Raw genomic sequence first — 71,124 nt, forward strand, 5'->3', positions numbered from 1 at the left:
CATGGCCTTCTTAAATTGGGGGCCCAGAACTGGACACAGCACTTGAGGTGTGGCCTCACCAGTGCCGAGTGCAGGGGAAGAATCCCTGCCCTGCTCCTGCTGGCCACACTATTCCTGATCCAGGCCAGGAGCCATTGGCCTTCTTGCCCACCTGGCTCAGCAGGTCCCCAGCTGCTTCCTTCTGGATTACAGGGGGGCTGTTCTGCTTCCTGTGTCCATCCACCAGCTCAGGAGAACACTTGTCCTGAGGGCAACCTGTCCTAATGTTGAAAACTGGGGCAAAGAAGGTGTTAAGCAGCTCAGCTTTTCCTTATACTTAGTTACTCTACTCATTACTGCATCCAATAAAGAGTAGATGTTCTACTTCTCCATCCTTTTGCTATTCGCTTATTTTTAAATACATTTTTTATTATTTTTTCTCAGAAATGGCCAAGTTAAGATCTAATTGACCTTTCACCACTCTACTTTTTCTTCTGCATGACCTAACAACATCCCTAAACACTTCCTGAGATGCCTGATCTTCTGGCCAATGGTGATGCACCCTCTTTTTTCCCGAGTTCCCACAAAAAGCTCCATGCCCAACCAGGACAATAATTTTCCTCTCTGGTTCAACTTGGGCACAGAGGGACAGGCTGCTCCTTCCCCCTTAAGATTCCTTTCTTGAGATATATCCATCCTTCCTGAACACCTTTGTTTTTAAGTGTGTTTCCCTTAAAAAATCAGTACCTGATTCTGTACTCTCTAAATCTGCATCCTGAATCCAAGGTCTGCCCTGTGTAATTCCAGTGATGTTTTCTTGCTGTCCCTCCTTCTATCACAGAATATCGGAAACTTGATTATTTCATGGCCACTGTGCCCAAGGCAGCCTCCAACCACCACATCTCACACCAGCCCTTCTCTTTTCGTCAACAGCAGCAGAAAGAGCTTTCCTTGGGAATGGGAGTGATACCAAAAATTTGGCAAAATAATAAAACTCCATAACGCCAATGTAGCATTAAGGAGCAGCATTCTTTATTTGGCTGGATGCACAGGGCGGGATAGCTCCTCCCAAAGTCATGCATGCTGAGTACAGGAAAGTCTCTGTTTATATTCTGTATTTTGCATACATATTCATTGATTGTCCTGGACTAAACACACATATGATAATCATTTCCCCAAAGTCATTAGCATATTTCCCTCCCCTTTACCCATGCAACCTCCTGTCCTGGGGGTCTCTCTGGTGGTCCCTGGTGCTCCTGGACCCCAATGTTCCAGTGGGCCTGGCTGAGCTGGCAGGACACTGAGGCTGGTGAATTTCAGTTCCCTTCTCACACAATGGGCATTGTGTGGTTTCCATAGGCCTGACGTTTTGGAGAACCAGCATTGTGTGTGCTCACCTGGTGTAGACAATTTATCATCTGGTAATATGAGGTCACAGAGTGGGCTATGACATCACAGAGTGAGTTATGTGATGTCACTGAGCAAATACAGCATCATATACTGTCTCTGTGACATCACAGAGCCAGCTGTGACATCACAGGGCAGAGTTCAGACATCACAGAGCAGACTATGACATCAGAGAGTTGGCTGTGACATTAGAGAAAGGGCTATGACATCACTAAAGGCTTTGTGACATCACTTGTTGTCATTGGGGTTACAACCAATGCCAATAAAGGCTCCAAGCATCAGCCCTTTATTGTTCTTCAGTACAACCTTTTTTATATCCTTCATCTTACACACATTGCACCTGTGTGCCCTCTGTACCCTTTTGTGGCTTGTCAATACACCTCAGCACTCCATGTCTCATTACTTTTAATACTGTTCACCTGTCCTGCACAGTTGTAGCTCCTTAGGAATGAGGCTTAGCCATAGCCCCACTCCCAATTATCAAAAACGGTGTACCCACAGTTCCCCCTTTTTTTTTTCTTTTAAATAAATGCCATGTCTACCATACCTCTACAGGGCCCTTGCAGAAGAAATAGCAAACATGGTACAAGTATCCCTTGTGTAGATTTGTTGTGGTTTGACCAGAAATGGGACATCTGGGATATGTTGTTTTTGCTGTGGTCACCAATGGGTGTTTGGATTTTAAGATGAGCATCTGGTTTGACCAGTGGGGCATTGGATCCGCCTCTTGAGACTACAAACCCAAGGAGTTAAAAGCAGGGCTCTTTTCCTTCAGAGCTCTCTTTGGATTTCCAGCAGGAAGGAGTTGGGTCTCTCCCCCGGCCCAGTTGCTGGCTGGGCTGGGGGAGGGGAAAGCCACGTGGCCCATTTACGGTAGGCCCGGATTCGGTGGAAGGGTGGAGGGGCACCGAGCAACCTGTTTACCCCCCCCCCCCCCCCTTTTGGAGACGGAGAGAGAATGCAGCCTGTGCTTGAACTGTTACCTTGAAACTTGATATCATGTGCCGGCAGCACGACTGGGAGGAGAAAGGGGGGGCAGCGAGCAGCCCAGCCGCTTGGGAGAGCTTTTAACCCTTGTGGATAATGAGAACTTCACAGAACATTACCTTTCCTAGGAAAGGGATAAGAGTGAAGGATGAAGGAAGAAACAGGCCAGTAAGGGGGTCTGGCAAAGAGAAAGAGAGATGTTGAAGGAATGGAGGAAGATGGAGTGGCAACTTTGCTGGACTCTTTTGTTGTATATCCATCGACTGTTTCCTGGTGATACAGAGGCTGCATTGCAGGGGGAAGCAGGGGCTCGGAGCCAAGAGAGTTCGGTGTTGAGACCCCTTGGCCCCAGGGGGTATAGAAGAAATGGGGGGGACAAAGGTCCCAGAGATGAGATTTTGCTCTGCTTGGAACGAGACGAGGCATCCTTAGAAAGGTCCACCCTGAAAGCAGGCCTCTGCCTCATCCCATGCCTGGTGGTGAGAGCACCTTGGCATGGAAAGGAGATGTCACAAGATAGCAGTACTCCAGGCGGTGCTAATTGTGGCAAGAAGTCCGTGGCACAAGGAAGGACTCCGTCTGCTCTTCATGAGCTGAAGATTTGATTTTCTAAAGGGTGGTGCCAGACCGAGTGTGGATAATTTTGGGAAATGTAAATGTACTGCGGATCTAGTAGGAGGAGGAGGGGGAAGTGTTTCTGTGTAGTTTTCATTTTCCTTGTGGTTTTTTTTTCTCTTTTCCTTTGTAGTTTAGTTTTTGTAGTTTAGTTAATAAAGTTTTTTTTCCTTTTTCCTTAAGCAGGAGCCTGCTTTGCTTATTTCCGGGTACCACCTCACAGCAGATGCTAGGGAGAGGGAATTTTCATGGGGGGGGGCACTGGCATTGTGCCAGTGTCAAACCATAACAAGTGGTTTGTTTTTCTTAAGTAAGAAGTTGTTTGTTTTGCTTTTTTTTCTTTTGTGTATTTTGTTTGCTGTTAATGAGAAGGTTTTTTCCCTGAAGAAGAAGACGCTGCTGTAGAGAAAGCTTTTAGCTAAACCCAGAAAGTTTAGGAGGAAATCAAATAGTAAAAGTTAATGCAGTATTATCTTTCTTTTATTACTATGCTATTAAGAAGTCCTTTCCAGGTAGTACTGAAGCAACGATCAAAATCACGGAAAGAGAGTGAATTCATGCCAGCAGAATCAAAGGACTTGTGAAGAAACATGAAAAATGGACTATCACATTTAAACTGGGTGATACCAAACTGACTTTCCAATGGGGACTGAGTGGTAATAGTTTGAGAAAACCCAAATGATCCAAGAAATGTACAAAGAATAACACTGAATTTAGAAATAAGATAACGCTTATATCACTGGTTTTGAGCACTGCCTGAATAAAACATCTCCTTAGGGGAGGAATACTTCAGATAGAAAGATCAAGAATGTTTTTGTATTCTGACCTTAGCCTGAGAATTGTACAGGGGAGAAGGGGAATTACCATTTCCATTAGTAAACTTTATTTGATTCATTCCAATACTAGACATGCTAGCTGGGTTATAAGTAAATGCTTATATTGTGATAGTAATTAGTATTGTAGTTCACAAAATTTATGCTCTTATTGCAAAATGTGTTAAAGCAATAACTTTGTTTTGTGGATGGGAATTATTAGTGCCTGTTGAATGAGAGATACCTGAGGAACAGGAAGCGACCACAGTTAAAGGGCATCAAAAACAATTTGCCTAGAAATTAGTTAAGAGAAAGTAACAAGAAAATAGAGGGCAAGACCAAATTGGCCTCTGTATTTCGGCACTGAGAAGATCAAATACACCTGCTGTGGGTTGCAGCCTCACAGGCATGGGAGGTGGGAGTATAAGCCATACTGGCCCTCTGTTATTCCTGTTTCTGGCACTCATTTGTTGTCTTTTCCCTTTCGGGATACCAGCAGGATTGTGTCACAAATGCTACAGAAAGCATCACATAGAAAGAAACCGAAGTTCCTCCTTTATTACACACACCTATGTCAACACCAACTGTTATAACCCATCCAAATTAGGAACCTGTAAGCAAAACAGAGTAAATTATTGGATTACAAGAAATTTAAGAAAAAGTGGTAATAGATTTGGAATTGAATGTCCAAAAGGAGAGAGATGGATTTGTTTTAAATTTAATCTTGAAGATACGGTTCAAGATTTGGTAAAAAAACAAATAATAAAGGAAAAGGTAAAACCAGCACAGCAATCTAACTCTGTATTGACTCCAAATTATCTGTTGAATTGTATTACAAGACTCCAAGCAGTTACAGAAATGGTAGCAAATAAGGCTGCCCAAGCATTAGAGCTAATATTAAGCCATATAAGCCAAACAAAAACTGCAGAGTATCAAAATAGGTTGGCTTTGGACTATTTATTGGCCAAAGAAGGGGGTGTTTGTGGAAAGTTCAATATATCAGATTGTTGAAAATTGATGACCACAGAAAAGTCATTCTAGCAAAGGCAAAAGAAATCAAAGAAGAAAAATTTATATGCATATAATAACCCAGGTACCAACCCAAAAATTAGAAAACAATGTTAAATCTAGCTGGTGAGGTAATGTATTAGAAGAAATTAAGATCTTTCATTTTGTGTTACAAATGTTTTTGTATTTCTTCCTTGTGTAATCCCCTGTTTTATTTTGCCAGCATAGGCCAGAAGATACAAATAGATAAGAAATATTGCTCAAGCCAACTGATTTACAAAGAATAAGAGTGGGAGTTGTGAAAAATGCATGTATTTTATGATTGGCTTTTTGCAAATATTAAAATGAATGTTATATGTGTTGTGTTAGAAAGCAATGCTGAATTAATTTTCTTAAGTACTGCGTTAAATATAGTTTTATATTATAAAAATTGTTAAAATAGAAACTATGCTATGTAAGATGCTTTGTTTAAAAGAAAGGACTTGCAGTGAGATAGCAGCTCCAGGACACCTAGATCTTTCAGAGAAAAAGAATTTATTGCTCTCTTATCAGAAGAAATGAACTTCTTTCCGCCTCGAAGGCGCTGTTAGGATTGAAGGAAGAAGCTGACACTGACCAGACAGAATCCTGTGTCTGAATGGAATTTATGCATCATGTATGAGGTGTATGAATATGCAACGGGCTATTGTTTTTAAGGGTTAATCCTTTGTTAACGGGTGTCCTTTTTTGGGCTTGTCCTGCCCAGAAAAAGGTACCTGGATGTCCATAACTCTTTGCTTTCATTATCTCATATTGTCCTAATTCAATTTGTCCAAATTGTTATTACTCTAATTGTGTCACTATTCTTTTTAACCATTTTATTACCATTAAACTTTAAAAAATTTTAAAATCAAGTGATTGGCGTTTTTCACACATGGGCACAACCAGCTACTGCTGAGGCAACCCCAGCTCCCACTGAAGGCTTCCCACCCAAACTGCTGCCTTCAGCTCTGACACACCATCCAGGAATCCAAGAGCAAAGCTGAAATCTGATTAGAGAATCTTGCAAAATCACATCCCAGAACATTTTGTTATAAAATCACAAATGTTGACAGAAGCTGAGAAAGCCAACAACATTAGAAAACAAGCTTCCAACACTGGAACTAGAAGAGCTCAGGCAATGCATTTGATTGGAATGAGCCCTCTCTTTCTGACATGTGAGCAATGCCATGGAATTTCCCAAACCAGGGAAATGGGGAGCCCGGGAAGCAGCAGCTTCACACACAGCAATGACACAGAACAGGGCAGGGCAAGAGGCTGACAGAATTATAACTTCTACTTGCAATGAAGAACTTTTGTTTTGAGTCCTACTATAGCCACTATTTATAGAGTCAAAAATACTAAAAAATATTATTAGTAATAAAAATAATATCTTAATGTTAATAGCAATAATAGTCACAATAGCAATAAGAAGAATTAATAATGGTAATAAAAACCCTGCCATGCTATACTTGGTTCGCATGGCCAGGTTTTGGTAAGGGGAGCTCTAGGAGCGCCTTCTGTGAGAGGCTGCTGGAAGCAGCTGCTCCTCTGTGTCCCACAGAGTCAATTCCAACCAGCTCGAGGATGGAGCAGCCGCTGGCCAAGGCTGGGCCAGTTGGAAATGGTGGTGACACCTTTGGGGTGAGAGATTTCAGGAAATGGGTGATGGTGTAGGTATGAGTGTGAGCAGGGAAGAGCAGGGTGAGAACACTGAGAGGAACAACTCTGCACAGCCCAGGGCAGGATGGGCAGCAGGAGGGGCAGGAGCTGCTCCAGGGGCTGGAGCTGATTGCCCTGAGATTCCCTGGGCAGCCCCTGGGGAGGCAGCTGGGCCCCTGCAGCCCATGGAGGGCCCGGAGAGCAGAGATGCACCTGCAGCACCTGGAGGAGCCCATGCTGGAGCAGGGGGGGCCTGAGCAGAGGCTGGGAGCCCATGAGAAACCTGTGCTGGAGCAAGGACCAGGCAGGGGCCTGCAAACCCATGGAGAGAGGAGCCCACGCTGGAGCAGGGTCCTTCCATGTGAGCCCATGGGAAAGTGAGCCACGCTGCAGCAGTTTGTGAAGAGCTGAGATGTCCCTGAGATGAGCTCAGGGAGAAGTTAATGGAGAAGTGTCTCCAGCAGGGACCCCATGGTGCAGCAGGGGAACGACTCCTCTCCTTGAGCAGCAGGAGAAACAACAGGAATGAACTGAGCAGAACCCCCATGCCTGTCTGCCTGCACCCACTGGGGGAGGAGGCAGAGCTGGGAAGAAGGGAGGGATGGGCAGAAGGTGTTTGTGAAGCTTTATTTTACTTCTCACTATCCTGCTCTGATTGATAGCAATAAATTCAACTAATGTCTCTAATTTTGAACTAGTTTGCCCATGATGGCATTTGCTGGGTGATCTGTCCCAGTCCTTAACTCAATCCATGAAGACTTCATTCTATTTTCTCTCTCCTCTCCATCTCTGGAGGGGAGTGAGAGAGCAGCTTTGGTGGGTGCCTGACATCCATCTCTCCTCCTTGTGGTGTCACAGGCCCATGAGTGTCCCAAGTGTGGGAAGAGCTTCTGCCAGAGCTCAGCCTTGACCCAACACCAATGGAGGCACCACTAAGGGCAGCCCTGTGAGTGCCCTGAGTGCGGGAAGAGCTCCATGCACTGCTCCAGCTCCATCCCCCATGGGACAGTCCACGCTGGATGATCCCCAGTGACCCGAGGTGGGCAGAGCCCCGGTGATCCTTGGTGCTGGTGATCCATTTTGGGAAAACATCTGCCTGGGGGGCTCCAATTCTTCCTGGCTCCCTGTACCCTTGATTGTCTTTTAATTTCTCTTTGGCCTTTCAAAAAGCCCAAAAACTGGGTAAAAATAAAGATGTTGAACTAAGGCAAGGATGGGGACATGGGGGAATCTTGCAGGGGATGTGGGGGATGCTGGGTTTGAGGGAGCTGAGGATTCCTGGGAGGGACTTGAGGGTTGCTCAGGTCTTTGGGCACCCCAGGCCGAGCAGCTCCAGCTGCACTGGGAGACCCCGGTGGAGGTTCTGGGGCAGCTGATCAAGGAGCCCCTGGCCCAGGACTGTCCCCATGTCCCCCCATCTCAGTTCCCGGTGTCCCCTGTGCAGGATCCCTCTCTCCCTGTTTTCACCCCCCTCTCGCCCACCAGTTCCCATGTCACCCTGCTCTGGGACACGTTATGCTCCCATCCCAGTGTGAATTCCACTCCTGGTCTCAATTCCTGTTTCTGTCCCACATTGCCTGTCCTGTTCTTAATGCTGGTCCCAATGCTCCTCTGAGATTTCCATTCCTGTATTCCCTGTCCCGTTCCCATATTCCCATTCCTGGTCCCATTCCAGGTCCCTCTCCCATATTCCTGGTCCTACTCCTGCTCCCTGTCCCCATTCATGTCCTTGTCCCCAGTCCCGTATTTCCTGTCCCTGTATCCATTCCCGATCTCAGTATTGGTCCCAGTCCCGTACTCCCGGTCCCATTCCCGAAGGCCGCCTCTCCCATGTGGCCCTGAGGGCTGCACAGCTCGGGCTGGCTGTGCCACACGAACCGTTCAGCCCTGCTGCTGTCCTTGGCCAGCTGCAGAGAGCACAAGGCTTTGGGCATTTCTCAGAGGCCCCCAGCTGGCCGGAGCAGCCCCTCCTGCCAGCAGCCGCTGTGCCTCAGAGCCCTCCCTCATGCTGGGGTCATGCAGGGGCCATGGGCCTGGAGGAGGCTCCTGTTGTTGAGACAGGAGCCCCTGTCTCTGTGTGTGATGTTCCAGCTCCTGAACAGCCTGGAGACTCTTGGAAAGTCCCCATGGAACCCCTCTGAGGGCCTGTGACAAATCTGATCCTTAGCAGGCAACCATCACCAGGACCAAGTCTCTATGGTCAGTTTCTATGGCAACATCACCAGGCCCTGTTGCTATGCTCAGTCCCTCGGCAGCTCCGTGGAGACCCCATGCCAGGGGTAGTTGCCATGGAAACCAGCTCAGGCCTGAAGCCAGAGCCGGTTGCCATGGCAACCATTGGCAGCCCCATCCCCAGGCTCATGGGATCCCAGAACCACAGAATTGGCTGAGCTGGGAGGGACCCATCAGGATCCTCCAGTCCAACTGCTGGCCCTGCACAGGACACCCCAACAATGCCAGCCTGGGCCTGGCAGCGCTGTCCAAACACTGCTGGAGCTCAGAGAGCCCTGGAGCTGGGACCCTTCCCTGGGGAGCCTGGGCAGGGCCCCAGCAGCCTCTGGGCAAAAACCTTTTTCTGACATCCAACCGGAGCCTGCCCCGACTCAGCTGCAGCCGTTCCCTCCACTGCTGTTCCTGGGCACCAGAGGGAAGAGGTTCCCACAGCCCCAGCCAGGGACCCGCTCCCAAGGCTGTTGCCATGGCCACCAGGGCTGGGACCAGTGGGATGTTCAGTTTCCATGGGCCGGGGTTCAGGGATGGGATTCCTCAATTTCCTGCTCCCAATAATACTGTGCTGCCCTCACTGCCCTCCCGCCTCCCATGGAAAGCACAAAAGGCAAAGATCCTGGGCTGGGATAAGCACAATTTATTGGGAACACCAACGAGATAAGGAACAAACGGAACAGAAACAATGTTGATAACAGAAGGGATAAATAAAACTGTTCACAGGGAAAACTATAACACAACTGACTGGATCTGCCTGGCTACGTATTTCCTCTTTCCTGGAAAGGACACCCTTCTCCTCAGGGAGAGAGAGAGAGCCCCTTTCCTGCCCCTGGCAATGTTCTGGCGCACGAGTGAATGTAATGACAGGGCCATGGCCAGACTCTCATGTTCGTCAATCCCACGTCTTGTCACTGGGAGGGGCAGGACAAGGGACAGGTGTCTTCCCAGCATGGATAACAGGGAAAATGGATCCCCAGGGCTCTTCCCAATATGGGTCTTCCAATGGGGGATAAAGCTGGAACTGGGCATGAAGCCCTTCTGCAGTGAGGGCAGTTGCAGGGCTTCCCTTACTGGTGCTTCCGTTGGTGTGCGGTCAAGTCAGAGCTCTGGGTGAAGCTCTTCCCACACTGGGAACACTGAAACGGCCTCTCCCCAGTGTGGATGTGCCAGTGCCTGATGAGGGTGAAGTTGTGCTTGAAGCCCTTTCCACAGTCAGGACAGCGGAATGTGCCTCTCGCCAGTGTGAATCCGCTCATGCAGGAGGAAATTTGAGCTGGTCTGAAACCTCTTCCCACACAGGGGACACTCGTAGGGCCTCTCCCCAGTGTGGATGCGCTTGTGCCTGATGAGGAGGGAGTTGCGCTTGAAGCCCTTCCCATACTCAAGGCAGCGGAAGGGCCTCTCCTGTGTGTGAATAGGATGGGGCCTGAGGAGATTGGAGCTGATGTGAAACCTCTTCTGGCACTCGGGACGCTCGTAGGGCCTCTCCCCAGTGTGGATGCGTTGGTGGGTCACAAGGGTGGAGCTGCAGCTGAAGCCCTTCCCACATTCCCCACACTCATAGGCCCATTCTCCCGTGTGGATCATCTGGTGGCTGATCCAGGTGCTGCTCTGCCTGAAGCTCTTCCCACACTCCAAGCACTTGTAGCACTTCTCCCCATCATTAAGCTGCTCATGGACCACCAGCTCTGAGCTCTGGCTGAAGCTCTGTCCACCTTCCTGGCTCAGGGAGGGTCTTTCCTCCTCAGAGCATCCTGGGCTGGGTTTGCAGCCCCTCCTCCTGTGGGATCTCTGGGGATTTTCCTCCCCGTTGGATTCCTGTGCCCTGGAGTCACTCATAACGGCCTTTTCCGTGAGGTTCTGCTGTGGGGATTTATCCTCTCTGGTCCAAATCCTCAGCTTCTTGTCTGGGGAAGGAAGGATAAGGAGAGGATAGGATTTGCCTCCATGCCAGAGAGAAGAAGAAGGAGATCCCCGCAGTGCATCCCCAGAAGGACGGTATTGGCAGCAGGGCTGTCCTGCAGCTGAGGGCCATGCTGGGCTGGGCGATGGAGCAGGAGAGAGGGGGAAAGGAGCACTGACTTCCTCCTCACCATCCTGGGTGTCCAGGGGATCCTTCCTGTTCTCACAGCCTCCTTACCCATCTGGCAAAAGTTTGGGGATGGAAAATCCTGCTTTGGGAGAATACCAAGGGATGAGCGCATTGAGTTTTTTACTGGTTTGAAGGCAAACCTGGGGGAGGGTCTAAGCCAGAATTGCAATTCAAAACCAAAATTTAGATCAAGGCAATGGTACAGAAACACTGCCTTAAACTGACAGAGTCAGGATATAACCTGACACCCTGTCGGTCAGGGTGGTGGCTGCAGTCCCAATAAATGGTGACTGCAATCCTGTTGGAGTGATGAATGTGATTCTGTCAAAACAGTGATCCTGCAGAAGGTTCTGGTCTTCCTCTGAAGGTACAGTAGTGGTTATGGGGCTCTTGTCCTCTGGGAATCCAGTAGGCAAGGTAAGCTGCTCCTGCTGTTGAAATCCTCAGCTTATATCCAGGTGGGAATGCTTGATTTCTCCCCCAGGGCAGAGCATCCCACAATGGGATGATGGAATTTTATCAGTCCTGCAGTGACACTCAATGGCCCATTCACAGAAGATATCTCCCCTGGAGGGCGTTATCAGGGGTGAGTAATGGAAGAGATAAAGAACACTGTCCCACCTGTTTATAGCAGCTGATGAAGTTGGGGATTGAAAACCTGCATTTGGTTACATCTTGCATGGCAACCTGACACAGTGGGGTAATCCCTGCTCAGGGGGTGAACACCACCCCCCTTACCCAAACTGGCTCAGCTGTAAAACCCCCACCTTGGGAAGGCCACACACACAGAGGAGGCAATATCACACTTGCCTGCTCCAGGGGAGGTCTCTGTCCCTTGTCACTCCCTTGCTCTCTCATCTTTTCTCTTTCTTTCCATCTCTCTACCTCACATTTACTGTTCAATCAAATCCATTTTGGATTTGCTCTTGTTAGCACCTTAATTGGGGCAGATGCATCTCTCTAACAATTTTCTTCACAATATTGCCATATTATTTTGGCACAGTGAGTTTAGGCACTGTTCTCTGACCCCAAGTGCCTTTGACAACAGCATGGTTCCCTCCACTGAGGAGGTTGTTGTTCTTTCTGGAAGAACTCTTGCAAACTTGGACACAGTCCCTCCTTCCTTCTGGGGAGCTTATGGAGCTTATAAAAGCTTTATTTCTTTATGGGAGAAATGATGAGAAAAATGGCTTTTATGGGTGGCCAGTGCAAAGAAAATAATTTGCTGTCTTTCCTTATAAAGTTGTTAAAATCACTGGAGGAAACGGAGCAAATGTTACCAGTGAGACTGACAAGGTTCATTCACCCCATGGTGAGGAACACAAGGCGGCTAAAAGTCCCACAAGAAGCCCAGCTGAAGTAGCTAAATTTCTGAATAAGTCCTGAATTCCCAGGCTTGGGGGCTTTACCAAATGTGACAATCATTTTTCTCCGTGTCTTTGTGACAGCATTACAGAGCTTTCCCTTCCTTTTCATAATCTGTATTGGGCCAAATTTCCACTTTCCTTTTATATGGAACCTGCCAGCAGCTGAGCTGGAGCTGTGCAGGAAGCAATGAATATTGGAATTGCCACATCACTGCTTGGATTGTCAGTTTATTCATGTTTGGGATTTGTTTGCGCTTTCATCACAAGTTACTTGTGGGAAGAGGATATATTCATCAAAGTGATTTATGCAGAGTCAAATTTGATTTCTGCCAAGTTTATTTTGTCCAGTGCCCAGAGGATGCTCAAGGGGTCTCTGTGCCTCTTGTCCTGGGGGATGCTTGGGAGGGGTTTGGGGGTGTTTTTCCTGTCCCTGTCACCCCAGGGCATTCCCCAGGGGGTTTTTCCCTGTCCCTGTCACCCCAGGCCATTCCCCAGGGGGTCTCCATCATTTTCACCCAGGGAATGCTTGGGGGTTCTCCCTCCCTCTCACCCCTCTGCCAGGGGGTGCTCGGGGCAGTCTCTGTCTCTCTCAGCCCAGGGGATGCTCGGGGGTCTCTGTCCCCTCACCCTGGGGGATGCTCGGGGGGTCTCCATCCTTCTGGCCTCAGGCAATGCCTGTGCAGGGCTGGGGACCAGGGGCTCTGTGTCCCTCTCACCGCTGAGAGTTCTCGGGGCTGGGGGGGCTCTCCAACCTTCTCACACCTGGGGAGGCCGGGGGGTCTCTGTCCCTCTCAGCCCTGCTGTGACCCCACCCAAAAGTCATTGGGGTCAGAGGGACAGAGACACCCCCAAACCCCCAGAAGGGCTGAACCTGGGATTTGGTTTGGGGCTGAGGATGTAGGAAGGGGCTGGAATTGGGGCTGGGATTGGAGTTGGGGCTGAGATTTAGATTAGCGCTGGGATTGGGGTTAAACTAGACATGGGATTAGCTTTAGGGCTGGGGTTGGGATTGGGTCTAGGGCTAGACAAGTCTGGCACTGGGATGTGATTAAATACAGAACTGTGAGTGTGTCTAAACATGGAGTGAGAATGAGACCAGGATCAGGGTCAGGTTTGGGACTAAACTCACCCAGAGCGGGACAGAGGGGATGTCACTGCAGGATGTCCCTGCCATCATCCCAGCCCTCCTCAGGCACCTCCAAACATGGGGGTCAGCTGGGTGCCCCAAGATCCAGGTGCTCCCATGCTGCCCCTCAATACCAGGTAAGCATTCCCTGAGGGCAGCCCTGACTGTGACCACTGGGGCTCTGGGATCAGCCCTCACATCCCTGTGGAGCAGCAGCAGACAGGATGAGAGATTCCCCCGCCCAGTTTTTCCTGTGGAAGGGTGAAGTCCAGCTGCCCTTTTCTTCTGCTGCCTCCTCCTCTCCTCAGCTGAGGATGTCAAACTCCCCAGGAGCAGGAAAATCCCCATTCCCTCTTTCCTTGTGGCTGCAGCCTGGAACATCCACCCAGAATGAAGGACTTTCTGACAGCCCTGCTGAATGACACTGGCAAGAGGTTTGTGAGAAGGGGAAGAAATTGTATTTTGATAGTAAAAAAAAAGGTGCAAAATTATGCCTTTCTGTTATATTCCTTTTCAGTCAGTTCTGGTCTGTTTGCAGAGTGCCACCTTCTCAGCTGACTGTGTTTGTGCCCTCTTTTCTCTCCTGCCTCTCTTTCCCTGCTCTGATTCTCTCTCAGTGTCTCCCTTGACCCAGGGCAGCTCACACCAAAGACCGTGCCCGGATTGAATTCCCAATTCAGGAGCTACAACAACCATGGGGGAAGTTATGAAGGCTCGCAGTGAAATGCCACTGTAAGATCTTGTTCCACTTGGCTTTTGGCTCCTTCTTGACAGCTTTGCCCTCAAGGGCAGGAACATCTTTTCATAGCTGAGAACTGGAATTCCAGACCCTGGCAGTGTGTGCCGTGGATCCCAGAGGGGCATTCCCGAGGCTCCCAGGGTGCTGCTCCTGCCGTGCCTCCCAAGGGGAGAAGATCCAGCAGCTCTGTGGGCCCCCAGACCACACAGCAAAGGTGGCATTGATGGACATTTTCCAGGGACTGGGGTGGGAAAGGACCCTGTCCATGGATTACGACCCCGCGAGGGAGAGACGCCTCTGCCGCACTGAAGGAGCGAATGAGAGCGTGGGACAGCAACCGACGATTATTGAGCGTGGACTGAACGGAACAAGAAATAGGGAGGAGAAAGGGAGATAGAAATCGGGAAGAGGTCTCAAAGAGAGAAAGAAAAAGGAAAGAGGTCTCAGACAACAGAAGGAAATGGGAAAAGGCTCCCGCCCGGACTCCGCAGCTCCCAGGACCACCCGCAGGGCATAGCGCCTTTTACAATTCCAGCCAATCAGAGGACGCGGTAAACAATTTCCAGCCAACCAGAGCTTTTCTCTCCGATGACTCACCGGTTGCCAGGCGGCCCCGCAGAGCCCGGCGGCCCCGGAGCGGAATTTGGGGCTCGGGCCGGGGGACGGATCCGCCCCGGGGGGGTCCCCGAGCCCCCTGCCCAGCCCTGGGGCCGATCGGGGGCTCCCCCACCCAGCAGCCGGTGCTGCGGGGCCGCGGGGCTCTGCGGGCCCGCCTGGCAACCGGTGAGTCATCGGAGAGAAAAGCTCTGGTTGGCTGGAAATTGTTTACCGCGGGAGGAGGAGCGGGAGCGGAAGAATCGCGGCGCTCGCAGCGCCCGCACGCCGAGCCGGCAGCACCCCCTGCCCCGGGAGCAGCGCCCCCAGCCCCGAGCCGCAGGTGAGGGCGGAGGCCGATCTCGCCCCGGCTCCAGCCAGGGGTCTCCGAGAGGGTTTTTTTGGAGAGGGTTCGGAGCCGGCAGATCCCGGACTCGAGCCCCGGGTCTCCCTAAGAGGAGCTTTTTCGGGGGGAGAGCAGCCGCGATCGCCCCTCGGGAGGGTCCCTGGGGTCCACGTGGGGATGGCCCGGTACCGACGGGGCGGGACATTGGTTTTGGGGATCCCCGTGAGAGCCGGGGCTGTGGAACGGGGGACCCCCGGGGCGGGGAGAGGGGAAGGGGCGATACCGGAGCTGGGGGAGCCCCGGCAGCCCGGAGATGAGGCGGGGACGGGACCCCCTGACCCTGACTGGGGCGTGTCCTGGGGTGACTTCATGATGCTCGTACCCCCAATGGTCTGTTTAGCCCAGAAATGAGTTCTGCACCTTGAAGGCTGGTTCTGAGAGTGAAGGGGAGGAGGGAGAAGCAGCAGTTTGTTTTCAGAAACTGCACTCACTCCTCCACATTCCAGCTCCTGGACTGTTGTGGTGCCTTAAGGAGCTGGAACAGAGACCAGATGGAGCTAAGAGGAATAAAGTTGATTTTTATTGAAATGCCTTCAAAGGCCACTCCCTGGCAGCACAGGAGCCACAACTGTGGCTCTGCCTGGATGGCTCCAAGATGGGAGCAAAAGAGGGCTTGGTCATGAGATCTCACATTTTTATAAGTTAGTCCATTTGTATATAGAAGTTAACTGCTCAATTAATAGTTTCAAATTATGAAGTTACATCTTCCTTGCTTGCTTGCCTGCTATCTTCTTTCCATGTTGTTTATGCTTTGGGCCTGAAGTTTGATGAGATTGTCCTTGAGTCTCCAGGATTGTTTTGTCTTCACCACCCTGAGAAAAGATCCCAGTAACACTTAATATAAAGCTAAAAGCTGCACATCAAAACAGAACAGAAAAACTTAAAACCTAAGGTATCAGTTGTCTGTGGATGGACAGACAGCAGGACAGAGCTCTCCTTTACTTTTAGTTCGTTTTTAGCTCTCTGAGGCAGAGAAGTTCCCTGGAGTGTGGTTTTTCTTTTTCTTTGGAGCTGTTTAAACCCGCTCTGGACTGAACACCCAGAACACCACCGGCAGCTTCCACTGTGGCCCACCTGGCTGGGCCTGGGCCGCGGCATTTCCAGTGCTGGAGGGGCTGATAACAGACTGATAAGAGACTGATAACAGACTGAGGGAGCCGAGCTACAGCCCACAGAGGGACTTTTTGAGTTTGTCATCTATTTTGGAGCGGCAAGAGGTTTTTTTTTTTAATATTGTTATTTTTTTTGTGCTGGTGAATACTTTGCCTGTTAAATAAACAGGTTTTTTCTCCTTTTCTCTGAGAAAATATTTTCTTAATCTGGTTGGGAGAGGGGCCACTTGAATTTGCTTTCTAGAGGAAAATCTTTTGGAGATTTTCTCCCAAATTTGCCCTAAACCAGGAGAGAGTGGTGGGAAGAGAGGGGAGCCCCAAGTAGCTGGACCAGAGGGAGGCTGGAGAGGGGAACCCCAAAACCCCCCAGCATCCCTAAGCAGGACCCTGGAGAGTGGGGATCCTCAGCAGCCCTGAGACAGGGGACCACCAGAACTCCAGAGGGATAAGACTGGAAATGGGACACTCCTGATGGCTTTTTTTTATTCACTCTTGATTTTTGGAGGTTTTTATGGACACCAGATGACTTCTAGAGATAGACTTGGGCGGGAGGAATCCCCAACCCAAGGCATTCACACCTTGTTTTTCCCAATGCCAGGATTTCCCATTCCCAAACCTTGGCTGGATGGAAGAGGAGAAGGCTTGGAGGAAGAGGAAGATGCCCCAGGACAGCCAGGCAGGTGAGGAGGAAGTCAGTGCCCCTTTCCCCCTCTCTCCTGCTCCATCTCCCAGCCCAGCACAGCCCCTGGCTGCAGGACAGCCCTGCTGCCAACACCGTCCAGCTGGGGATGCACTGGGGGGATCTCCTTCCCCTTCCCTCTGGCACGGAGGCAAATCCCATCCTCTCCTTGTCCTTCCTACCCCAGGGAAGGAGCTCAGGATGGAGACCAGGGAGGAAAAATCCCCACAGCAGAACCTCGTGGAAGAGGCCATTTTGCGTGGCTTCACAGTGCAGGAATCCAACAGGGAGGAAAATCCCCAGAGATTCCACAGGAAGAGGGGCTGCAAACCCAGCCCAGGGTGCTCTGAGGAGGAAAGACCCACCCTGAGCCAGGAAGGTGGACAGAGCTTCAGCCAGAACTCAGAGCTGGTGGCTCATGAGCAGCTTTATGACAGCAAGAGGTCCTATGAGTGCTTGGAGTGTGGGAAGAGCTTCAGGAAGAGATTCAACCTGATCTGCCACCAGAGGATCCACACGGGGGAACGGCCCTACGAGTGCTCGGAATGTGGGATGAGCTTCAGCCACAGGTCTGACCTGGTTGTCCACCAGAGGTTCCACACTGGGGAGAGGCCCTACGAGTGTCCCAAGTGTCAGAAGAGGTTTCACACCAGCACCCACCTCCTTGTACATGAGCGGATTCACAAAGAGCAGAGGCCCTTCCGCTGCCCTGACTGCAGGATGGGCTTCAGGCACAACTCCAGCCTCGTCACCCACCGGTGCATCCACACCGGGGAGGGGCCCTACGAGTGTCCCCAGTGTGGGAAGAGCTTCTCAGACCGCTCGTTCTTTACCCGACACCAACGGAGGCACCGGTAAGGGCAGCCCTGCGAGTGCCCCAGCTGCAGGACGAGCTTCATGCTCTGCTCCAGCTTCATCCCCCATGGGAGGACCCATGTTGGTCAGAGCCCTGGTGACCCACATTGCCGGTGATCTGCATTGGGAAGATGGCTGGGTATTCTTTTGTTTTGACCCTAATTTTCTTTGTATTCATCTTCATCCCTTTAAAACACAGAAAATTGGGGTAAAAATCAATAAATTCATCAAAGGCATCTATAGCCTCACTTTTTACATGTGCTTCAGAGGAATCTGGGATTCAGGGAAATTATTGGGAGAGTTTGGGGGTTTTGGAGGTGTTTGGTTTAGTTGTCTCCCTTTCTTGGCACTCAAAGAGACAATAGGGTTTTATCTGTCACCTCAATAGCACTGAAACTACTCACTCCCAACCCAAAATTCCTTGATTCCACAGCCCCTTGGTGTGGAATGGGGTTGCAAAGGGATTGGGCGAAGTGGGTTGCAAATCAGGAGGGGTGACATGGGCATTGGGTGGGGCAGAATGGGTGGGATGGTGTTTGGGAGGTGGGAAATTGGGGAAGTACAGCTTGGGGCCGGGGAGGTCATGATGTCCAGGAGTGGTGGGATGAGTTGGGGTTGGGATTGGGGAGGTGGGCTGGGGTCTGGAGTGAGACAGCCAAAGTTTGGGGATGATGAAGGGAGGGGGAGCCCATTACTGAGTGAGTTTTTGAATAATCCACATTCCTGAAGAGATTTTGAGGTATCTCATGTTTCTGAGGCAGTTTTGGGGCACTCCCCAGCTCTTGGGGGTTCCTGGGAATGACTCTATGGAGTCCCATTGCCAGGGGTCGTTGCCTTGGGCTCGAGCTCAGAGCTGTAGCCAGAGTCCGTTGCCTTGGTGCTGGAGAGCAGAGAAATGATGAACAGCCCCAGACATCTCCAGTGTGTGTTTGGGGGCAGGGAGAGTTCTGCATAGGTGGGGCGGTCACTGCCACACCCCAGCCACTGCAGCCTCTGGTGCAGCCCCAAAGTGGCTGCCAAGCACCCGGCACCCCAAAAACCCCACCTGAGAGAGGGACCAGAGCAGGTCAGGCAGTGACACGGGTGTGACACTGACACATCCCACGGCCCTGGAGCTCACAGCAGCTGAGATCCAAGACTGACTGTGGATCTCTCCCTCCCTCTCTCTCTTCTCCTGACTTCCTCTTCTCAAAATCTGCATAACTTGAAGCTGGACGGGTTAGAGTTTGCGAAGTCGGTGCTTTGTCAAGTGCTTTAATGTAATTCAATGCTGTTTAAGATTTCCCAAGTACCTCATTCTCTGAAGTTTGCCACTAAAAGTTTGTTCTTCACCCTCCTGAGAAGTTTGTTGTTTTCTCTCCTTGGTCATCTGCCCTGCAGGCTGTGCCCCCTGTGCGTGCTGCTCCTCTGCCCTGGCCGGCTGCACTTGCCCATCTCGCTGTGCCCCAGCATTTCTCACCCAGCGTTTCTGTGCCCTCCCTGGGCTCCCTGCACCCAGCACTGCCGGCTCCTGGCACACAGAGCCAGGGCAGGAGCCCACCGTGCCAAGGGGCTCTGGGGCAGGGCGGGGGCTGCGATGGCTTCTGTGCTCAGCAGCTGCTCCTGGCATGGTTCCATGGGGACCGAGCACAGCAACGCTGCTGAGCATTGTCCCTGCTGAGGGTCACACACTGCCGGGGCACATTCCCTGCCTGCAGCATTGCTGAGCATTGTCCCTGCTGAGGGTCACACACTGCCGGGGCACATTCCCTGCCTGCAGGATTGCTGAGCATTGTCCCTGCTGAGGGTCACACACTGCCGGGGCACATTCCCTGCCTGCAGGATTGCTGAGCATTGCCCCTGCTGAGGGTCACACACTGCTGGGGCACATTCCCTGCCTGCAGGATTGCTGAGCATTGTCCCTGCTGAGGGTCACACACTGCCGGGGCACATTCCCTGCCTGCAAGATTCGTGCCCAACCCAAGCACTGCACTGATGGCTCCAGCATTGCTTTCCAACCAAAACAGGGGAAAGCAAATTGTGTGCAGCTCATGGCATTTTAGAATGTCTAAAACTCACTAAGTCACCTGTCTTAGAGATGAGATGCATTTGGAATTCATGGCATGGAGAAGTAGTGCAAGATGGAAAAGAGGAGCATAAAAATAAATAGAGAAAAACATTTCAGATGGTTTCTTTCCATTTTCATTTCACTTCTGGAAAGCTGTCTCTGTTTTCCAGGAATCTTCTCCATAAGTTTGTCTGCTCTTTTAAAGAACCTTTCCTGGAGAATGAGGTCAAGCTCCTGTCACAAGATGTGCCACCAACTGCAGCTTCTCTTGGCTTTCCGCACTGTGCCTGCAGCAGGACTCTTGCAGCAAAGCAAGACAAAGGTTAGGAGAACTTGACAGCTTGTCCTTTCTTTTCCTGGTGGACTGGGGAGCTGTACCATTGGTGAGGTTTTCATTGTGACAGTTCCAACCTTGGAAAACAGGAGGTGGTACCAGAACTTGTTGGGGAAGGCAACCCTGACTGAATTCAGAGAAAGAATCTCCAGAAGCTGCAGCCAGAAATGGAGAGTTGTGTGATAATCATTCACACATCTCCATAGACAACTGGAAAGGGATCTAGTACATGAAAATTGGTTGTCAGAGGCAGTTTCTTTCTGTTTTCAGTTTAGATGATTTCACATCTCTTGTGCTGATATAAATTAAGAACACAATCAGTTCATGATAAGCAGCAGAACAAGTTGCATCTCCCAGAGTAGAAGACTGAAAGAATCTGAAAAGGAGAAATGCAAGGAATAACTGTGTGAACTTTGTCTGTAAGAAGGGTAATTTTTTCTAAGAGTTTCTAATCCATTTCCTCTGCTTTTATCCTTCTTAATAAGGCCATTTCCATCCCAGACTCACCATGAAATAAGAAGCCTGACCTTGTGGAAATGCATGAAGAATGTCCTGTTCCTTTGCAGGGACAGTCAGGCTGAAACAGGAAGCAGTTTTGAAATAATTGTGTGATAGATCAGTAATGTGATGGTTGATGCCTCTCACAAAAGGCATATGTTATGGATATGTTAAGACAAGTTTTATAGATTTACAGGTTTGTTTTACCCCCCTTGTGTTGTTATCACAGGGTTACCTGGTAGTTGGGGTATTTGGGAGGGTTGGCTTGTTACTATGGCAACACCTGACCTCCAATCAAGATGTAAAGGAAGTGACCTCCACCACTGGACAGAGAAGAAAGAGTTGATTAACAAGATTTTGAGATGGGCTAAAGGGTTAAAAGGCGAAACATCCATTGTGTGGACAAGCACAAGGTGGGAAAAAATCCTTTGCTCTGGGTGCCATAATATTTTCTACATTCAGTCTTCTGTTGTATTTTTTTATAAGGTTTTAATAATCGTTTTAAATTTCTGGAAGTAAGTATAATTTCTCACAGATTGGGACTCGTCTGGGAAGTACACCTGGTGGTCTTAGGAGTTTTCAAAAGGGGCGTGCCCCACCACAGATTGGGCAGAGGCTATTGGACTCTCCCAGTTCCACCAATGGTTGCGGGTTGGAAGCCCAAAGAAACCAGGAGACTTTGGGATAAAGAAAAGAGGGGAAGGGGGGTGAGCACATCCACATAACTATTTTTGGCCAGATTGTGACTCCATAATTCCAGTATATGAACATGAGCTTCACATTAGTAATATACTGGATCTATCCTGGTCCCTTGACACATCAGGATATTGGATGGTAGAAAGGAAAAAGGAACAGCGGGACACATGGGTGGGGAGGAAAGTGGAGATCCCATAGACAAGGACCCCATGGCTGGTGGGACATGTAGGATTGAAGGGTTTGTGGGGACTTGGGAACTGGGTTCACCCATTGGGGACCTGTGGCAGGATTCCCATCCAGCACACACCAAGGGAGCCGATGAGCTCCAAATGGCGCGGTGGCTCGTGCGGTGCTCAGAGCGGGGGCAGCCTCTGGGGCACAGCCGGCGCTGTAATTTCCAGGGCCAGCCGAAGCCAGGCTGGAAGCGGGGTGATTGCCAAGGGGTTTGCTGCAAGGAGTCACCCAGGAGCTGGTGCAACAGTTTGTGTGCTGCCGAGCCAAGGGGGTCGGGGCAGTCCGGCCAAGCCAAGTCATGTCAGGGCAGAGCCGCCAAACCGAGGGGGTCAGGCTGGGCCGGCTGCTGAGCCAAACCAAATCGGCACAGGTAGAGCTGCTGAGGCTGAGCCGAGTAAGGTCAGGAGCAGGAACTCCTGAACTGGGGCAGGCTGAGCCTCGAAATTGGGGTGGGGGAGCCACTGAAGCCAAACCAAGTTGGGTCAGATGTGGGATGGAAGTCTCTGACTCGAATCAGGGTGGGCAAAGCCACGAAAGCTGAGCCAGGTTGGCCCAGGGGTGGGACTGCAGCTGCTGAGGGGAATTGGGCCAGGGGCAGGCCACAGCTCAGCTGAGCCAGGCGGGACAGGGAGCAGAGTGCGACCGTGGGACCAGAGCATTGAACCGAGGAGGAGAGGAAGGGCAGGGACCAATCTGGTGATATGGAAGCCCCTGGATTGTAAGATTTTTTTTTGTTTTTACTTGTCTAAAGAGAAGTACAGTTTTTTTGTTTTTTCTCTCTCTTCCCTTTTCTTCTCTTTCCTCTTTTCCTTGTTTCTTTTTTTCCTGCCCCCCTTTCCTTTTCCCTTCTGAGAGAGGCAGGTGCTGTCCAGAGGGCCTGTGGTTGGAAAGGTGGGCTCTGTTGGAGCAGGGCCTGTGATCGGCCAGTCAGGATGGGACTGTGGGCAAATAGAGAATCCCCAAGGGGAGGAGTAGAAATTGAAGAGGTACCAATAGGTATACTCCCAGATGGCTCACTGGGAAGGAAACTAGCCTGGTAGAAATATGACCCAAATACCAGAGATACGGATGAGCTCAAAGTGATTCAGAATTGCATGGTAGAATTGATCAGAAGGGAAATTAGGAGCAATCATGTATACTGGGATATGGGTCAGACGAAGGGTGGATGTGTCAGGCATTAAACATCCATGTAAGAGCTAAGAAACAATTCAATCAGGAAGAGAATGACTATGCTGCATGCTGTGGGAGGGAGAGTTTACCCTCAAAGGTGAGCATGTTTAAGGTATCAGAAAATAAAGAATGGGACCCATTCGAACACTTACCCCCTCTACCTCCACTAGCCCCAGATGCACTTCCCCTACCCCCGATGGGCCTAGTCAAAACACCACAAACAGGGTGGCACAATGAGAGGAAAGCAGATCAGGGGATGTGAACCAAGCAGCAGGATTATATCCCCTGAGGGAAATACCCCTGTGTGGGGTGGTGGAAGGAATTAGATTTGTAACAGTGCCTCTCAGTTCTTCTGATGTGAGAATGTTCAAGAAACAATTGAAGGCATTACTAGAGGACCTCACTGGATTAGTGGAACAGTTAGACCAGTTTCTGGGGCCCAATATTTATACATGGGAAGAGATACAATCAATAATGACCATGCTATTCACACCAGAAGAAAGACAGATGATCTGGGCAACTGAGATATGGATATGGGAAAGGGAGCATATGTAAGGACCTCCAGGGGATCTGAAAATGCCCACAGTGCACCCCACCTGGGACCACAAGAGCACTGGGGGGAAGAAAGAATGGAGGAAGATAGAACACTGATTACAAGTGGTGTCAAAGAGGCAGCTTCATGTAATCAAAATGCCCGTAAGGCTTTCGATGAGCAGAAAAAAAGGGAAGAAACCCCAACAGAGTGGTTAGAAAGGTTGAGGAAAAATACGAGGCAATATTCAGGAGTTGACCCTGACAGATTTTACTAAAGGACAGATTTTACTGAAGGTAAATTTTGTCACTCATGCCTGGCCAGATATACAGAGAAAGTTAAAAAAGCTCGATTGTTGGCAAGAAAGGAGGGTAGAGGATCTTTTAAGAGAAGCACAGAAGGAGTATGTAAAGAGGGATGAAGAGAAAGCCAAGGCAAAAGCCAAGGTAATGGTAACTGCCATTAGGGAAGGAAACCAGCACATAAAGAACTACCCAGGTAAGGGAGGGGGATTCCAAGTGCGGGTAGATAGATGGAGGGGAGATTCAGCTCCCTGGGACTGGGCACAAAAAGGAGAGTTTGGGAAACAGGGGAACCTACAACCAGTTTGATTTTACTGTAAAGAGAGTGGGCATATCAGAAAGAATTGCCCCCAGAGGGAAAAGGAGCTGAGGGTCTATGAGACTGAGAAAAATCGAGAAACAGAAGACTTGGGGTGTCAGGGGCTGTACCTCCTGGGGACAGAATACCATCAGGAGCCCTTGAGAACTTTAAAAATAGATCCCCAGGAGGAAGAATTTGAATTCTTAGTAGACATGGGGGCTGAAAGATCTTGTCTTTGTAGAATCCCAAAGGGGTGCAAAAAGGGTCAAGATACTGTGCAAGTAGTAGGTGCTAAAGGAAGGTTCAAAGCCTCAGTTATAAAGCAAATAAAGTTTGAAGAAACAAATAAATAGTTATGGGGGATGTTCTATTAGTTCCAGAAGCAGTATGCAATCTATTAGGGTGAGATTTACAAGTTCAGCTAAGCATTTTAATACTCCCAGAGGAAGGAAAAATGGTAGTTAAACTTCTCGAATAAGGGAAGAGGATGAGGGCAAAATTCATGAGATGGTGTGGGCAAAACCAAAAAATTGAGGCAAATTGAACGTGAAACCTACAGTAATAAAATTAATTGATGACAGCTATCCAGTCTGTGTATGACAATACCCACTCTCCCTGGAAGGGAGATGAAGACTGCAGCCACTGATCCAGGATCTGCTTGAGGATGAGACCTTAGAACCATGTATGTCCCCCCATAATACACCCATATTACCAGTAAAGAAGTCAGATGGGACTTACAGGCTTGTTCAAGATTTGAGAGAAGTGAACAACAAAACAGTGAATCGGTACCCAGTAGTGCCTAACCCCTCTACACTACTGAGTAATATCCCCCCAGCACACCAGTGGTTTATTTTCATAGACCTAAAAGATGCTTTTTGGGCAGGTCTACTGGCAAAGAAAAGCAGGGCTATATTTGCTTTTGAATGGGAGGACCCTGATTCTGGGAGTAAGAAACAGTTTTGGTGGACTAGGTTACCCCAAGGGTTTTCCAAATCTCCAAACCTCTTTGGTCAAGCCCTAGGAGAAGTAACAAAATTCTTCTCCATCAAACCTGAGATAAAGCTCATCCAATATGTAAATTATTTCCTTTTCACAGGACAGGAAAAAAAAGAAGTTTGGGAATTCACCATAGTGTTGTTAAATTTTCTGAAGGACAAGGGACTTTCGGTATCAAAAGGGAAACTCAAATTTGTAGAGAGGGAAGTAAAATTCCCTAGGACATGTGATTTGTCAAGGGAGCTGGTGGCTGAACCCTGAGAGAATTACGGGGTTAGTCTCACTCCCACCAGCAAAAACAAAGAGAGAAGTCAGAAGGTTTCTAGGCTTGTTGGGATATTGTAGGCTATGGATTGAAGGATGCATGCAGGCCATACAGTTCTTGTATGAAAAGTTAGTGGAAGAAGAGATTAGGTGGAGAAAAGATGACGAACAAAAGTTTGAAGCTTTAAAGCAAAACATTGTCAGTTCACCAGCACTGAGTCATCCTGCCTTCTATCTGTTTGTGGATATGGAAAAAGGGGTAGCACATGGAGTATTAGCCCAGGACTGGGGAGGGTCCAGGAAACCAGTGGCCTATTTATCAAATTTACTAGACCCTGTCAGCCAGAGATGGCCAACCTGCATTCAGGCTGTGGCAGTTACTGCCATACTCGTAGCAGAAAGCAAAAAATTAACCTTTTGGGGGAAAATTGAAGATATATATCGCAAAATCAGTAAGGAGTATCCTGAGCCAAAAGGCTGAGAAATGGCTCACTGATTCCCGAAGGCTAAAGTATGAAGACATCTTAATAGAAAATGGTTTAGAGCTAATCATGAGTAACCAACTCAACTCTGCCCAGTTTTTGGATGGAGAAACAGATGAGAAACTAAAACATAATTGCCTAGAGGCTATAAACTATCAAACTAGAGTAAGAGATGACATAACAGATCAAACACTACAAGGTGGAAAATGATTGTACCTCGATGGATCTTCATGGGTAATAAAGGGGCACAGAGTATTGGGGTACGCTATAAGGCATGAAGGGTTAGAGGCCATAGAAAAGAGAAAGTTATACCTTCCAACTGGTCAACACAAGTGTGTGAGTTGTGTGCCCTAAAACAAAGTCTGGAAACATTAGCATGAAAAAGAGGAACAATATATACAGGACTCAAAATACACTTTTGGAATAGTGCATAAGTTTGGAAAAATTTTGGAAGAGAGGGGGCTATTAAATTCAAAAGGAAAGGGACTGATTCACGAAACTTTTGTCTTAGAAGAGTTAGAAACCTTACAATTGCCAGAAGAAGTAGCAGTGGTCTATGTTCAAGGGCATCAAAAAGAGGCGACTCAGGAGGCGTGAGGGAACAATTTAGCTGATTTTGAAGCTAAAAATGCAACTGAATCAGAGACAGATAAACTAATAATGGTATTAACACCCATAAAAGAAATGCAAAAAGTCCCCATATTCAGTGGGACAGAAGAGGAAGAACTCATTGAAATAGGAGTCAAGAAAGAAAACAAAGGGAAGTGGAGATGAGCAGGTGGGAGACAAATATTGAATAAACCCCTTGCCAGGAAAATGTTAGAAGGCATACGTGGAACAACACATTGGGGTACACAAGTACTAGGTGATCAATTTCTAAGGGATTTGGGCTGCATAGGAATTTTCAGAATAGCTAAGCAAGTAACTGAACGGTGTGTGATATGTCAAAAAGTGAATAAGAAAATCGTGAGGAAAACACCCAGGGGAGGGTGAGAACTAGCCTTAAGGCCCTTCCAAAACATCCAAGCTGACTTTACCGAGCTTCCCCAGGTACAATGGTGGAGGTTTTTGCCAGTGATAGTAGATCACGTGACTCATTGGGCAGAGGTGGTAGCCACTGTGAAAGCCAATGCCAGTGTTGTGAGTAAAACACTTCTAGAATCAATCATTCCCCAATATGGGAGGGCAAACAGGATTGATTCAGACCAGGAAACTCATTTCACATGGAAGATATTGCAGAAAGTTGTTCAGGCCCTGGGAATAAAATGGGAATTACACACTCCATGGCATCCACAGAGTTCTGGTTGGTAGAGAGGATGAATCAAATTCTTAAAAGAGCTCCAGTTAAGCTAATGATTGAAACCCAAATGTCATGGATAAAATGTCTCCCTATGGCCTTATTAAGAATTAGAACCCAATCCCAGTCAGATCTGGGGGTGTCACCCGCTGAAATGATGTTTGGGTTACCCTTCCTGACCTCACCCCAGAAGGTTGCCACCTATGAGGAAGGGGAAGCCAATGCTAAGAAATAACTGATGTCCATAGCACAAACCTTAGAAGGGCTAAGGCATAAAGGGACAATTCCTCAAACTCCCACCCTGGATTTCAGAATCCATAATATTAATCCTGGGAATTGGGTGATGAATAAGTCATGGGGAGATCAGCCTCTAACTCCTCAGTGGGAAGGTCCCTTTCAGGTACTGCTCACCACCGAATCGGCCGTGTGAACTGCAGAGCGGGGATGGACTCATGGCAACAGAGTCAAAGGCCCAGTACAAGAACCCAAAGAGTGGACTATAACACCCAAGCTGGGTGAAACAAGATTGACTCTCAAGCAGAGACTGAAAGATCAGCAGGAAAACACCAAGACAACCAAAAAGTAGAGTCAAGCTTCCACCAACCAGCTTGAGAACTGTCTTCCTGTTTTAGTGGTGAGAATTACCAGCATCTGTTGAGGAGAAGTACACAAAGGACTGTAAAAGGTAATGGGGCAGCATCCTTAAGAAGTAAGACAAGGAATAGAGGGCAAGATCGGGTTGGCCCCTTTGTTCACTACCAAGAAGGCTCCATAGCCCTGCTGTGGGTAGAAACCCCATAGGCATGGTAAGGTGGGGACAAAAGGCCATACCACACCTTTATCTTTGCTCAGTTGTCTTTTAATTCAACAGGGACTGGAGGGCAGGACTGAATTGGCCTCTATGCTCATCCCTAACACACACTGATTATGGGTAGCAGCCACATAGGCACAGTAGGTGGGAGTCAAAGCCATACTGGACCTCTCTGATGCCCTTTTGTCCATTCCAAATAGGTGTGTCTAAGGAAAATCTGAGATTTTTTCTGCTGTTCCCACTGTCCTTGCCCACATCAACAGATGCTGGTATGACTCATTCAAGAGACAGAGAAAGTTTTTTACTTAATTGTTCGAGAAAAATTACTTCTAGAAAAAGAAAAGGGGGGTTTGTTATAGATGAGTAATTCTATGGTTGACTCTCACAGTTAAGGAGTGAATATTAAATATACGTTAAGAGAAGTTTTCTAGATGTATAGTTATCTTTCTCCTCCCCCTTGCATTGTTATCACAGGATGGCCTCTGTAGTCGGGGCATTTGGGAGGGTTGGCTTGTTACTATGGCAGCACCTGACCTCCAATCAAGGTGTAAGACAGTGATCTCCACCCCTGGAAAGTGCAGAAGGAGTTGATTGACAAGACTTTGGGAGGGGCAAGAGGTATAAAAGACAGAACATCCATTTTGTAGATAAGCACATGGTGACGGAATCCTTTGCTCCCGCCACTGTGTTATTTTCTTTATTAAATCTTCTGTTGTATTTTGAAAAGATCTTAATATTTTAAATTTTTGAAAATGAAAATGGTTTCTCACATGAGGTTGGGAAATGTGAGGCAAGGTTGTCCACACTGGGTCAGCTCCAAGGTACAACTTCACTGACCTGGCCAGACCTCCTTAGGAGCACCCCTACATCAATATAAATCACTTAATGCTCCAATCAGCCCTTCTCCAAAGAGAACAGTAATAAAATACATTCTTTAAAATAGGATTACATATTACTTAAAAGCTCTTTGAAATATTTCTCCACAATTGTAAAAGGAAATCTGCCTGATGAACTGCATAAGAGCAGAGGGAAATCAAGGCAGAACCATGGTTTGTCAGGTTGATCCTAATGAGCCCTGTGGTGCATTTGGAGCTGAGATCTTGAACCTCAGGGCCTGAGAGGAGATTGCACAAACCTTTCCAAGAGTCAAAGTCAGAAGAAAACACAAAATTGTCTCAAAGCATGAATTTCACTGAGGTCCATTGCCAACACAGGCTCCTCATGGACTACTTGGAGGAGAGAATTGAAGGCCAGAATTGGAATAAACACCTCTCAGAGATTCAGAGTGCAAAGGAAAATTCGAAGTACCTTAAAAACCTTGAGTATCTGAAAGCATTAATGAGCCCAACTGAGTGTCAGTACAGAGCTCTCAGGGGACTCCTTAAAGCAGATAACTGGGGCCATGATTGCACAAATCTCTTGCAGTCTGTATCCAAAAGGAAACACTAAATACCTTAAAATAGCTGAAGTACCTTGAAGCATAAATGGCCCACTGTGTGTCATTACTAATAAAGACCCTCCAGGGACTAATTAAAGGAGATATTGGAGGCAGGGACCGCACAATCTTTTTCACAGAGTCTGTATCAAAAGGGAAACACCAAGTAGCTTTAATAACTGAAGTACCCTGAAGTATTAAGGAGCCCCACTGAGTGGTGTTATTGACAAAGCCTCTCCAGGGACTAATTCCAGCAGATAATTGGAGGCCATGATTGCACAAACCTCTCAGAGACTCCAAGGCAAAAGCCAAACCCAAAGTCCTTTGAAAAACCCGCAGTCCTTGCAGTGAGAATGAATAAGCCCCTAGGGCCATTCCTGAGCAAGGCTCCCAAAGGACTCCTTCCAGCAGATCCTTGAGGCCACTGGGATGTGGGCTAGGGGGGATGCTGAGGGCAGGACAAGGGGCTGACAGTGCCCAGCCTGGCTGGGGCTGTGCCAGGAGGCCCCAGTGCCTCAGGACAAGGTGTCTCCTCACAGCCCTTGGTGGCACAGACCCTGCTGTGCCCTAAGGCACCAAGACTTGGCTTCTCTTTGTCCCCACCTGTCATCACTGCCTCCAGTTCTCTGCTCTGCCTGGGGCCTGGGGACACTTTCTCAGTCGTGTCCCTCAGTGGGACCCATTAAAAGTCCAAGAAACATTGGAGTTGGATTCTGCCTTGGAGTTCTGGAGAGGTTTCTTCAGCTCCCTCTCAGAGACTGATGTTCAAGGCCTGAGCAAAAAGTCCCAGAGGCTCATTCAAGTCCTTGTGCTGTGTCTGTGCTGCAGAGCTGGGCTAGGCTCCTGGCACAGAGGCAGCTCCTGGTAACCAAGAAGAGCTTCAAAAGCACATTTCTCTTGATGAGCAGCTCTTCTCACAGCCCAGCAGGGCTGGGACACTGCCTGCAGCCAGCCCGGGCACAGCACAGAGGCACAGAGAGCTTCAATCAGTCAGGGCTGGGAAGGTGCTGAGAAGTGCCTGGGGCACAATCACTGCCAGCCCTTGGCACAGGAACCTCTGGCTGCAGGACAATGCAGCTGCAGCTCCTGGAGCCATCTCCTAAAGCTGGAACATCCCAATGCCTACAGACTCTGTGAGTACATTCTCTGATTGTCTCTTGTGCAGAGCAGCCAGGGGTGCCCAGGACTGTCCTGCAGACCAGGGTCCTGCAGCCGAGGGCACTGTGCTGGGGCAGGGACTCTGCTGCCTGCCAGGGACAGCTCTCAGCCAGCCCTGGCAGCTGCTCCCAGCACTGGGGGACAAGATCTGGGTGGGAGGAGACAGCTGGTAAGGCTTGGAAGTGTTCTCCTGATGTGGGGAGGATGCTGCATGGTTCAGGATTGCTCCATGCAAGGCAATTACCTGCAGAACATTTCCAAATACAGGGTGCACAGCAAGAAAGGGGCTGCATAAAAGGGGAAAATACTGCTTTTTTAATCTAATGACCTGGGCTGCTTTGATGGTAATTGCCCAAAGATATAAATCTGTTAGTTTGGGTGAAGATAATGAAGAAATTTCTCTCAGATGTGAATAAACCAATAAGTGACAGAAATCAGCACAAGGCCTGTCACAGGCAGAATCACTGTCACTTTTCCAGCCTCCTCAGGGTTGATCTGACATTCGTATCAGACCCTGCAGAGCCAGAGCTGCCCCTAGGCAGTGCCTGAGCTGGGAGGGGTCTGCAGGGCAGAGCTGAGCCCCAAGGGCTGGGCTGGGCTCTGGCAGCACTGGCAGTGCCCAGCCCGGGGCACAGGGAAGCAGCTGCTCGCAGGGACAGTTCCCAGCACCAGAGCCCTGGGAAAGCAGTGGGGGGAAAGTGCTTCCAGGCTGTGCTGGGATATTTAAAGTCCTCTTCAAGCACAACTTTTCCATGATTACTTTTTTTACAGATCCTGATGCCAAGACAGAACAAATGTCTAACAGAAGCTCCATCAGACACTTCCTCCTGCTGGCATTGGCAGACACGTGGCAGCTGCAGCTCCTGCACTTCTGCCTCTTGCTGGGCATCTCCCTGGCTGCCCTCCTGGGCAACGGCCTCATCATCAGCGCCGTAGCCTGCGGCCACCACCTGCACACGCCCATGTTCTTCTTCCTGCTCAACCTGGCCCTCAGTGACCTGGGCTCCATCTGCATTCCTGTCCCCAAAGCCATGCACAATTCCCTCTGGGACACCAGGAACATCTCCTACACTGGATGTGCTGCTCAGCTCTTTTTGTTTGTGTTCTTCATGTCAGCAGAGTATTTCCTCCTGACTGTCATGTGCTACGACCGCTACGTGTCCATCTGCAAACCCCTGCACTACGGGACCCTCCTGGGCAGCAGAGCTTGTGCCCACATGGCAGCAACTGCCTGGGGCAGTGCCTTTCTCAATGCTCTCATGCACACGGCCAATGCATTTTCCCTCCCCCTTTGCAAGGGGAATGCTCTGGGACATTTCTTCTGTGAAATCCCTCAGATCCTCAAGTTCTCCTGTGCCACATCATATCTTAGGGAACTTCGGCTTCTTGCTGTTAGTGCCTGTTTATTTTTGGGGTGTTTTGTATTCATTGGTTTCTCCTATGTGCAGATCTGCAGGGCTGTGCTGAGGATCCCATCTGAGCAGGGACAGCACAAAATCCTTTTCCACCTGCCTCCCTCACCTGGCCATGGTCTCTCTGTTCATCACCACTGCAGTGTTTTCTCACTTGAAACCCCCTTCGATCTCCTCCCCATCCCTGGATGTGACCCTGTCAGTTCTGTACTCAGTGGTGCCTCCAGCCCTGAACCCCCTCATCTACAGCCTGAGGAACCAGGAGCTCAAGGCTGCAGTGTGGAAACTGATGACTGGATGGTTTCAGACACATTAAACTGCTGGCCAATTTCTGCAAACCACTTGAAATAAAAGTCATCTTTGATCTTTCTTGTTGGTTTCATTTTGGGGCTTCTTTCTCTTTTTATTTTACTTTTTTAATCTTGTCCACTAATAAATATAATTGTTTTTGCCATTTTTCATTTTGTTTCTCTTCACCTTCCCTGTGGCCACAGACTGTGTCAATGAGGTCTAGGTGCATTTAAATTAACTAAAGGATGTCCCAGCAGAGTTTTCTGCAGAGATGCCCTTCTGTTGCCTTCTCTGGAACTGCAGCAGCAATGTTTGTGTGCAGAGCTGAGGGCAGAGCAGTGCTGGCCCAGCAGTTGTGCCCAGCAGCAGCAGCACTTGATGTTGCCAGTGCTGCCGCTGTGGCCCTGCCCTGCTGCCGTGGTGGCCCTGATGTTGCTGTAGGGCCTGAGTGCTCTTGGGGCCGGGCACAGCCCTGGGGGTGGCAGTGCCGGGGCTGCAGCAGGGACAGGCCATGGGCACTGCTGGGGCAGCGCTGACGCCTCAGGCCAGGCCATGGGGGCTCCAGGCTCCTTGCCCAGGCTCTCTCAGGAACACGGCCAGGCCAATGCTCAGCACAGAAAACCCCCGTGAGCAGCCCCAGGCCAGCTGTGGGCAGACTGGGGGCATACAGCATGGCTGGGGCTCTGTAAGGGCCCTGGGGCAGACGGGAAGGAGCAGCAGAGCAGGGGCTGATCCATACCCAGTGTGCAGGACAGCTCAGGGCAGCATCCCAGATTGTCCTCATGGAGCTGCCAACAACATCCCCCCTCTGCAGCCCTGGCCTCTCCCCCAGCTCACACAGGTGCCCCATCCTTGCAGGCATACACACAGCAGCACTGGCTCAGCAGCCCCTGTTTGCATTGTACACAGCAGCGGGAGCACCCCCATGCTGTTGCTGTGGGGACATGAACCTGAGGGAGCAAAAATGCCATCAGCCCCTGGGGCCAGCAAGGCCTGGGGGACAGAAGGGAAACCACTCAGCTTTGTACTGGCCTCTGCAGTCAGCCAGAAAGTTTGCTCCCATCAGATGGGAGTTTCCTGTCCCACTGCAGACACTGTTGCTCAGAGCCAGGGCTGCCTGGCAGCCACCCCCAAACTGCCCTGAGCAAGTATTCTGCTTCACCTTTGCTTTCTCTCCTCTTTCTTGTTCCAGATTTCTCCCTCTTGCCCAGCCCTGTTTTCTCCCCTGCAAACAGCCCATCCCTGTATGCCCTTTCCTCTCTGGCCCCACTCTCCATTGCAGTTCCTGACTTGGCACCATGGGAACGTCCCTTGAGCAGCAGGATCATCCTACAAGTGCTGCAGGAATTGTCTGCAGGCTCCTGCAGTGCCTGGTGCTGCTCCCTTGCCAGATGCACCCCAGGCCAGGGGGGCACATCTGGGCTGCTGTGTCTGGCTCTGGGGCTCCCTGTTCTGGGCAGTGAGGAGGAGCTGCAGAGGCTCTGCAGGACTGACAGGAGGTGCTTTGGGGCTGGCAGGAGAAGCTGAGGGACCTGGGCTGCTGGAGCTTCTGAAGAGGAGGCCCAGGGCTCATCCTGCAACTACTCCAAGGGTGGCTTCAGAGAATCCCAGAATCAGCAAGGTTGGGAAAAACCTTGGAGATCATCAAGTCCAACCTGTGCCCTGACACCGCCTTGTCTCCCTGGGCCTCCTCTCCAGGATAAACAACTTCAGCTCCCTCAGCCGCTCCTCACAGGTCTTGTGTTCCAGACCCCTCCCCAGCCTTGTTGCCCTTCTCTGGACATGGTCCAGCCCCTCCATGTCCTTCCTAAATTGGGGCCCCAGAACTGGACACAGCACTCGAGGTGCTACCCAACCAGCGCTGTGCACAGGGGAAGAATCCCTGCCCTGGTCCTGCTGGCCACACCATTCCTAATTCAGGCCAGGAGCCATTGGCCTTCTTGGCCATCTGGGCACACTGCTGGCTCCTGTCCAGCCTGCTTTTCATCAGTCCCTGCAGGTCCCTTTCTGCTTGACTGCTCTCCAGCCACTCTGTCTCCAACCTGTAGCACTGCAGGGGTTGTTGTGGCCAAAGTGCAGGACCCGGCACTTGGACTTGTTACACCTCACCTTGTTGGATTTGGTTCCTGGATCCAGCCTTTCCAGGGCCCTTTGCAGAGCCCTCGTACCCTACAGCAGATCCACACTCACACACAGCTTGGTGACACCATGCATCCATGAGTCCCTGCAATGTCCCAATAGTCTCCATGATTCCATGAGGCCTCCCAGTTTCACAATGTCCCTCTGATTCCACTGGACCCCTTGGTGTCACAAAGTCCCTTGGATCCTTGTGCCCTGCAGTGTCACAATGGCACCGTGGTCCCCCGAGGCCCCACAGTGTCACAATTGATCCTTGGTTCCCTGAGGTCTCACAGTGCAGCCATGCTCTCCTTGATTCCACAGTGACACAGTGGCCTCTTGGTCCCAAGGGCCACCACGGTGTCAAACATGTTTCCTTCATTCCATCTGTCCCTGTGGAGCAGCCCTGGGCCCTTGGTTCCATGGGGCCCTGCAGTGTCACAATGGCCCCATCATGACACCAGGTCCTACTCTCTCACAATGCTCTGCATGGTTCCACAAGGCCCCACAGCGTCACAGAGGCCTCCGTGCTTCCATCAGGACTCAGACTGTCACAATGGACTCCTTGCTTCCCTTCAGCCCTACAGTGTCACAATGGCCTCTTGGCTCTTTGTTGCCATGTCGTACACACTCTCACCATGGTCCTCTTAGTGCCACCACGCCCTGCAGTGTCACAATGGACCCTTGCTTCCCCAGGGCCCTGCAGGGTCACAATCATCGGAGAATCAACTAGGCTGCAAAAGACCTTGGAGAGCATCAAGTCCAACCTGGGACGCAACACCACCTTGTCACCCAGACCACGGTACTGAGTGCCACATTCAGTCTTTCCTTAAACATCTCCAGGGACGCTGATTCACCCACCTCCCTGGGCAGCCCATTCCAATGCCCAATCACCCTTTCTGTGAAGAATTATTTCTTAATGTCCAGCCTAAACATCCCCTGGTTCAGCTGAAGGCTGTCTCTTCTTGTCCTGTCACTGTTCCCAAGGAAAAGAGCCCAACTCCCACCTGGCTGCACCCTCCTGTCAGGAAGTTGTAGAGAATGATGAGGTCTCCCCTGAGCCTCCTCTTCTCCATGATAAAGAGCCCCAGCAGCTGCCTCAGCTGCTCCTCACAGTACTCATTTTCCAGATCACTCACCAGCCTTGCTGCCCTTCTCTGGACACGCTCCAGCCCCTCCATGGCCTTCCTAAACTGGGGAGCACAGAACTGGACACAGCACTTGAGGTGCTGCCCAACCAGTGCTGAGCATAGGGGAAGAATCACTGCCCTGGTCCTGCTGGACACACCATTCCTGATCCACAGGAGTTTCAGGGGTTGGATCAGGGAAATGGTGGGGAGGGGATAGGGACAAAGTGTGATTGATTGTCAGCCATGGAGGGTCTTGATCTTCATATCTAGTCAAACTGCATTAGAAGGAACTGGGGGCCAATATCAACTGGGGATTGCTGATACCAACCTATAAACAGGAAAACAGGACAAAACAGTTATCTCTGCATTGTTTTCAATATAGTATATTCACTTTGAATACACTTCTGTAATCTGTCTATATAACAGTAGAATTAAAATCTTGCATTATTTTCAAGGGATTTTCTTTTTTGGGTGATTTGAACAAACATTTAAGAACTTTTCCTATTGAATTCCTGAACAGCTCAAGAGAGAAGAAGCCTTTGGAGTAATAAAATCCATCAGCAACCTCCAAGGGGATGAGGATCCATCCCCATCAGAGCAGCAATGAACAGAAATGGGCACAGCTTTGTGGCTGCCCCAGCTTTGGCATGGACCCTGGGCCTGGAGCAGGAGCAGCTCTTGAGGGCCCCAAGGCCAGGGCTCTTGTGCTGCCCTGGGCAGATGGGATGGCAGCAGGGGCTGCAGAGCTCTCAGCATCTCCTGCAGAGGAGAGCAGGGCAGCCAGGGAGCCTCCTTTGGCCTTGGCCAAGCACCTTCCCCCATGGCTGGGGCTAAGTCCTGTGGCAGCTGCAGCTGCTGCTGTGCCCTTGCCAGGGGCTGAGGCCGTGGGGCAGTGCCCAGAGCAGCCTGGCCTGAGCAGAGCTGTGGGGCCAGAGCCGGCTGGGCTGGGCTGGGGAGAGGCCCTTGGTGCTGCCCAGAGCTCAGGACAGCTGGCAGAGCTTGCAGGGAGCTGGGCTGGGCTCAGAGAGCCTGGCCCAAAACCATCAGTGTCCATCTCAGCATGGCTGAGCATGCAGAGACCAAGAAGAGCAGCCCAGGGTCTGCCAGTTCTCTGTGTGGGAGCTGAGCTTGTAAGCCTCTGAGCCCTGCCAAGTGCTGGGGCTGCACCTCCATCTCCAGAGATGTGATAGATGGGAGCAGGGACAAATAATTCCTGTTGGATTGTTTCTTGTGTTTGCTTATACAGGTGACCTGGAGTCATATGTAGATGAGCTGTTTTGTTTCAGATAACTCTGGGAAATTGATAAGAATAATATTTTAGTTGAAAAAAATACTTCACACATAATACACAATAAGAAAAAAAGACACATAATCAGAAGAGCATCTGAGTTTTTAAGAGCGTGATACTCAGTGATGTCCCAGCAGTCAAAGCTGTTCACATACTTTCCTCAGGGCTTCCTTGAGATGAGAGGTGACCACCAGAGGCCAAGGCCAGCCAGAGCTCTCTGTCCTGGCAGCTTTTGTCTGGGACAATCCTTGAATACAGGGAATTTTCGAGGGGAGTTTCAATTTGTGCTGTGGTCACCTGGAAGGACAAATGGTTCTTTTCCATAGGAAGGAAAGCACTGGGCTCCAGTTCTCCAGGGGCTGATGAAAAGCAGCCCTCAATTCCAAGATCAGCTGGGCCTGTCAAGTGGGCCCTGGGTGGCCAAGCTAGCCAGATCTGTTCCATGTTGCCCCTGGTTTCATGGTGCTCTGCAGTTTCACAATGTTCTCCTTGCTTCTGAAGTGTCACCATGGCCCCATGCTTCCAAGAGGCCCTGCAGGATCACAGTGGCCCTTTGGTTTTGTGGGGCCCCACAGTGTCACAATGGTCTCCATGATTCTATGGGGCCTTGCAATGCCATAATGCTCTCCATGGATCCACGGTGCCCCGCAGGATCACAACAGCCCTTTGGCTCCACAAGGCCCTGAAATGCAGCAATGGCCTCTTGGCTCCACAAAACCTTGCTGCTTCACATGGGCCCCTGGGGACCATGTGACCCAACAGAGCCACAAAGATGTCCTTGGTTCCACAAGGCTACACAGTGTCACAATGGTCCCTTGGATCCACGAGGCCCTGAAATGTCATCATGGTTCCACAGGAAGGAAAGCAGGAAGGAAAGCATGGAGCCCAGTCTTCCAGGAGCTGATAAATAGCAGCCACTAGAGGCCAAGGCCAGCCAGATCTGTCTGTCCTGGCAGCTTTCATCTGGGAGCAACAGAATAAATATCTTGTATCTCAGATATAAATATTCTGTATCTCAGATTTACGGGATTTTGGGGGAATAATCCCAATTTCAGCCCATGAGCACATGGATGAGAAGGCCAGTTCTTTCCTTCAGGCTGGTTTCAGCACTTCCTCAACACCAAGGGCAGCCTGACCTCCCTTCTCCATCCAGCACTGACAGCTTTGCAAATCAGGAATTGTTCGAGCTGTTCTGTCCTCACTCCGGGACAAGAATCCTGATACAAGAACTTCATTGTGTTTATATGCATCAGAGAACCATGTTTGTGTGAAATAAATTTTAGTATGGAAAACGCTTGTGAATGGTGAACTCATCAGACCCTGCTGGGACGTTGCACATGGCTCAGGGAAGAGTTTGTAATTGTGTGATTGTTATTTTAATTGTGTGACTGTTATGAAATTGTATCCTGTTCAACTGTGGTCTTTTGGCTAGGTTCAGTGTGGGCTGGAGGGAGCTCAGATTTGCACAAGGCTACTCTGAGTGCCAGGGCTTGGATGGGGGAAATGGTGGGGTTGGGGTAGGGACAGAGTCTGATTGATTGTCAGCCATGAAGGGTCTTGATTTTCATATCCATTCAAACTGCATGAGGAGGTACTTGGATTCAGTCTGAAGATTGCACATGTCAATGAATTACTAGTGAAAAAAAAAATCACAGGACCTAAAAAAAATTTTCTTGCTGTCTTTTTAATCTCAGGGTATTCACATTGAATTGGCTTCTGAAATCTGACTAATCAATCACAAAAGATTAGAACACTTAAATCAAATGACTCCCAGAGGCTTGGCTTGTAAGGTGTTCTGAATGTTAATGAGCCCTGGGACACTGAATTCCTGCACTGAAGAGCTGAAGGCTGAACAAGCCTCTGCAGCAGGAAAATTCAGCAGCAGCCTCCAAGGTGCTGAGGATGTCAGCAGCCCCCACTGAGGCCATCCCTGCCCAGAGACCGTGGGGTAATGGGCAGACAAGGAGAGAATCCCTGGGGCTGGGGCAGCACAACTCAGAGGCACCAGCGGCTCCAGCTGGGAAATGGAGCGTGGAATGTGGCTGGGAAAGACCTGCCTGGGCTGTGCCAAGCAGGACACACAAGCCCTTACTGCCATCTCCCAAAACAACTCACTCAAGGAGACATTTAAAAGAAATTACAATTGTCTGTGTCTTCTGATTTGGACTCACTGGAGAAATACCAACAAGAGATTCTCAAGAGCTCAAAAGAGGAAAACAGCCTTTACTGGGAACTTTAAAAATCAGAGAAATTTTGGCAAATGGTTTAATATAACATTAAATCAACAAGAAACACTTCTCATAACATTACCTTGGCCCATTCAACTTTACAAACTCCAAGCCTGTTGCATTTTAAGTTAATAAAAATTTGTGAGAAGAGGGAATTAGAAAGAGGAAAATAAAAATAAGATTTAGAGAAGCACAGACAGAGTTACCAACTCCTGGATTCCAGCACGGTTCAGATGGAAATTCCAAGAGAAGGTAGGGCCAAGATGTGTGCTTGCCTTGGGGTCAGCCTGAAATACCCCTTGGTCTCCCTGGGCCCTTCCCGCAGGTGGAACTTGAGCTCATTTGGTCCCTCAAGAGCTGGGCTGGGGGCTGCAGAGGTGGCTGTGGAGCATTGCCTGTGCTGTGCCAGGGACTGGCAGCCATTGCTGGGCTGGGATAGAGGCTCTGGGGGAATTGGGGTTCCAGGGTAGGGCAGGGCTGACGTTCCAGGGCAGGGCAAGGCTGGACCTGCCCCTTACTGCCTGACACATGAAATGTTTAGAGCCAACAATCTCCTCCAGTCTGTTACAACAGGGAATGTTGGAGGTGGAACCCAAATTTGGCCATGGGCACCTGGATGAGAAGGACAGTTCTTTTCCATAGCACAGAGCCCCAGTGTTTGGAAGGCAGGTGAGAGCCTCACTAGTCCAAGGCCAGCCAGACTTATCAGGAATGGCAAATTTTGTCTGGGAGCAGTCTTAGGATTTAAGGAATTTTGGAAGTAGAATCTCAATCTCAGCCATTGGCACCTGGAGAAGCAGCACAATTCTTTCCCATAGAAAGGAAAGCATGGAGCCTTCCCCAGTGTTTCGGGGGCAGATGGGAGGTGATCCTTGAGAAACCACTTCCAGAAAGACTTGTCCTGGCAATATTTCTATGGGAACAATCAATGGAAATAAGGATATTCGTAGGTGAAATCCCAATTCTGGACATGGATGCCTGGAGGAGAACGACAGATCTTTTCCATAGGAAGGAAAGAATGGAGCCCCAGTGTTACAGCAGCAGATGAGAAGAGACCCTCAACATGCCAAGGTGAGCTGGACCAGTCAGGCAGTCCATGGGAGGTCAAACCAGCCAGACCTGTTCTGCATTCCCTTGGTTTTATGGTGCCCCGTATTTTCACAATGGCCACTTGATTCCTTACAGCCCCTCAGCGATCCTAGGGGTCCCAGCAATTCCATGAGGCCTTGCAGTGTCACAATGGTCTCCGTGGTTCCCCAGGCCCACAATGTCATGTGACTCCTCTGTTCTTTGAGCCCTGCAATGTCACAATGGACCTTTGGACCCTGGGTGTTTGCAGTGTCACAATGGTCTCCTTTGGCTCCACAATGTCTCAATGGACCATTGATGACAGGAGGCCCTTCTGTGTCACCCTGGAGCTTTGGTTCCATGCAGCCCTGCAGTGTCACAAAAGCCTCTTGGTTTCACGAGGCCCCACAGTATCACCATGGTCCTCTTGGTTCTGTGGGGACCCCCAGGACCACAATGGCCCCTTGGTTCCATGAGGCTGTGAAGTGTCTTAATGGTCTCTCCATGGTTCCATGAGGCTTTGAAACATCACAATGGACCTTTGACTCCATTGAGTCTTGCAGTGTCACAATAGCCCCTTGGTTCCATGACACCCCAAAGTGTCACAATGGTCTCCATGTCTCCATGAGTCCCCGTGGTGTCACAATGGACCCCTGGTTTGATGGGGCCTCTCAGTGTCACAATGATTCCTACACTCCATGGAGCCACACAGTGTCAGTACAGCCCCCTCAGTTCCATGAAGCCCAGAAATGTCACAGTGGTCTCCATGATTCCATGAGATCCCACATTGTCAGATTGGTCCCTTAGTCTCACAGGACCCCGCAGTGTCACAATGGTCCCTTGGTTCCATGGGCCCTGTGCTGCTGCATTCCCCCCTCCCCTTCTCAGGCCACCCTGCCAGCTGAGAAATGGTCCTTGGGCCTCAGCCTTGGCCAGCAGCCCCTGGGCTCAGCTCCTCTGTAGCTCATCACAAACACTGTCTGCTCCAGGCACTGCTGCTGCCTAACCAGCTCCTGGTTTCTCTAGGAGCAGCCCTGGGAACTGTTTCTGTTCCCTCCGTGGCACAACATTGCTGTTCTCACACTGCCAAAGAAAGCTGTTGGTGCCAAGTGTGGCCAGGATGAGCCATTGCTGGGACTGCAGCCCCTCTCTTGGGGCCCTGCAAACAGCGTTCCAAAAGGAGCCCTTGGAGCTCTCCTGGGCCAGCGACTCCCTCTGAGTGGGGCCTCTCCCAGCCAGGAACTCTCCCGTTTGCTGCACTCGGGGATCCTGAACAACGTTGGAGCCTGGGTCAATGCCCCCACTCCTCCAGGCTCAACCCTTCACCCACTGGGGAGATGCCAAACGATCCACAGTGAGCATTTCCTGCCCTCAGGTGAATTTCTCACAGGTGCCTTTCACTGACTGTTGGTGTCTTTGTGCACACAGGAGTGCCTGTGCTGGGGAAATGTGGCAGAAATGCTCCTCTCTGAGGGGTTGGGGTGCCTTGAATAGCTGTGAGTCCGGCCTGTAGGTAAGGTAAAGTCATGAAGTCTCAGCTAAGTGAAATGTTGCTAAGAGTTGTTCTTTTGCTAAGTTGTTATGTTTAATGTAACTTATAGGCTAAGTGGAATATTGTGAAGTGTTATTCCTCTGTTAAATTTCTAACATAGGTTTTCAGTTAGGTTAAATACTGTTAAGTGCTTTTCTTTTGCTAAATTGTGAACTTGACTGTATCAGTTAAATATAAACTATAAGATAAGTCCTTTTAAGTTTGAGGTCTTTTAAGCTTTTAAGCCATATTCCTTTTATCCTTGCCCTTACTGTCCTTGTGTCACGCACACAGACAGGGACAGTTCTCAGTTCATTTCTCGTTTGATTGCCTGGATTTGGTTTGGTTTTGTTGTTGCTTTGTTTCCTTTCTGTGCCTGAACTGTCAAGTCAGGCGCAGAGTGACTCTTGCCAATGAACTTTGTTCCGTGTCCCTTAATATTAAATCTGGTTATTGCTGATCCCTTGCTGGGGACTTTTTCAGCGCTCTCAAGCTCTCGTTCATACCAGGGTAAAGGAGCCCTGGCCCAGGCTCTGGCCCTGGGGGACACAGGGACATGGCGGGGGGGTCCCTGTCCCCCTGTGCCACCCCCAGGGCCCCGGCCCCCTGTCCCCGTGTCAGGCTCTGGGGTCGATCTCGTGGAACATCCTCTGGGGGAGGCTGCGGGGCTGGGGGCGGGGGGACCCGGGAGGACAGGGGACCCCGCTGTGCACGAGCAGGGTTGGACTGCTCTGGGGGGAACTGTGAGGGGGGCTTGGGCAGAGTGACCTCTTCAGTGATGTCACACAGCCCCTGTGATGTCATAGAACCACCTGTCATGTTGCACAGCCTCCTGGGATGTCACATAGCTATCTCTGTGATATCATACAACACCTGTGACATCACAACTCCCACCTTGATGTCACATGGATATCTCTGTTATGTCATACTGCCCCTTTCATGTCACAAAGCCTCCAGAGATGACACAATGCCAATGTGATGTCACAGAGCCAACTCTATGATGTCACCCTGTGATGTCATACAACAGTGCTGTAATGTCACAGAAGACTTCTATGTCACAAAGTTACACTGTGATGTCACAGCCTCCTCTATGATGTTACACAGCCACCTGGTGATGTTACAGTCCACTCTCTGATGCCACAAAGCCACACTCTATGATGGCAGAGTCTGCTCTATGGCATTACACCCTACTCCGTGACATCACAGCCAGTTCTGTGATCTCATAGAACACTCAAGAAGTCAGTGACATTGAAACACTGAAGTTTCTTGTACTTTGAAGTGATCGCTGTCAGGGACACAACTGAGAAAGTGTCCCCAGGTTCCAGTTAGAGCAGAACACTGGAGGCAGTGACGGCACCTGGGGACAAGCAAGACAAAGGGGCCTCTGGTGCTGAGCAAAACCTGGTTGTGTTTCAGGAATGCAAAGGGCCAAGGCCTGAGCCCCAGCCCCTGGCCAGGCAGATCCTGTCCCTCCCTCCTTGCTCAGGGCTCTTCCCGGGATGGGCACTGGCATGTGGGGATGTGCAATGCCAACGGCAGGAGCGTGGGGCAGCCCCTGCCAGGCTGCTGAGCAGGGACAAGGAGGCAATGAGGCCCCAGGCCTGCAAGGGTCCCTTGTCTCCTGCTCCTGCCTCAGGCCCAGGGCCAGCAGCCATGGCCAAAGTGCTGCCCAAGTTGGCTCTGGCAGGGCTGTGTTGCAGCTGCTGCCCATCCCTGTGCCCTGTGCAGCCCAGGCTGTCCCACGGTGTCCCTGCCCTGCGCCTCTGTCCCTGTAGGCTGTCGGCATTCCCCGGCTGCCCCACCAGGCTGGGCCCTTCCTTTGCTGACAGCTCTGCTTCCTGCCTGCCTCTGCCTGCCCACACAGAGCCTTGAGCTGCTCCAGATTCCTGCTGGGGATGTGGGGTACCACAGCCCTGCCCTGGAAGGGAAATTCCTTTCTCCTGGTGTCCAGTTTGGGCCTCCCTATGTTCCCTTGGTGCCACTGTTTCCTTCTCATGCTTATATCTTCCATGAAGAAAAGCTCCAGAATCTGTGGAACCACCCTTCCATCCCTCCCATGCTACTCCTGTTCTGTCCTCAGTCTCCATACCACTGAGCCCAGAGCCCTCAGCCTCTCCCTGATGCTTACGTGAAGAGGTCTCCACACCCCATCTTGACAGATTTTTGTGTCCTCTCCCAGGTCTGTGAAAATGGAGAAGCAGTGGTTAAAGGTATTTTCTCTCAAATCTTGCCAAGACAGAAAAAGGGTCAATATCTTTAAACTGAATGAGTATGGATTTACATTTGTTAGAAGGAGGAAATATTTTACAATTATGAGAAAGTGTATTTCCAGAGAAGTGGATGCCCAATCCCAGGAATTGTGCAAGAGCAGGAACTTTGTGCAACCTGACCCAGTGAAACCCTCTCATCCCTAAGGACAGAATTCCCGTGCTCGGTGTTCTCTGATGTGCTGGGTGCCCTCACAACGCTTCTGCCCAGAATGTCTGCTGAGGGCAGCCAGGCTGCTGCTGGGGCAGTGACCTCACAGCCATCACCATGGCAGCCCTGTCCCCTGGGCCTGGCTCTGCCCTTTCCTCTGCCCCTGCCTTGGCTCTGCTGCCATGAAGAATTTTGTCATTAATATCTTGTCCCCAAGGTGCTGGGGCCAATGGCTTCCCAGTCAGGCTCCTGGAGCAGAAGTGGCTTTTCAGAGCCCAGCCAGGAATGAGCCCTGAGGCAGCAGCTCTGCAGTGGTGGCCAACAGGCCGGGCTGCCAAGGGAGGCTTCTGGCCATGGCCTGCAAGCAGCTGCTGCTGCCAAGGTGCCTTTGGTGCCTCAGGCTCTCCCGGGCACAGCTCCCAGCACGGCACTCTGCCCTTGTGCCCGAGGCCTTCCCTGTGCTGGGGCTGTCCTGGGGCTTCTCCTGCAGTGGGACTTGCCCTGCTCATGGCACAGGAAAGGCAGTTCCTGCTGGCGCAGAAGGGTCTGCCTGCAATGGGCTCCAACAACTCCAGACAGGCCCTGTTGACTTCAAAACTGCTTCCGAGAGTACTTTATTATAATAATTGTTATAGCTTCTGAACTGTGGAGTAAATAACTCTGGTAAAGATCTTTCTGTCCAATCATGATCAGAATCAGCTAGAGCCATATTTATATAAATTTATCTGGCATTCCATTATTAATCCTGTGGGACAAATTGGGTTAAAGTTGAATTCCACCTGTTAAATATTTTGCATATAAACCTTTGAAAAATTCTGGGGCTGGGATTGGATCCAGCCACTCCCAGTCTCCTCTCTTAGAAGGAATTGTAGAACTCTGGGGGCCCTGCAGGGGTTTGAGGATCCATGGCGGCTGTTGGGGGTATTTTCTCCATGTCATGACTCAGCAGGAGTTTCTCAAATAAAGAAAGAAAGCTTTTGCCTGAAGCTCCCATTGTGCCCATGACAAGAACCCCTGTGAGTGTCTGAGACATCCCAGCTCTTTGCCAGCCTGGGGACTCCTGGGATGTCACTGTGGAGCACCCGTGAGTGCCTGTGACAGATCGGCGCCTTTGCAGCCCAAGGTCCCCTGGGATGTCACCATGGAATGGCTGTGACTGGCTCTGACCACAGGGCTCTTTACCATCCCAGAAACCCCTGGGAGGTGTCCATGGAGCCCCTGTCTCTGCCTGTGACATTCCAGCTCTGGAAGAGCCTGGAGATTCCTGGAAAGTTCCCATGGAATCCCTCTGAGGGCCTGTGACAAATCTGATCCTTTGCAGGCAACCATCACTGGGACCCATCATGTTGCTATGGTTAGTTTCCATGGCAACCATCACCAGACATCTGTTGCTATGGTCAGTCCCTTGGCAGCTCCATGGAGATCCCATGCCAGGGGGTGGTTGCCATGGACACCAGCTCAGGCCTGCAGCGAGAGCCGTTGCCATGGCAACCATTTGCAGCCCCATCCCCAGGCTCATGGGATCCCAGAACCACAGAATTGGCTGAGCTGGGAGGGACCCATCAGGATCCTCCAGTCCAACTGCTGGCCCTGCACAGGACACCCCAACAATGCCAGCCTGGGCCTGGCAGCGCTGTCCAAATGCTGCTGGAGCTCAGAGAGCCCTGGAGCTGGGACCCTTCCTTGGGGAGCCTGGGCAGGGCCTCAGCAGCCTCTGGCCAAAAACCTTTTCCTGACATCCAACCTGAGCCTGCGCTGACTCAGCTGCAGCCGTTCCCTCCCCTCCTGTCCCTGGGCACCAGAGGGAAGAGGTTCCCACAGCCACAGCCAGGGACCTGCTCCCAAGGCTGTTGCCATGGCCACCAGGGCTGGCACCAGCTGGGATGCTCGGTTTCCATGGGCCAGGGTTCAGGAATGGGATTCCCCAATTTCCTGCTCCTGCTAAAATTGCACTGCCCTCGCTGCCCTCTTGCCTCCCATGGAAAGCACGAAAGGCAAAGATCCCGGGTTGGGATAAGAACAATTTCTTTGGAACAGCAACGAGATAAGAAATAAATGGATCGGAAACAATATTGATAACAAAAGTGATAAATAAAATTGTTTAAAAGGAAAACTTAAACACAACTCACTGGGTCTGCCTGGCCGCAATTTCCCCTGTCTGGAAAGAATACCCTTCTCCTCAGGAAGAGAGAGAGAGAGAGAGACCGTTTCCTGCCTCTGGCAATGACCTGAGGTGGGAGTGAATGTAATGACAAGGCCGTGGCCAGACCCTCATGTTCTTCAATCACACATCACGTCATTGGCAGGGGCAGGAAAAGGGACAGGTGTCTTCCCAGGTGGCATCATGAAGAACATGGACCACCAGGGCTCTTCCCAATGTGGGACCTCCAATGGGGGATGAAGCTGGAACTGGGCATAAAGCTCCCCCTGCAGTTGGAGCATTTGCAGGGCTTCCCTTACCAGTGAATCTGTTGGTGTCTGGTCAAGTGAGAGCTCTGGGTGAAGCTCTTCCCACACTGGGGACACACATAGGACACTCCCTGGTGTGGATGTGCCAGTGGATGATGAGGGTGAAGTTTTGCTTTAAGCCCTTCCCGCAGTTTGGGCAGTGGAAGGGCCTCTCATCCATGTGAATCTACTCATGCAGGAGGAGATTGGAGCTGCTCTGAAACCTCTTCCCACAGGCTGGGCACTCGTAGGGCCTCTCCCCAGTGTGGATGCGCCGGTGGGTGACAAGGTGGGAGTTTTGCTTGAAGCCCTTCCCACAGTCAGGGCAGAGGAATGGCCTCTCCTTGGTGTGAATCCGCTGGTGCTGGAGGAGATGGGAGCTGGTCCGAAACCTCTTCCCACACTTGGGACACTCGTAGGGTCTCTCCCCAGTGTGGATGCGCAGGTGGGTGGTGAGGGCAGAGCAGCAGCATAACCCTTTCCCACATTCCCCACACTCATAGGGCCATTCCCCAGTGTGGATCATCTGATGGCAGATCAGGGTGCTGCTCTGCCTGAAGCTCTTCTCACACTCCAAGCACTTGTGGAGCTTCTCTCCATCCTGAAGCTGCTCATGGACCACCAACTCTGAGCTCTGGCTGAAGGTCTGTCCACCTTCCTGGTACAGAGTGGGTCTTTCCTCCTCAGAGCAATCTGGGCTGTGTTTGAAGCCCCTCCTCCTTTGGAATCTCCGTGGATTTTCCTCCCCACTGTAATTCTGCACTGTGGAGTCACTCAAAACTGCCTCTTCCACGAGGTTCTTCCAAGGAGATTTGTCCTCTGTGGTCTCCATCCTCAGCCTCTTGTGTGGGGGAGGAAGGACAAGGAGAAGATGGGATTTGCCTGTGTGCCCAAGGGAAGGGGAATGAGATTCCCCCAGTGCATCCCCAGCAGGACAGTGTTGGCAGCAGGGTTGTCCTCCATCCAGGGGTCTGTGCTGTGCTGGAAGATGGAGCAGGAGAGAGGGTGAAAGGAGCACTGACTTCCTCCTCACCTGCCTGGGTGTCCCGGGGCTCCTTCCTCTTCCTCGCAGCCTCCTCCTCCATCCAATCAAGGTTTGGGAATGGGAAATCCTGTTCTGGGAAGAAAACAAAGGGTGCGCACATTGTCTTTTGTTCTGGTTTGAAGCCAAACTTGGGGGAGAGTCTAAGTCGGAGTTACAATTTAAGAAGAAAATTTAGATCAGGGCAATGATACAGAAACACTGCCTTAAACTGACAGAGTCAGGATATAACCTGACACCCTGGTAGTCAGGGTGGTGGCAGCAGTCACATTAAATGGTGGCTTCAGTCCTGTTGGAGTGATCAACGTGATTCTGTCAGAGCAGTGATCCCTTAAAAGGGTCTGGTCTTCCTCTGAAGGTCCAGTGGTGGTTATGGAGATCTTGTCCTCTGGCAATCCAGCACACAAGCTGCTCCTGGTGTAGCAAGGCTCAGCTTATATCCAGGTAGGAATGCTTGGTTCCTCCCCCTGGGCGGAGCATGCCACAATGGGATGATGGAATTTTATAAGTCCTGCAGTGACACTCTATTACTGCACCTGAGTGGGTCGCAGCTGGTGAGAGAGAGACGGTGAATCTTGTTTCTTGATTCAGAAGGCTTATTTATTATATATTATATAGAATACCTTATAACTATGCTAAAAAGAATATAGAGAGAGGTTTGCAGAGCAGCTAGGCTAGGCTAGGTAGATAGAAAGAATCCACAACAAAGCTGTGGCCAAGGGCTCAGTCCCCTGCCTTACACTTTGTGATTGGCCCTTAATTATAAACATAGAAAATGAGACAATCAGGAAACTCCTGTTACATTCCACAGCTTCTGATAATAATTGTTTACCTTGTCTTCTGAGGCCTCTGGCCTCCAGAAGACACAGAAATCCGAAAGAAAGGATTTCTGTGGAGAAATGTCTTGGACAACAGTCAATGGCCCATTAGCAGAAGATATCTCCCCTGGAGGGCGTTATCAGGGGTGAGTCATGCAAGAGATAAAGAACACTGCCCTGCCTTTTTATAGCAGTTGATGAAGATGGGGATTGAAAACCTGCATTTGGTTACATCTTACATTGCAACCTGTAACAGTGGGGTAATCCCTGCTCAGGGAGTGAACACCACCCCCCTTACCCAAACTGGCTCAGGTGAAAAACCCCCACCCTGGGAAGGGCACACACACAGAGGGCGCAATGTCACACTTGGCTCCCTCCAGAGGAGGCCTCTGTCCCTTGCTCTCTCCCCCTTTTCTCTTTCTTTCCATCTCTCTCTCTACCTCACATTTACTGTTCAATAAAATGCATTTTGGATTTGGTCTCGTTAGCACCTTAATTGGGGCAGAGGAAACTCTGTAACAATTTTCTTAACAATATTGCAATATTATTTGGGCACAGTGAGATCAGGGCGCTGTTCTCTGACTCCAAGTGCCTTTGATAACAGCATGGTTCCCTTCTCTGAGGAGGTTGTGGCTCTTTCTGGAAGAACTCTTGGAAACTTGGAAGGTCTTGGAAACAGTCCCTCCTTCCTCCTGGGGAACTTATGGGAGAAATGATGAAGAAAATAGCTGTTATGACTGACCAGTGAAAAAGAAAATATTTTGTTGTCCTTCCTTGAAAAGGGTGCTCGGGGCAGTCTCTGTCTCTCTCAGCCCAGGGAATGCTTGGGGCTCTCTGTCCCCTCGCCCTGGGGGATACTTGGGGGGTCTCTATCCCTCTGGCCTCACGCAATGCCTGTGCAGGGCTGGGGACCAGGAGCTCTGTGTCCCTCTCACCACTGAGGGTGCTCGGGGCTGGGGGGTCTCTCCCACCTTCTCACACCTGGGGAGGTCGGGGTGGTCTCTGTCCCTCTCAGCCCTGGTGTGACCCCATCCAAACATCAGCGGGGTCAGAGGGACAGAGACACCCCTCCAAACCCTCAGAAGAGCATGGGATTTGGTTTGGGGCTGAGGATTTAGGAAGGGGCTGGAAGGCTACACATGGGATTGGCTTTGGGCTGGGGTTGGGATTGGGTCTGGGGCTAGACAAGTCTGGCACTGGGATGAGATTAAATACAGAACTGTGAGTGTGTCTCAACAGGGAGTGAGATTGAGACCAGGGTCAGGGTCAGGTTTGGGACTGAGCTCACCCAGAAAAGAACAGGGGGTATGTCACTGCAGGATGTCCCTGGCATCGTCCCAGCCCTCCTCAGGCACCTCCAAACATGAGGGGCAGCTGGGTGCTCCAAGATCCAGGTGCTCCCACCCTGTCCCTCAATACCAGGTAAGCATTCCCTGAGGGCAGCCCTGACTGTGACCCTTAGGGCTCTGGGATCAGCCCTCACATCCCTGTGGGAGCAGCTGCAGACAGGATGGGAGATTCCCCTGGGCACTGGACAAAATAAATTTGGTAGAAATCAAACCTGACTCTGCATAAATCGCTTTGATGAATACTTGTTTTTCCCACAAGTCATATGTGATGAAACACAAATAAATTGCAAACATGAATAAACCAAAAATAGAAGCCATTTGTGGCAATTCCAAGTTTGATCAGTTCCTGAACAGCTCCAGCTCAGCTGCTGGTAGGTTCCAATAAGAGCAAAGTAGAAATTCGGCCCAATACAGATTATGAAAAGGAAGGGAAAACTCTGTGTAGCTGTCACAAAGCTGACAGGGATAAAGAGAAAAAATATTCTCCCATTTGGCAAAGCCCCCAAGCCTGTGAATTCAGAAGTTATTCTGGAATTTAGCTACTTGAGCTGGGGTTCTTGTGAGACTTTCCGCAGCCTTGTGTTCCTCATTGTGGGGTGAATGAACCTTGTCAGTCTGGCTGGTAGCATTTTCTCCCTTTCCTCCAGCGATTTTAACAAACTTTTCAAGGAAGGACAACAAAATATTTTCTTTACATGGGCCACCCACAACACCTATTTTCTTCATCAATTCTCCCATAAGTCGTTCAGAGGAAGCTGCATCCAAGTTTCCAAGAGTTCTTCCAGAGAGAACCACAACCATCCTAATTGGAGGGAACCATGCTGTTGTCAAATGCACTTGGAGTCAGAGAACAGTGCCTAAACTCACTGTGCCAAAACAATGTCACAATCTGGTTAAGAAAATTATTAGAGAGATGCCTCTGCAGCCAGGAAGGTGCTAATGAGACCAAATCCAAAATGCATTTTATTGAACAGTAAATGTGAGGTAGAGAGAGAAATGGAAAGAAAGAAAAAAGGGGGAGAGAGGGAGGGACAGGGACAGAGACCTCCCCTGGAGCAGGGCAAGTGTGACATTGTCCCCTGTCTGTTGCCTTCCCAGGGTGGGGGTTATTCACCCCCTGAGCAGGGATTACCCCACTGTTTCAGGTTGCCATGCAAGATGTAAACAAATGCAGGTTTTCAATCCCCATCTTCATCAACTGCTATAAAAAGGCAGGGCAGTGTTCTTTATCTCTTGCATGACTCACCCCTGATAACGCCCTCCAGGGGAGATACCTTCTGCTAATGGGCCATTGAGTGTCACTGCAGGACTTATAAAATTCCATCATCCCATTTTGGCATGCTCCGCCCAGGGGGAGGATCCAAGCATTCCTACCTGGATATAAGCTGAGCCTTGCTACACCAGGAGCAGCTTGTGTACTGGATTGCCAGAAGACAAGATCTCCATAACCACCACTGGACCTTCAGAGGAAGACCAGACCCTTTTAAGGGATCACTGCTCTGACAGAATCACGTTGATCACTCCAACAGGACTGAAGCCACCATTTAATGTGACTGCTGCCACCACCCTGACTACCAGGGTGTCAGGTTATATCCTGACTCTGTCAGTTTAAGGCAGTGTTTCTGTATCATTGCCCTGATCTAAATTTTCTTCTTAAATTGTAACTCCGACTTAGACTCTCCCCCAAGTTTGGCTTCAAACCAGAACAAAAGACAATGTGCGCACCCTTTGTTTTCTTCCCAGAACAGGATTTCCCATTCCCAAACCTTGATTGGATGGAGGAGGAGGCTGCGAGGAAGAGGAAGGAGCCCCGGGACACCCAGGCAGGTGAGGAGGAAGTCAGTGCTCCTTTCACCCTCTCTCCTGCTCCATCTCCCAGCCCAGCAGAGCCCCCGGCTGCAGGACAACCTTGCTGCCAAGACCGTCCTGCTGGGAATGCACTGGGGGAATCTCCTTCCCCTTCCTTCTGGAATGGAGGCAAATCCCATCTTCTCCTTGCCCTTCCTTCCCCGGACAAAAAGGTGATGATGGAGACCAGGGAGGAAAAATCTCCTTGGCAGAACCTCATTGAAGAGGCTGTATTGATTGACTCCACAGTGCAGAATTCTAATGGGGAGGAAAATCCCCAGAGATCCTGCAGGAAGAGGGCCTCCAAACCCAGCCTAGGGTGCTCTGAGGAGGAAAGACCCTCCCTGAGCCAGGACGGTGGACAGGCCTTCAGCCAGAGCTCAGAGCTGGTTGTCCATGAGCAGCTTCAGGATGGGGAGAAGCGCCACAAGTGCTTGGAGTGTGGGAAGAGCTTCAGGAAGATCAGCACCCTGCTCTGCCACCAGATGATCCACACTGGGGAATGGCCCTATGAGTGTGGGGAATGTGGGAAGGGCTTCAGCTGCAGCTCTGCCCTTGTCACCCATCTGCGTATCCACACTGGGGAGAGGCCCCACAAGTGTCCCCATTGTCAGAAGAGCTTTTGGACAAGCCCTGATCTCCTCAGGCACCAGCTCATTCACACTGGGGAGAGGCCTTTCTGCTGCCCTGATTGTGGGAAGGGCTTCAAGCGCAGCTCCGACCTCATTATCCACCAGCGCATCCACACTGGGGAGAGGCCCTACGAGTGCCCCACGTGTGGGAAGAGGTTTCAGACCAGCTCAAATCTCCGTCTGCATGAGCGGATTCACACAGATGAGAGGCCCTTCCACTGCCCTGACTGTGGGAAGGGCTTCAAGCAAAAGTCCACCCTCATCACCCACCGGCGCATCCATACTGGGGAGAGGCCCTTCGAGTGTCCCCAGTGTGGGAAGAGCTTCACCCAGAGCTCTGCCTTGACCAGACACCAACGGAGGCACCAGTAAGGGATGCCCTACAAATTCCAGAAACACAGGAACAGCTTCATGCACCACTCCGGCTTCATCCCCCATTGGAGGGCCCACATTGGGAAGATCCCTGGTGATCCATTTTCCCTGTGATCCATCTGGGAAGACACCTGTCCCTTTTCCTGTCCTTGCCAAAGACATGATGTGGGATTGAAGAACATGAGCGTCTGGCCATGGCCTTGTCATTACATTTGCTCCTACCTCAGGTCATTTGCAGGGGCAGGAAAGGGACTGTCTCTCTCTCCCTCTGAGGAGAAGGGTGAAATTTCCGGGCAGGGGAAATGCATGGCCAGGAAGAGCCTGTTGTTGATGTATTGGTTTTCCCTGTAAACAGTTTTTCTTATCCCTTCTGCTATCAATATTATTACTGTTTCTGTTTGTTCCTTATCTCATTGCTGTTCCCAATAAATTATTCTTATCCCAGCCTGGGATCTTTGCCTTTTGTGCTTTCCATGGGAGGCGGGAGGACAGCGAGGGCAGTGCAATTTTAGCGGGAGCAGGAAATTGGGGAATCCCATTCTAGAAGCCCAGCCCATGGAAACCAAGCATCCCAGCTGGTGCCAGCCCTGGTGGCCATGGCAACAGCCTGGGTAGTGGGTCCCTGGCTGGGGCTGTGGGAACCTCTTCCCTCTGGTGCTCAGGGACAGGAGGGGAGGGAACGGCTGCAGCTGAGTGGGGGCAGGCTCAGGTTGGATGTCAGGAAAAGATTTTTGGCCAGAGGCTGCTGAGGCCCTGCCCAGGCTCCCCAGGGAAGGGTCCCAGCTCCAGGGCTCTCTGAGCTCCAGCAGCATTTGGACAGCGCTGCCAGGCCCAGGCTGGCATTGTTGGGGTGTCCTGTGCAGGGCCAGCAGTTGGACTGGAGGGAGGATCCTAATGGGTCCCTCCCAGCTCAGCCAATTCTGTGGTTCTGTAATCCCATGAGCCTGGGGATGCCAATGGTTGCCATGGCAATGGTCTCTGCCTGCAAGCCTGAGCTGGTGTCTATGGCAACCACCCCTGGAATGGGGTCTACATGGAGCTGCCAAGGGACTGACCATAGCAACAGGGGACTGGTGATGGTTGCCATGGAAACTGACCATAGCAACAGGGTCCCGGTGATGATTGCCATGGATACTGACCATAGCAACAGATGTCTGGTGATGGTTGCCATGGAAACTAACCATAGCAACAGGGTCCCAGTGATGGTTGTCTGCAAAGGATCAGATTTCTCACAGGCCCTCAGAGGGGTTCCATGGGAACTTTCCAGGAGTCTCCAGGCTGTTCCAGAGCTGGAATGTCACAGGCAGAGACAGGGGCTCCATGGACACCTCCCAGGGGTTTCTGGGATGGTAAAGAGCCCTGTGGTCAGAGCCAGTCACAGCCATTCCATGGTGACATCCCAGGGGACCTTGGGCTTCAAAGGCACTGATCTGTCACAGGCACTCATGGGGGCTCCACGGTGACATCCCAGGAGTCCCCAGGCTGGCAAAGAGCCAGGATGTCCCAGACACTCACAGGGGTTCCTGTCACGGGCACAGAGGGAGCTTCAGGCCAGAGCTTTATTTCTTTATTGGAAAAGCTCCTGCTAAATCATGAGGTGGAGAAATGACACTGAACAGTCACCATGGACCCTCAAACCCCTGCAGGGCCTGTATACTTCTACAATTCCTTCTAAGAGAGGAGACTGGGAGTGGCTGGATCCAATCCCAGCCCCAGACTTTGTCAAAGGTGTAAAAGATTGAACAGGTGGAATTCAACTTCAACACAATTTGTCCTGCCGGATTAATGACAGAATACCAGATACATTTATATGAATATGTCTCTGGCTTATTCTGATCATGGTCAGATGGAAAGATCACTAGCACAGTTATTTACTCCACAGTTCAGGAGCTATAACCATTATTAGAATATAGTGCTCTAGGAAGCAGTTTTGAAGTCAGCAGGGCCTTGCTGGAGTTGTTGGAGCCCATTGCAAGCAGAGCCTCCTGCTGCAGCAGGAACTGCCTTTCATGTGCCATGAGCAGGGCAGGTCCCGCTGCAGGAAAAGCCCCAGGCCAGCCCCAGCACAGGGAAGGGCTCAGGCACAAGGGCAGAGTGCCGTGCTGGGAGCTGTGCCCGGGAGAGCCTGAGGCACCAAAGGCACCTTGGCAGCAGCAGCTGCTTGCAGGCCATGGCCAGAAGCCTCCCTTGGCAGCCTGGCCTGTTGGCCACCACTGCAGAGCTGCTGCCTCAGGGCTCATTCCTGGCTGGGCTCTGAAAAGCCACTTCTGCTCCAGGAGCCTGACTGGGAAGCCATTGGCCCCAGCACCTTGGGGACAAGATATTAATGACAAAATTCTTCATGGCAGCAGAGCCAAGGCAGGGGCAGAGGAAAGGGCAGAGCCAGGCCCAGGGGACAGGGCTGCCATGGTGATGGCTGTGAGGTCACTGCCCCAGCAGCAGCCTGGCTGCCCTCAGCAGACATTCTGGCCAGAAGCGCTGTGAGGGCACCCAGCACATCAGAGAACCCACACTACAGGAATTCTGTCACTGGGTCAGGCTGCACAAACATCCTGATCTTTGACAGTTCCTGTGACGGGGCATCCCTTTCTCTCAAATACACTTGCAGCTTTGTGCCTTTCTCATAACTATAAAAGATTTCCTCCTTCTATCAAATGTAAATCCACGCTCATTCATTTTAAAGATGTTGACCCTTGTTCTGTCACTGCAAGATTTAGGAAAAAAATCCTTTTATCACTATTTTTCCATTTTCACAGACCTGGGAGAGGACCCAAAAATCTCCCAAGATGGGGTTTGGAGGCCTCATCAGATAAGCACCAGGGAGAGGCTGATAGCTCTGGGGTCAGTGGGGTAGAGATTGAGGACTAAATGGGAATAGCCTGGGAGGGATGGAAGGGTGGTTTCAGAGAGTCTGGAGCTTTTTCTTCATAGTGGGAATGGGCCTGAAGAAGACATAATAGCACCAATGGCAGCTGGGGAGGCTGCCATTGGTGCTATTATGACCAGGAGAAAGGAATTTCCCTGGCAGGGCATGGCTGTGGTGCAGCATGTCCCCAAAAGGAGCCTGGAGCAGCCCAAGGCTCTGTGTGGGCAGGCAGAGGCAGGCAGGAAGCAGAGCTGTCAGCAAAGGAAGGGCCCAGCCTGGTGGGGCAGCCGGGGAATGCCGACAGCCTACAGGGACAGAGGCGCAGCTTTGCTCAGCACCAGAGACACCTTTCCCTTGCTTGTCCCCACCTGTCATCACTGCCACCTGTGTTCTGCTCTACCTGGAACCTGGGTACATTTTCTCGGTCCTGTCCCTCAGAAGGATCTATTTAAAGTATGAGAAACTTCAGTGTTTCCCCCTCTTTTTGAGTCCCTGCAAAGTTCTTTGAGCACATTCTGGGGGATGGGTCTGAAGCAAAGAACAGCAAAGCCCCAGAGGGTCATTGAAGTCCCTGTGCTGTGTCTGTGCTGCTGAGCTGGGCCGGGCTCCTGGCCCAGAGGCAGCTCCTGGCAAGGGCAGCGCTGCAGAGAGACAGCTCTGGCCAGGAGCAGCTCCTGTGCACAGCCCAGCAGGGCTGGGACGCTGCCAGGGCCCCTCAGGGACACCAGCAGGGCACAGACAGAGCTCACAGGGGCTGAGCACTTGCAGGGGCTGTGGGATGGCCCTGAGGGGGCTGTGTCACAGCAGCACCTCTGTGGCTGTGTCATAGAGGCACGGAGCAGCTGTGATGTCAGCAAGGGGCTGTGTGACAGCACAGAGTGGGCTGTGTGAGGTCACAGATTGGGCTATGACATCACAGAGTTTGTTGTGTGAGGTCACTGAGCAGCTACAGCATCATAGAGGGGACTGTGTGACATCACAGAGCAGTCTGTGACATCAAGGCATGGCTGTATGACATCATAGAGCTGGCTGTGAGGTCAGAGTGTGTGCTGTGACATTACAGAGTGGCAGTATGACATTGCAGAGAGGGTTTTGTGACATCACTGAGACTGTTGTAACATCACACAGCTGCCTGTGACAATAAAGAGTAGGGTGTGAGGCCATAGAGCAGATCCTGCCATCATAGAGGGTGACTCTGTGACATCAGAGAGTGGGTTGTGACATCACTGGGTGGCTGTGTAACATCACAGAGCAGGCTGTGACAACACAGAACAGACAGTGACATCACAGGGTGCCTTTTTGTCATCACAGTGTTTTCTGTGACATCACAGTGCAGCTGCATGACATTCCAGGGTGACATCCCAGATTTGGTTCTGTGGCATCACAAGCGTGATGTGTGACATCCCAGAGTGGGCTGTGACATCATTGGTGTCTATGTGACATTGCAAAAGAGGTGTGTGGCATCATAAGGGGCAGTGTGACATCACAGGGGCCGTATGACATCAAAGGGGACGTGTGACATCACAGGTGGCTTTGTGGCATCATAAGGGGCAGTGTGATGTCACAGGGGCTGTGTTACATCACAGGATGCTGTGTGACATCACGGGGGCTGTGTGACGTCACTGGGGAGATCACTCTGCCCTGGCCCCCCTCACAGCTCCCCCCAGAGCAGTCCAACCCTGCCTGTGCACAGCGGGGTCCCCTGTACCCCCGGGTCCCCCCGCCCCCAGCCCCGCAGCCTCCCCCAGAGGATGTTCCACGAGATCGACCCCAGAGCCTGACACGGGGACGGGGGGCCGGGGCCCTGGGGGTGGCACAGGGGGACAGGGACCCCCCGGCAGCGTCCCCGTGTCCCCCAGGGCCAGAGCCTGGGCCAGGGCTCCTTCACCCTGGTATGAACGAGGGCTTGAGAGCGCTGAAAAAGTCCCCAGCAATGTATCAGCAAAAGCCAGATTTAATATTAAGGGACAGCATGGCAAAGTTTCTCGGTAAGAATCACTCTACTCCTGACTGGACAGTTCAGGCACACCAAGGAAACAAAGGAACAACAAAACCAAACCAAATCCAGGCAATCAAACCAGAAATTACCCGAGAACTGCCCGTGTGTGTGTGTGTGTGTGTGTGTGTGTGTGACACAAGGAAAGTGAGGGCAAGGATAAAAGGAATACGGCCTTAAAGCTTAACAGAGCTCAAACTTAACAGGACTTAACATAACCTTGACTGATACTCTAAACTTGACAATTTAACAAAAGAACAGCACTTAACAGTATTTAACCTAACTTTTAACTTGTGGCTTTGCAATTCAACAGAGAAATGACATTTAACAGTATTTAACTTAGCTAATAACTTAAACTTAACAACTTAGCAAAAGAGCAACTCTTAGCAGCATTTAACTTGGCTTACACCTTGTGACTTTACCTTCCTTACAGGCATGACTGACTCAGCTATCCAAGGCACTCAGACCTCTCAGAGAGCAGCATTTCTGCCATATTTCCCCAGCACAGGCACTCCTCTGTGCACACAGACACTAAGAGTCAGTTGTCGAGATCCGCCCGAGTGAACGGGTGACAGATGAATTTTTGGTGCAAAATAACCAACAAGGCACAGGGGGTTTGCAGTAACAAATCAACAAAATGCAATTTTATTGATAATAACCTCAGCTGAATAAGCATTTGATTAGGGAATCTAGGGAAGAAAAGGGTAAGACAAGGGAAGAGGGAGGAAAGAAGGTCAGGTGGGGTATAGCTACCGAAACGTGTCATTGTCCTTTGGGGGTCCAGCCGTCGAAGCTACTCGTGCATGTCCCAGGGAGATCTCAAAGCACGGTCAGATTGCACCCCAAAATATACCGTTTTTCATTGGGGGAAGGGTGGCCGAAATAAGGTTTCCAAGGAGGGGAAAAGAATAGGAACAAAAGGAGGGGGTGCTTATTCCATTGTTTTCATGGCCGAATGCTTCGCAGGTGCATTTATTCTGGGCAGTTTTCCCCCTTCATGCACACACACCCCCCCCCCGCGCTGGGGGGGGTTCAGTCCCAGGGGGTGCAAAGGGGGTGCCAGGGGGGTGCCAGGGGGGTGCCAAGGGGGTTTCTTGTCTTGTCTTGGTTCCTTGATGAAGAGGCTCACCTCTCTATTTGTCTGTCACGGTGGTTGAAGACAGGCAAAAGGGGTCTTCCCTTGGAGAGGGGGAACCACTCCAGAGCTCAGACCAGCCAGGTCAGGAGGTAGGGAGAAAGTCCAGATCCATTGTTCAGAAAGGGCAGCATGCCCCTTTCGAGTACAGCATGGCATGTTCTGCAAACACCACCTGTGAACACACTGAATAAGCATAAGACTTTCTTTCCCAACTGGCTCAACAGTTTTTAACCTTTCAGTGTCTTTTCTCTTCATGACAGTTGTGAGGCAAAAATGAAAGATTTTCGGACAGACCCTCACCTTCAGTGCAAGGCACCCGTGAGAAATTCCCCTGAAGGCAGGAAATGTTCCCTGTGGATGCTTTGGCATCTACCCAGTGGGCAAAGAGTTGAGCCTGGAGGAATGGGGGGACTGGCCCAGGCTCTGTCCTTGTTCAGGATCCCTGAGTGCAGCAAACGGGAGAGTTCCTGGCTGGGAGAGGCCCCACTCAGAGGGAGTCGCTAGCCCAGTAGTGTCACTATAGGACACGAAAGAACACAAGCTCACCTCGTTGTTCTCCAGGTGAAGTAAAAAGGGGAAGTTTATTTTCTGACTCCAACATTTACAGTTTTCCAAAAGTGACAGTGGATTGGAGGGTCACTGTCCCATCTCTTCAATGACACTGGAGAAACCAACAGTGCATCAACTCTCTCCTCCTTCATAAAGGAATGCAAAACAATGAGTTATTTGCAGAAAGTGTGTGAGAAAGTTCACTACAAGAATGTCAACATCAGAAGGCTTAGAAAATCTGAAAATACCAGGGTGACATCTCATCCTTTTCCATTTAAAAAAGAAAAAGAGAAAATGAACAATATGAAAAAGAAAACATGAACAATGTTCAGTGCCCACTTGCGGAGGAATCATCAGAGTGATCACTCTCATCATCTGCATCTGACAATTCACCCGCTTGATGCCTTTCAGGTTGGTCACGGTTTCCATCTTGCTCGTCGGCTGGATTCTGTCTCTGCGGTCTCAGGTCAGGGCAAACACACTTTGAAGGTACCCAGCATACCCCAGTATCTGTGGATACACAAACATACCTGCGCCCCAAAGCAATAAGGTCATAGGGACCTTCCCACTGTTTGGTGAATAAATTCCACACCCGAACCTTTGCTCGATGCTGATGTGCCTCGTCCGCAGCCTGCCACGAGAGATGGTGATTCAAAGTGACAGGATTATTTGAGTTCTGTGGCACTGTGAGATGATTGACTGCGCACAAAACTTTTGCCAACCGACTGTGCGTGGTTTCACCCTGCATTCCCTGTTTTTGTTTTTGAAGAACTCACTTCAGAGTACCATGAGTGCCTTCTACAATAGCTTGACCAGTCGGAGAATGAGGGATACCAAACTTTTGCGAGACACCCCACAACTGCAGGAACTGCTGCACCATTTGCGATGCGCAAGCAGGACCATTGTCGGTTTTCACAGCAGAAGGTACGCCCAGAACGGCAAAGGTCTGCCTCCAGTGGGCAAGGACATCACGGGCCTTCTCCCCAGTGTGAGCCAAAGCCCACATCGCAGAGGAGAACCTGTCCACAGTGACATGCACATACTTGAGCCGGCCAAACTCGGCAACCTGGGTGACATCGGTCCACCAAAGCTCCAAGGCCCTAAGGCCTCTGGAATTTACCCCTGCCAGCAAAGGCGAAGCAAGTGCATGGCAGTCATCACATGACTCGACAATGTCACAAGCCTCAGCTGGCGTCAGCTGAAACTGCTTCTGCACTGTGTTCTGGTGGAAAAACCCATTGGATGCCTTGGCCTGCGTGAGTGTATCACGCTGAGGTGCTACCCACACTGGGTTAGCCAACTTGTCAGCCCTCACATTACCTTCCACTATAAAGCCTGGCAAACTGGTGTGACTCCTCACATGCAGAACATAGAATGAATGAACCCAGGCCTGAATGGCACACCACAAGGTCTTCAGTAAATGAAACAAGGCAGGATTACCGACCTCCTTCAAAACCAAATGACCCAACTGGTGTGCAATATCAGCCACATGGGCGGAATCCATGACCAAGTTGAAAGGTTCCTGGGAAAATTTCTCAAATGCCATAACAGCAGCCCTCAGTTACAACCAATTGGGCTGACCCATCCTCATGGCCTTCCAGAACCTGCCACTCAGATCCGTCCCTCCAGGTAACAATGGCTTTTCCTGTTTTCCCTGAACCGTCAGTGAAGACGGTGGGTCCTTGCACAGGCTCCTGACTATTCTTGGGCTGCAAAGAAATTTTTGTGGATTTCGCCATATGCAGTAGCCAATGACTGGGCAGATGATAAATGACCTGCCCTGAAAAATTTTCCAGAGCACTCTGCAGGGACACACTGTTTGCAAAGCTCCAGTCAAAATCCTCCCATTGCACCGGGAGTATGATCTTTGCGGGATCCGCACCCATCAATTGAAAACACCATTGCCGGCATTTGATTATCAAGCGAGCAATCAGCTCAAACAATGCAGCTGCCGTCTTCTGTGGCTGATGGGACAGGAAAACCCATTCCAACACATGCAAGGAATCAGACCATTTGTCACTCCATTGGCCAATGATGCCCGTGGGATACGAATCTGGAGTGGTGATGAACACAGTGACAGCAACGGAGGGATCAATGCGATAACCTTGGCAAGCATTGAAACCGCTTGCTGAACCACCTCCAACGCCTTAAGTGCCTCAGGGGTCAGTGTGCGAGGCGACTTTAGATCAGAGTCTCCTTTCAACAAATCAGACAGAGGAGACAGCTCTGCGTCGGTTAGCCCCAAGTACGGACGTAACCAAGTGATGACACCTACCAATTTCTGAGCATCATTCAGTGTCTTCACAGAATGCACAAATTGCACCTCCTGGTGACAGATCGTCCATTCCAGAATTTTGACCTCCAAGTTCTTCCAAGGTGGTTGTTTTTGAACCTTTTCTGGAGCCACCTGCAGTCCATGAGCATGCAAAGCATCGAGCAACCGAGGCTGAATCCTCAGCAGCTCATCCTGGGTGGACACGGCCACCAAAATGTCGTCCATATAATGATACAGACACGCATCAGGAAACTGCTTGCCAACTCCACACAAGGCACGGGCCACATACCACTGGCATATGCAGGAGAATTGTGTGTGCCCTGGGGCAATGTCCTCCATTGATATCTCTGTGCAGGTTCAGCCTCGTTAATCGCTGGCACTGAGAAGGCAAACTTCGATCTGTCATCGGGATGCAAAGGAATCATAAAGAAACAATCCTTCAGATCCACAATGAGGACTGGCCAGTCTGCAGTAAGCATGGTAGGCGATGGCATGCCCGCCTGCAATGGTCCCATGCTTTCCATCACGGTATTGACCTTCCGGAGGTCTTCCAACAACCTCCATTTCCCAGATTTCCTTTTGATGTAGAAGAATGGAGTGTTCCAGGGAATGGTAGAAGGCTCCAGATGACCCTGGTCCAACTGTTCCTGCACCAGATTCTGAAGAGCGACCAATTTATCTTGAGGGAGGGGCCACTGCTTCTCCCAGACAGGCTTGTCCAGCAGCCACCGTATAGGAGGTGCAGGACACTCTGCGTCCTTCATCGCAGTGGCCCACATCAAAAATCTGTCTCGATGCGCACCCCCCAGACAGACAGAACATCCCTCCCCCAGAGGTTGGGAGGAGTTGAAGTAACATGAGGCCTAACCCAGGCTGTCTGTCCCTCTGGGTTCATGAGCAGCACGGGCTGCAGGCTCACGTAGCATTGTGCCGTCCCTCCCAGGCCCACAACAGACGTCTCCACTGGATCCAGGGGCCACTCCGAGGGCCAGGCAGCAAGTGAGAGAACCAGGATGTCAGCACCGCTGTCAAGAAGCCTGCAGAGGTGGATCTCCGACAGCGTCGCACCAGGAATGGACAGGGTACACAGCATCTCGTAACGGTCCTTGGTCAGGACAGCAGTCCAGTGAACATGAGGCAGCCCAGTGGATCCAAAGCCACCAGCTCCACACAACTGGTCAGCTGTCCTGCGAACAGAGGACTTAAAAGGCACAAGCTGAGCAAATTGTGTCCCTTTTGGGATCATGACGGGAGGGGGTGGGTGTGGAGACCATGGCACAAATCTGCCCTGTGAAATCTGCATCAATGAGCCCCAGGTGCACAATGATGCCCTGAAGGGTGGCACAAGGCCTCCCCATAAGGAGAGCACTCATGCCCCCACCCAAGGGATCAAAGGCATCCAGGAGAGCCTTGTGTATTTTACAAGATTCTAAAACAACTGTTGCTGCGGTGCAGACATCCACACCTGCTGATCCATGGGTGCTGGCTGCAAGCTGGCAAAGGAGACCTCCATTGGCTCCTGGGTATGGAGAGAAGCTTGTGTCTGGGCATGTCCCTGCTGCACGCTCCGCTTCACGTTTCCCGAGTCCGGTAAACCCTGGCCATTAACATGAACAGTCACCTTGCAGATAATGGACATGTGATTCGGCCTACCACACTGACCACACAAGAACACGGGGAATTTGACCTTCTGTGCTTTCTTCCCCTGCTTCTTGCCAGCCTGCGCAGTGCCCTGCTGTGGCCGCCTGCCCTGCGGTGCTGCCCAGACTGGCTGCACAGCGGCAGCCACAGCAGCCAACTTCCAACCCGAGGGGATGATGTCCGCACAGGCCTCTGCCATCTGGGAGACAGCAGGAAAACCAGGCACAGCCGCTATGACCCTCCTACAAGCATCATTGCAATTACACCTCGCAAGGTTTGCAATCACAATCCTCCTTGCTACAGGATCAGGCACCTGCCTCTCCACAGAGGCAACCAGCCTTGCCACAAATGCCATGAAAGGCTCATCAAACCATCCCCCTGGACAATGGTCGCAAATGGCTACCTCGGAGCAGCCATTTCCAGGGTCTGAACAATCGCTGCCATGCCCAGTGTGTGGCACTGGTCAAGCACAAGGGGATCGAATCCACTCTGCCCCTGAGTATTTTCATAAATCCCTGTTCCCAACAGCATGTCAGCGACATCCACACACCTGGGGTCCTGTGGCCCCAGCACAACATTTTGCACCACCGCATTGGCTGCCAAATGAGACCACTTGGTCTCAAAAACATCAAACTGCACAGGGTCAAAGAGACAGGACGCCACATGACAGAGGTCATGAGGCGTCAGCACGTCCATAGCAACCCTCCAGAGAGTCTGCATAACCTCAGCAGACCCCAAACCATGCTGAGCAACCGCATCACGGACTTCCCCCTCCAGCTTATATGAAAGGGGTTGATGGGTGTTATGAGTAACACCCCTGAGCACAGGGAAAGCCTGGGAAGTCCCTGGCAAAGCCACAGCACCTGCTGTGTCCCGGTCCTTGGGCCCCAGAGGGACAAGGGTAGATGATCGACTGGGAGGCAGGTCAACACCACTCACCCCTGCACCCCCTGCAGCACTGGCAGAACCAGAGGACCCCACTCTGCAACCCTGCGGATGCCGCGAGGAGGCAGGCTCAGACATCTCATCGGTTTTAGTATTGGCTTCTCACCAGAAACACACAGGGTTCCTCAGACACACAATCACCTGGCATGAGGGAAACATCCACAAATTCAATGAGGAGGAGCCACGGCCCCGGGAACCCACCAGCCTCCCACTGGCCGTGTCAGCATTCGCACTAAAGGTAAATACCTCAGCACCCTGTCGCACCGCAGCCGCAGCAGGGGGTGCCTTGGCAGGCACAGGTGCCAGCACGGCCTGCAAACCCAGTGTGGACTGGGATGAGACCAGCACGGGGCCCCCGGACCCCAACATGGGGCAGGAGGGGGATGCCCTAAGAGGCAGGACCCGCAGAGCCACATCACTGCAGAGCAGCACAAGGGAGCCCGGCACAGCCCCTATGAGAGTCCATCCTGAACCGCAAGACTCCACAGTGGGCACTGCCCCGGCCGAGTGGAGTGGGGCGGGCTGCCTGCCCACCAGAGTGGGGCCAGACGGAACACTGTCCATGGCCCCACACCCCCACGGCTTCCACTGACTGCGCATCCCTGGCAGACTGCACAGACTCAGAGATGGGTTAAGCCACCCTCCCCACCAATGAGCCCAACTCGAAGGCGGTTGGACCTGCTCCTGCCGTGCTCAGGGGGAACGTCGAGGAAACACCGCAGTTTGGACAAAGAGTTGTCACCGAATCAGACTCAATCCGAGGCAGAGGCTGATCCTCAAAAGCCGGGAAGGCACAAAGAGAGGACAGCACGCCCTCCGCCCCGCCGCCCGCACAGGGCGAGCCAAGGATGACCTGCCGAATCCACAGAGCCATCCCCCAGTTGGACCTGTTCCCCAAAAAAACATCCTGGGTCCAGGGGGAGGGCTCTACATCACACAGAAACTCAAACTCTCCCTCGTCCACGTCCGAGACAGGAGCGCATCCCTGGGAAATCTGAGAGGTGCAAGAACCAGACCCCTGCCAAAGCTCCTCACACTTCTTCCACTGCATCAGCAGCAATCCCACTTCTACAGTGCAATCATCAAAGAGGGCCTGCATGAGGCGGACCCCCATGAGAAACCGCGCCTCCCTGGAGAACACCTTCGCAGGGTCCGAAAAGAGCTCTCGCTCTCGGATCCACAGAAACAATCTCTCAAAATCATCCCAGGAAACAGAAACCTGTTTCCACTCCAGGACCCCTGTCCAGACATCCAAAATGAGGGAATCCTCCTTGAAACCCACAGCGGTTGCCATTACCCCAAGAACAGCAGGCAAAGCACCAAAGAGGGGGAACAATACAACCTCACCGACAATCTGCACTCTGTCTCAGCCTGGGCTGCAGCACACTTAGGCGGTCACCAGATCTCACTGTAGAACACAAAAGAACAGAAGCACACACCACTGTTCTCAAGGTGAAGGAAAAAGGGATATTTTATTTTCTGACTCCAACATTTATAGTTTTACAAAAGTGACAGCGGATTGGAAGGTGACAGTGCCACCTCTCCAATGACACTGGTCAAAACAACAGCCCTTCAACTCTCTCCTCCTCCATAAAGGAATGCAAAATAATGAGTTATTTACAGAAAGTGGTTGAGAAAGTTCGCTATAAGAATGTCAACATCAGAAGACTTAGAAAATCTTAAAAATCACGGTGACACAAGTCTGGCTAGACATGGTCTCTGGTGACTGCCTCTCTGGTGACTGCCCCTGCACCACTGGGGCTCACTTGTTTCCTTCCTATGGAGACCATTGTGAAACTGCGGAGCATTGTGGATCCAATGGGCCATGGTGACACTGCAAGCCCTTTTGGAACCTGTTACACTGTTGGGCCTTAAGGAACCTAGAGGAACATTGTGACCCTGCAGGGTACCATGGATCCAAGGGGGCACTGTGACACTATGGGGCCTTGTGGAACCAAGAATATCTTTGTGGCTCTGTTGGGCCCCATGGTCCCAAGGGACCAGTGTGAAGCAGCAGGGCTTTGTGGAACCAAGAGGCCATTGCTGCATTTCAGGGCCTCGTGGAGCCAAAGGGCTGTTGTGATCTTGCAGGGCACTGTGGATCAATGCAGAGCATTGTGGCATTACAAGGCCCCATGGAATCATGGAGACCATTGTGACCCTGCAGGACCTCAAGGAGGGTAGGGGCCATTGTGACACTATGGGAAGTTGTGGAAACAAGGGAATCATTGTTGCACTACTGGGCCCCAATGGAACCAAGGGGCCATTGGACACCCAAAGTCCACTATGGCACTGTGCGGCCTTGGGCTTGTGGAACCATGGAGACCATTAAGATCCTTTAAGGACTTGTGTAGCCAAGGGGCCATTATGACACCTTAGGGCCTCATGGAAGCAAGGAGCCATTGTGACACTGCAGGGCCCTGAGGAAGCAAGGGAACATGAAATATGTGTGGCTGCCTTGGTCTCCCAGGGGTCACCTGATAGGTCTGGTGGACCTTGGAATGTGGAAGGCCACTCCCATCTGCCCCAGAAACACTGGGGCTCTGGGCTCTTCTTTTATGGAAAAGAACTGTCCATTTTTTCCAGGCATGCATGGCCAAAATTTGGATTCCACTTCCAAATTTCTGTGTATCCAAGGATTGCTGCCAGACAAAAGTTGCCAGGACAGACAAGTCTGGCTGGTCTTTGACTCCTGAGGGGCACCACTCACCTGTTTTCCAAACATTGGAAAGAGCTCTGTGCTTTTCTTTTTATGAAAAAAACCCATCCCTCTTCTCCATGCACAAATGTTTTAAATTAGGACTCCACATCCATAATTTCAAATATCCAAGGGTTGCTCCAAGCAAACCTGCCTGGACAGACAGGTCAGGCTTGCCTTGGCCTCTGGTGGGTGCTGTTCATCAACTCCTGAAACATGGGGGCTCTGTGGTTTCCTTTGCATGGGGACCAAAGTGACATTTGTTAGCCTTGTGAAATGAAGGAGCCATTGTGGCACTGCAGAGCCTCGTGGAACCAAGGACATCATTGTGGCTCTGTTGGGCCACATGGTCCCAAGGGGCCAGAGCAAAGCAGCGGTGTGGGAGTTAGCCTGGCTGTAACTCAGAGTCAGCCAGATTTTACCCTAGAAGACCTGGGCGCAAGTTTGAAGCCCTGGGAATCATTTGTTTAACCTAGGGTGAGCTTGAGGGTTCCCTCATATGCCTTTAGTGTTGTTATGCTAAGTTGTCCAAGTTCTCCTCCCCTATTTGTTACTTGTTTCCCCTCTTTGGTTTTTGTTCTAGAGTGTTCTACCCCCAAGTGTATACATTGTTGCTTTGCCTTTATCTCAGATATTTGGATCCCACACCCCTCATGCTGTGCTCGACTTCTCCATGTGTATTGTTTTTCACCCTGTTACTAAAGTTTTTTTTGGTAACTCCATTGATCCTGCTTGTAGGAGCATCGGGGGGTAGGACAGTTGGGATGGATAGAGATGATAGATCTCTGCAGCCAGGTCTTGAACTTGTGGTTTATTGCAAAGGGTGTGTGTCAGGACCCAGGACATCCCTCTGGCTGTCCTGAGCACCAAGACCCCTGCCAGGGGTCTCAAAGACCCTGGCACAGAGCCCAAAATGCCTGTGGTTTTGATTATGACCCATGGAGCAAATTACCAACATTGTGTGAAGGACAGCAGGGCACAAGAGGTTAAGTAGAATATCAGTGAAGTTAGCACAGGGGAGAAAAGTAGATTTTAGAATTTTTGGTATGGGGGTTCAGGAGGCAGGATGGAGGGAACTGGGTGTATCCAGCCTTTCTCCTTCTTCTTCTTGGCCTCCATCTTCTGCTGTGATGTTGGCACTTACAGATTGGTTTAGAGCAGAAGCTCACTGTCTAAAATAGGTGATAGGTTTTGGAAAGTAATTGTAAACATTGTACATGTAGTTTTTAGTATGAAGACATAACACTTCCCCGGGGGCAGGCAGAATGCCTCGGACTGTCTTGCTGACCTGACCTCGGCAGGGCAGGAGAAAAGTTTTTACAGATAACATAAAATAAACAACCTTAAGATGGAGAAATGAAGAGCCCTGACTCCTTCTTCAAGCGCTGGGCTGGGAAAAGAAACTTTTGAACTTTTCTCAGGGTCAATCTGACCAGCTAGAGATCCCAACAGGTGTGGGTGCAGGGGCTTTGTTTGGAGCTGCCAGCCACAGCTTGGAGCAGGCCCAAAAGAGGAGCTCAAAAGAGGCGCCCAAAATGGATGTCCAAAAGAGAAGAGGAGTTCCCGTTACAATACAATAAATCTTCTTCTGTGACGCATATTCTAATTTTCACTAACCACTCTAGTACAAGATACAAATCTTATGGCACTTACATACAGCCTATAAGAAACTTTACATTGCCATACTGTGTTATATTTTAAACCCTAAAAACTACTCTGGACCCCTTCTGCCAAGCTAGTAGGGTCTGCTCTGACCCTCAGACTTGTCTGCAAGCAGAGGGAATTGTTTCATCAAAAGAAGATTACCTTCAGCCGGCCATACCATTGTTTTCCAGTTGTTCAGTAACTAAGGCTTGGTATCTAAAAGCTTGCTTTCATTTCAATCTCACTTACAGTTTCTATATTCTCAAAATCTTTTGCCAGGCAATCATATTTATAAGGCTTTCCTGTTTCATCTTCCCCAGCATCTGCTCCTTTTCATTTTCACCACCCTTGCCCTGAAGTTGGGGAACCAGAAAGGTTTGTCAGAGCCACCCTCATTGTGACATTGGGTGCACAAACAGGGACCCTGACATTCAGTCATGTCAGCTGGGGTTAGCTGATGGATAGGCCAGTGCTCCCCGGGATTTTGGATTGTGCCAGGCCAGCAGATTCATCACTGCTTTGAGTGACCTCAGCCAGGATACACAGGGACAATGACAGTTTCACCTGCGTAGGATTGCAGGTGGGTTTGGGGAAATACAGGACAATTAATGCCCATTTTGCTACTGTGTTTTTACAATATGCACCACATCCCATAACTGATTTAGGCTGTTCCAGTGGCTGTTCCACCTAAGGCGGAGAAAGAGAAAAATGGGTAGCTGGATGTCCAAAGTAGAAAGGTGCGTATATGGATGCTTTAAGTTAATTCTCACTGATCATGACTAAATATCTTCAAGGAACAAATTAAAATCAATCATGAAGTGGATAATTAAAAATTTTGCAGATGCCCCTGACCCTGACCGTTTTCCCTCCATCTTGGCTGCTCCACTTCCTGCTACCAAAACCTTCTCTTCCACCCTGAATGAACCTCCAGACTCCACGCCCACAACCACAGGTTATGCCTCCACGGTCAATCATTCCCCCACTACCCTGGGCCATGCCTCCAGAAGGCCAGCCTGGAAGTCTGCCACCCTAGGTCAAGGCCCTTCCTCCCCAACACCTGACACCTTTTGCATCACCCTCTGGCAACAATATAACCCTGTGTTCAAGGTACTAAGCCCAACTGTCACACTATTTCTAATCCAAATGTTTCTCCTCCAAGTCATTCTTCCTCCCCAGAAGACAGTTTGGATGACTCAGAGCCACCTTGCCCCTCAACCCCAGAAGATCCCTGGGAAAGTAAGAAGACTGGCATATAGTCTCAAAATTCCTCATTGCCCCTGTATGTTATAAAAGAAGGGGTCAGAATCCCAGGTATTAGCCATTGGTTTACGGGGAAATCAAGGATCTGTGTAGGGCAGCTAAAGACCATAGGAAGGACTTACTGTCTTTTAATGGCCTAATTAGGGCCATGTTTACAGCACATGTCTTAACCCCCTATGATTTAAAATGTATTGTGACCAGACCATGTTGCTGTCACCTACAGAATACACCCTGTGGGAAGGGGGATGGAAGTGTTTACTAAATCAATTAATAGCAGACTATGCTAATAATGAGGCAAGATCTGAATTGACAATCAACCATCTAGCTGGAGAAGGACAACACAGCCTAGCAGATGATTAAGCAGCAGGTATCCCCTGAGAAGTATTGGATGATATCAAAGAGATGGCTTTGCAAGCTTTAATCCAGGTATCGGATGGTAGCACCCTCAATATGGACTACCTTGGGTGGCTGCAGCTAAAGCTTTAGGACAATCAGACCATCTTGGGTGCCTGTTAAGTAAGCAAAACAATGCTGCCTCCCTCACATTGAGTGGCCTGGTCTCAGACATAGAGACCATCAGACATGCCACCTTGCAGAACAGTGACAGAGTTTTTACTGAGGGCACATGGGCATGGCTGTGTAGACTCTGAGGGATGTGTTGCATGAACCTCTCCAGCAACAGTGAGTCAATCCACAAGAGCATTCAGGTACTGAAGGAAGGGTTCAAGAATCTTCAAGTGGAAAACAAAGACTGGGTCAATAAACTCTTCCAATCCAAGGGACTAAAGGGTTGGATGATGTCTAGCTAAAACAGGACTATTAATTTTCTTACTGATTGTTGCTGTATTGTTAATTGTCCCATGCTTGTTTGGATGCTTTTAGAAAGTCTTACAAAATTCTTACAATTCCATCTTTGTTGTAAAACAGAAAGGGGGAAGATACCCAACACAAGCTCCTCATGGACCCCTTGGAGGAGAGAATTGGAGACCAGGATGGCACAAAAACCTCTCAGAGACTCAGCGTGGGAAGGGAAATTCTTAAAAGTACCTAAAATTATTCTTAAATCCATAAAGTATCTTAAAAACCTTGAGTATCTCAAGGCATTAATGAGCCCCACTGAGTGTCAGTACAAAGCTCTCAAGAGATTCGTTAAAGCAGATAACTGGGGCCTTGAGTGCACAAACCTCTCCCAGAGTCTGTATCCAAAGGGAAACACCAAGTACCTTCAAACAACTGAAGTACCTTGAAGCATTAATGAGCCACAATGAGTGTTGTTACTGACAAAGCCTCTCCGGGGACTAATTACAGCAGATAATTGCAGGCCAGGATTGCATAAACCTCTCAGAGACTTCAAGGCAAAAGCAAAACCCAAAGTCCTTTGAAAAACCTGCAGTCCCTGCAGGGAGCATCAAGGAGGCCCCAGGGCCATTCCTGAGCAAGGCTCCCAAGGGACTCCTTCCAGCAGATCCTTGAGGCCAAAGGGATGTGGGCTAGTGGATGTGGGATAGTGGATGTGGGATGCTGAGGGCAGGACAAGGGGCTGACAGTGCCCAGCCTGGCTGGGGCTGTGCCAGGAGACCCCAGTTCCTCAGGACAAGGTGTCTCCTCACAGCCCTTGGTGGCACAGACCCTGCTGTGCCCCAGGGCACCAAGATTTGGCTTCTCTATGTCCCCACCTGTCATCACTGCCTGCAGTTCTCTGCTCTGCCTGGGGCCTGGGGACACTTTCTCAGTCATGTCCCTCTCTGGGACCCATTAAAAGTCCAAGAACATTTGGAGTGTGATTCTGACTTGGAGTTCTGGAGAGGTTTCTTCAGCTCCCTCTCAGGGACTGATGTTCAGCACCTGGGCACAAAGCCCCAGAGGCTCATTAAAGTC

General features: G+C 50.7%; 1 protein-coding gene across 1 annotated transcript; it reads left to right on the forward strand.

Moving 5' to 3' along the window:
- The first annotated feature begins 14,899 nt into the window (after nucleotides 1-14,899).
- Nucleotides 14,900-52,234, forward strand: LOC131560176 (zinc finger protein 664-like). The gene is made up of 4 exons (XM_058808841.1): nucleotides 14,900-14,975; nucleotides 16,749-16,830; nucleotides 17,017-17,653; nucleotides 51,697-52,234. The coding sequence occupies exons 2-4, from the start codon at nucleotides 16,776-16,778 to the stop codon at nucleotides 52,232-52,234; spliced, it is 1,230 nt and encodes a 409-aa protein (XP_058664824.1). The 5' UTR covers nucleotides 14,900-14,975; nucleotides 16,749-16,775.
- Nucleotides 52,235-71,124: the final 18,890 nt, after the last annotated feature.

This window comes from Ammospiza caudacuta, chromosome 7, assembly GCF_027887145.1.
Source record: "Ammospiza caudacuta isolate bAmmCau1 chromosome 7, bAmmCau1.pri, whole genome shotgun sequence".
Taxonomy (NCBI): Eukaryota; Metazoa; Chordata; class Aves; order Passeriformes; family Passerellidae; genus Ammospiza; species Ammospiza caudacuta.

Bases quoted from the DNA above. Each gene is read 5' to 3' on its own strand.
- LOC131560176 (XM_058808841.1), top strand. From the start codon at position 16,776: ATGGAAGAGGAGAAGGCTTGGAGGAAGAGGAAGATGCCCCAGGACAGC. The intron at 16,831-17,016 runs GTGAGGAGGAAG...TTCCTACCCCAG, and splicing joins GCCCCAGGACAGCCAGGCAG to GGAAGGAGCTCAGGATGGAG. The intron at 17,654-51,696 runs GTTCTTTACCCG...CAGGAAGATCAG, and splicing joins AAGAGCTTCTCAGACCGCTC to CACCCTGCTCTGCCACCAGA.